The sequence below is a fragment of the Sinohyriopsis cumingii genome, chromosome 8 (genome assembly GCF_028554795.1).
Source record: "Sinohyriopsis cumingii isolate HCF-2022 chromosome 8, ASM2855479v2, whole genome shotgun sequence".
Classification (NCBI taxonomy): Eukaryota; Metazoa; Mollusca; class Bivalvia; order Unionida; family Unionidae; genus Sinohyriopsis; species Sinohyriopsis cumingii.
Window position 1 is genome coordinate 96,734,881 of NC_142968.1, and position 60,948 is coordinate 96,795,828.

Below are 60,948 nucleotides of genomic sequence, written 5' to 3' on the forward strand. Positions count from 1 at the left end.
TTAAGACTCAATAACAATAGCAATTATATGAACTTATTGAATATTGAATTCGTATAGTCCACGACCTATATAAAACCACAGTCTTACGGACTAATGTTAATACTATATCTGTACTCAGCAGAACGGATACCCAGGAATAAAAAATAGTCAAACTGAACTTGACGATTTATGTGGATTTCAGTGAGCACCGTATCATGGCGGTGTTCTCGTATGATTCATTCCGTAATACTAAAATCTGGTAAGTGGAATTACATCACAATTTATACTTCCAGTTCAGTGCCCACGAATGTAGTTCTAGTCTATTTTTAGAACATTTTTTCCTCTCTCATTTTGGTGGTGATAGAAGAGTTTTATTTATGCATTTTTGGTAGGGATTTAAAGGTAACTGTCTATTCTTGATAATATGAGCTCAGGGTGTTGTTGTCTGTATGTATTTTGGCGACAGTGCACAGTGAGTAATAAGGCCTTGGTGATGATCCGGAAGTGAAATACGTGTTCTGGTTACATGCTGTTATGTTGACAGTCAATGATCTAAAAAAAGAGCAGGTCAACCTTTGACAAGAACTTCACCGTGAAGTCATCTTTGAAGGTATTTTAGATTAACATATGATTTGCATTGATTGTCACACAGTGGAAAGGTCAGTACTGAGAAACAAATGTAGAGAACATATAGTAAAATTAATTGTGTACTATGTCCAACTCATGGTCAGTCCGTACTCTACGATTAACTGGTATTTTATGAAAGGGTGTTTTCATGTGCACAACTGAGTAATGACCTCAACACAGACTCTAGTATTTGGTCTAACAGATACGAATGCCAAAAGGAGACAGAGGGACTTAGTTCATTCAAAATCGAATAACTGATTATATAACATGGAAAGGCAGACATTTTATTTTGTCATCCTGCATATCAGCTATTAACAAAGTCGTAAAATTACGGAAAGAAAAGATTTAATTACCGCGATGAAAAATCTAGATATGTCTGAGAGAGATAAAATAGATTTTCATGAATAAATAAAACTCTGAAATGCGAAAATATAGTATGGCTGAGCAAGACAACAAAAACACATGCCTTTTTAATTAATGCTAAGCGAATGAAAAATCCAGAATCATACTTTAGTATATGAGTCATTTTATGTAACTGGTCATATTTTATCACTCTCTGGCAGGAACTAATTCCACAACGCTGATTCTAATGCAAGATAAGTTATGTTCCAGCAAAAAGAAATGTAACATTTCCAGGTAAATGTAGGTCGGACTGTTAGACGGTTTTGCACTTTCAAAATAAATTTTCGTTTAGTAAATGAAATACAGGCAAGATTATCAAGAGGCTATTAAATTTATGTCAAACTGTAAAAAAAAGACTGTTTTAAATACAGCGTGAATTTCCATTTTGAAGTACCTTAATAATTTGCAATGTCTTTACTTCCCGCCCTGCGTTTACGTAGTCCAACGCGTACAACACAGTGGTGTAGAATTGTCTGTTCAAATAACAGCACTAACCAACGTACATGTTGTACAAATGAAGTGATGACCACAGATTTGGAACAGGCTAAAGTATTATTTCATATGCAGCCAATGACTGGATACGTTTGTCTCGATAGATAATGCAACATTTATAAAATAGAAAAAATTAAACCTTCATGCCAGAAAATTAAGGCATCAAGAAAATATATGTTACCCGAGTGAAGAAAGAGAGTTGATCATATAAATATCGTAACGAAAGGCACCATCATACAAGATATTAGTTAGACAATATTCTCTAGTGGGCATGCCAGTTATATCGTACAGCGGGGTACTCAAAGGACACATCCATAGATCCTATAAAATCTTCGATTTTTCCATCAATATCCATGTGTCACTCCATTGTTTTAATAACTGAGAGTCTTGGACCACAAGCTGAGTATATTGGAAGTGAGGACTCTGACTAAATGGAACTGTGATTGGATTATCTAAATTCGGTTGGAACTAAATAGAATACGTTTTGGAAGGAATGCAGTTTTCATATTTTCGTGTGATTTAGTATTATTTTGTGAGATAACATAAATATCAAACTCAGAAAAGAAATAAACTACTAAATTAAGAACATACTGTTACAAATAAAATTGATTGTTTCAAGCATCAGCCGTATACGATCGAGAATTTTTCTTTTTAATTCCTCTTTAATAGTCACTACAATGTTATTTATATAGAAAATTGAATATTGACATATTCATGCATAAAACCGGATGATTTCTCTCTCTCTCTCTCTCTCTCTCTCTCTCTCTCTCTCCTGTAGAAAGATCCATGTAAACTTTCACAAACATAACCCTTTTTCTATTTTATTTGTTTGTCTTGTCTATGTTTTGTATTTGTATTTGAAAAAGACGCATTAAAGAGTCGAACGCGCTCAGGCCAGTTAGATACTAGTTTCGCATTTGTTCGTTGTCAGTTTATTGCATTTATCTTAATCAATCCCTGACACACGTGATCCCTTGCTGGATCCATTGCATCTAAAAGGATTGTTATTCGCCATATGATTTGTATTCTTTACACACACACACACACACACACACACACACACACACACACACACACACACACATATATATATATATATATATATATATATATATATATATATATATATATATATATATATATATATATATAATGATACTGACGAACCTGTATTATGGTTGTATTTAGATATCACTTATGTTAGTGTTTGACAGATGTCACTCTTCAAACTACATTTAGACGATTTTATCTGGACATGAAAAATAAGCTACTTTAATGTAAATCCCTGATAAGATGTGAGAAATACACATGAAATATACAAACGTTAAAACAGGATAATATCCAGTAAAAATTCAAAGAACTAACTTTAATGAAGAAATTGGAATGTAGTCGCTTCTCATTCCCCCAACTCTAGCATAAGCTTTTATCCGCGTTTTTTGAGTAGTGTGTATAAACTGTCAGCATTATCGGTATAATTAATATTAAACGTAAATAAAGCTTGATCTGTAATTATAATTTTGTTTTCCGTTTCATATTTAAAATCAAAGAAACTTGATCTATTCTCATAATTGGAAAATACGCACACTGTACATCTTCTGGCCAGAAAAAGAAAGGTTTGCAACCTTTCAATCTAAATGTAATATCCATGCTACTAAAAACCAAACGTTAAAACTTACGATACAAGATTACTCCACCCTTGCAGTAATTGGACTATGCGAAACCTTTATAGGTTGTACCGTACTCGACTGTGTTATTTCTATTAGCAACTTTTCGTTGCAAAGACGAAATCGACCCAAAGGCGTGGGAGGAGAGATAGTCATTTCAAATAGCGTAACATACACGAAAAGAACAGATTTCGAAATATCTACTCTAGATTTAATATGAATCGAGTTAAGTTCCCTCAATAGTCTATAGTCATATATGTTAAGCTTACTTAAGTCCATATCTGCCACTGCATATAATACGTATCACATTTTATAAACTATCTGATCAGTGCTGTTTCATTGTTGTCAAGGAAGTAAGGAGGAGATACGTCATATACATGAAGACAGCGAGAAAATTTCTTCAGGAAAATTTAATGTCCATGTCTGAAATGTAATTGTTTCTAATTATTTTGTTCTAGCTCTCCATGGGCTCGTTTATGTTTCAGCAGCTATAACTTCTGTAGGCATTATTCGGAATCATATATTTTTCACATGTAAAATTTAGGAATGAAAAATGCGAAGATTAGTTCGCCAGTAAGACTCTACATTTAGTATATAATAAATATGTATATTCTAATCAAATCCATTGAACCGTTTTAAAGATTTGACTATTGATTTCAAGCATTGACGTTGATAGTCTGGGTTACAAAAGTCACCATGATGGATATAGTTGTGAAGTAAATATTCAGCATTAGGTTGTCATTTGGTCTTCATCATTAGCAGCAATCACGCTAATTACAGAGACGAGATATACTTTAACGTAGTTCTCATTTATTTCTTCTTATTGTTTTAAAAAAGCTTCACCGACACAAGTATAAGAACAATTCGGTCCTGACCGGTTCCGTGCGAAAATTGGTGCAGTCGTCATCGGCAAGCTACTATGAATGTTTCGTTACGTAAACTCAGAATTGATTTTAAAAATACACAGAAATTCTGCTAGGATGTATACTTTTTATACGTAATAGAATTATTTTCAAATTAAATGAGAACCTCCGATTAATTATCAATACGTTGAGGCCTTTCAAACTACTGTCATCCTGTCACAGGACCGATATGGACAAAACAACGTACCAAGTACGAGCTAGTACTGTTTTTACAGATGAAAAGTTTACAAATATGCAGACATTCTGTGCACCTATAAATACTTCGATTACGGCAAAACTATATGGAGAAAATATTTACCAAAGTACCAAAACGCAAATCTTCAATAAATTCAAAATTTATGTTCTACGTATTTTTTTTAAAGTTAATAAAGTCGGTTTGCATGGGCATCCGCAGAGGGGCGCGATGGATTTTTAAAAATCCATCGTGCAGGATATAAATATATGTTCCTTTGATTTTGGTTTTGTCCTCTCTCCTCCTCCCACAACCCCGGAAAAATTCCCGCATATGTTCATGTCGGTTTGTCAAAACAAATGGTTTTCCTTTAATCCTTCAGTTGTACATACATGAGGTCAGACATACCACTATGCCCTTTCCTCCAGTGGGCTATGCCCTAGCCTCTATTTTAATGAAAGGCCCAAGGGACAGTTCATTTGTATCTAGCCATAACATCTATTTTTATGTAGTTTGCCATTTGATGTTGAGCCTATATTGTATAGAGACCGTTACGTTTGCTCATTTGTTATTGGTTTATATGATATAACCACCCTATTCTTAATGTGTTCTTGCAATAAGGATGCAAACGTGTTATTCTCGTGTAAGTCTCGTGGTAATACCATTCTTCAGAATACAGCTTCTAAGACTGCTCCTGATGATACTGCTTACTACCCAATGACTTTATTTTAAGTCATACTTAATACGACGTAGCCTTCAATTAAACATTATAATCCTTTTATGAAACGTTATGCATCTTAATTATAAATACTTTCAAATTTTAAAAATGCATGTAACGATATATATATATATATATATATATATATATATATATATATATATATATATATATATATATATATATATATATATATATATATATATATATATATGTATGTATGTATGTATGTATGTATGTATGTATGTATGTATGTATGTATGTCTGTGTGTGTGTGTGTGTGATGTACATTACTACATATCCGTTTCAACGACAGGCAGCATCGTTTTAGTTTGCATTTTCTTTTCAAGTAATTATTTTCATTTGTCAAAACCAAAGAGTTTCTGTCATAAGTTGGGCATATTTTTTATTGCAGGTACTGCGAAGAGTGAACTGATAGGGAAATAAAACAGTGTTTTGGAACAATTGTTGATACCACTTATATCAGACAGTAGCAAAAGAAGTTGTGCATAAACTTCATGCAGTTTTGTTGTTCTCTCACACAAATGTTCTGTTCATTTGGAGATATATTATACAAAGAATATCATGGTGAACACTGAATAAAGTTTATTATTTTCTTGTGGAAATAGTGCTTTTAATTTTAGTCTCCGTGTTTTTGATATTTATATCTCCACAGTGTCTGTATATCCACGTGAATGATTTATTCGCTTGTTCTTATTTTGATTTTAAAAGATATATTTGCTCTGACATGATGCTTAACACAGGCAAACTACAAAATATCCTAAAGAAGCAAGGTCATGGTTTCAGGAACATAGCTCGGCATACTGAGCATCTTATATATTCATTACAGCAATGTTTCAATCACTTACTATTTCAATTAATATCTACGGGTACCAGTCATTAAAATAGATTCATCCTATCTCGAATTCTTCTAAAAGAGACTTGTTTTAATTTTATGAACTCTCTGAACATTTCCTCATTCGAGCGAAATTCCACCACTAATTCATTGAAAAATCAAACGATTTCTAGGCTTGCAACTGGATAACTAGAGATTATTTGTGGCATACTAATGAAAATGTGCATTTTTGACATAAAACCCAAATTTGTTAGACATATCGTAATGAATATAATTTAAAATCTCTTCACGAGGAGACTACGGAAAAATTATTTTAAGTCAGGGACATGTATATGTTCGCAAAGATCAGAAATCACGTCTACAGACGCTGTAATCTCCACCGCTAGAAATAATGTCTCTTATTTTCAAGAAAATATGCCAGCCTGTTGTTCATGAAACCTTTCGGTCCTGGTGATAGAGATTCTAAATTCTCAAACTAGGTTATATTAAGTTTTATTATCGAGTAATGTATGGAACAAATATCTATTAGATATAAAAAAAATACCCACCTTAATGCACGATCATTTTCCAGTTTCCACACCCCAGGTACTTTATTTAACGAGAAAATTTTGTTTTACTGATCTCGGAACCAGCGTATCTATTCAGTAGAAATAAACTCTGATTAATATCGCGAGGAATATTACTTGAAAGCCTTGAATTAACACCAATTCGTTTAGCTTAGCCAATCAAGATTACTTCACTAACCGTCAAAATAGTATTACTCCCATCGAAGTCAGGCTAATCCTCTCTAGTCCGCCTTTATTAGTAACTATTCCGGAAAATATTATTTTCTGACACATTTTTCAATTGGCCCAAGATTACTCAAAGCTTCACTCTTGCTTGTCTCAACCCTGTCATTTATTACCTTTACCCTACATTGACATATCTATCGGACCGATAACGAACGGGCTCGCTGACCAGTTCACAATGAATTGCAAAATTATCTCTGCAAAATGTTGTACCATTACGTACGTGTTATTCCATTTTCCATATCTTTGCATACCATGAAGATTATAAATATCAACACAATTTGAAATATCCTGAGACAATTATTCTGCCACTGACTGTGGCCACATTTTCTATTATGCTAAGGGCCAGGATAGCATCTCGCCAAAATGTATGACAAATACATTTGCTAACATCTGTTAATATTCTCTTACCTAATATATGGATTCCTTCAAATGTTCCTACAAATTGTATTGCAACATATTCTGCCAAAGTCCTTCATTATCTGCAATCCAAGTGATCTTCATGTATTTAATAAAATTGCGAACATAAACCATCCCTAGATCTTTGTTGTTGCTGGGGTTATAGGTATATCTTTCAGTTCATTCGGTTTTGCTAGAAATATATGTTAAAAAGATTGTATCCAATTCATTTTCTATACATAATCTAAGACTAGGCAATGCCGAAAATAAATGAATACATTTTGCGAAACCAATCATTTGATTACAGTTATTTGTTCGATCAGGGATGGACTTTTTTCATTCAGCATCCCGACGTGTACTTAACTTGTTTAGTTTCCTTGCGCAATCGATATCTTGCATCTCGTTTGGTTTTAGTGAGAATTGTGTTCCTAAAAGTCGAACGGAAGATGCAGACGAAACGATTTCAGTGTCTGAGCATATATTGTCTTCTAAAAAATTGTTATGGAATGTAAACCAGAGACTGATGTAAAATCGCCATCCAATAGTAAAACAAATATCATCCGCTTACTGGCCCAGTTTAAACTCTGTGTCTTTATAAACGATTAAGGTACCATTTCTGTTATTCCTGAGATCAATGGTGAAAAGTTATATAGAGCTAACTCAAGCTAATGGGTCGCATTGAAGGTACTGCCTCCCTCCTTCTCTCTCTCTCTCTCTCTCTCTCTCTCTCTCTCTCTCTCTCTCTCTCAATGAAACAACCGAGACAGTTGACCATTGTTAACGATATTGCAGTTGGACTTGTTGCAAAATACTCTGAACAACTGAAAGACAGAACCACCAGTTTAAAAACAATCAGAGCATTTTACAATAGGTCCCATTCGACAGGAGTCAAATGCTTTGTCGTAATCAATTAACTCGAGAAGGCTAAGACTTATTTGTTTTGCCGGGTAGTTAATAAAACCCATTAAAATTCCACAGAATGAAAATGACTTATCGAGCATTAATAAGAAATGTGTGAAATAACAGTATAATGTTATTACACCTGGAGTATTTATTGCTAAAGTAATATTGCATAACCAATATCTCAGGCAAGATTCAATTTGGTAGGATTGCTGCAGCAGATAAAATGTTAGTACTCGACTTTGTAGCTAAACAAATATACGGGGCAGTGACTTTTGCATTTGTTTAACAAGAGAAAATTCAGATTTCTAGTCTTTACCAGAACAAATCCAGTCCCACAACACCATTTAGAGGAACCCAAATGATATTAGTTCCTGATGAAAAAGAAATGAAATTAATAAGGCAAATGAGCCAATTGGTGGAAGTGGTAAATAATAAAATAATTTAATAACTGGATCCTTGGAAACTATAGTGGATGAAGAACATCCTAGCTAATTTAAAATGTCAGAAGAAAGATAAATCAGCGATAATGCAACACAGTAAAAGTAGCTATTAAATAATTAAATCATTATAAAATTGCAGATACAAAGCAAATTATACTGGTATAGAAAAAGATCCTCGTAAAAATCTAAATGGAAGAAATTTTGGGAAAAAAGGAAATCACAAGAGCACAAATAGATGTCCAAAATGACATATAGGGAAAATAAAGTTAGAGAAATTATCAAACAAATGAATCTTGAAACGAGAGAACATGCACCATTACATGAGAGGTTAAATAGGCTGTTCAAAAGGAAAAGTCTGTACCAATGTCTGCAGTGTTTACAGCTATTTGCATGATAGTAGCAACTCTTAGTCTAACCATAACAAATTCTGAAAATCATTAACAACACGAGGAGGGAGCTGTTGTAGCGACAGTGCGGACTCTATTATTGAAAACATTTCATCAAGCATGAAACATATTGCTGAATATTTGTTTAACGTAGCTAAAAGCAGACTCTAGTGCTGGCTGTTAGTATTGGTAGCATTCTTAACTGGCTATCAATATCTGTAGCAAAATGTTTCTAAGTTCCTGAAAATCCCATTTGATTAATTCTTGCTTTAAATAGTTTGTTCAACTGTTACAAAAGAATTGTTTGCAGTAACAACAAGGATTAAAGATTACAACATACATTTGTTAATCTTTCAACTAGATAGTGTATGTGTTAATTAATGCTTAAATGGTATACACATCGAAAATCTGAGGCCTTATTTTTCCTGACAAACTGACTTAAAGAGACATTTGTTTAAACTTATGCCACTTCATCAATATACTGGAACAAAACTGTAACAAGATTCTAAACTATGTCAAAGTAGCAAAAAGATTTATTTGGCTTAACATGACACTTGTAACTCTGTATTGTTTGGTAATTTCTGTTGAATGGTGAAATTATCCCTGGAGATTGTGGAGGTACCAAAGTAGAGAATATTCGGCATGGCGTTTGAGGGAGAGATCTAATGCAACGTGTAGTGGGGGACTACAAATGAAATGGCGCGGTTTGCGTTATGAAGTAATTAGCGGATGAGTGAGTGAGTAAAATAGAACGAAAAAAATGTTTGACATTCCAAACTGCTGATTTGCCTCACTGGTGGGACCTATATCTACTGCCTGGATGAGCTCGTGTCCAGGGATACGGAGATATTTGCTGTTTAATATGACAGTAGTTTGCATCAGTTCCTTAGCAACCCAAATAAACATCAACATGAGAGGTGAACATATTCCCAAGGAAAACAATCAAAATCTTTCTATTTACTCATAATTCATTAATTAATGGAGCAGAAAAGTAACTTCTTAAATTTTCGTCATTATAAATCGAGGGCCTGAAAATTAGCACAATCAAATAATAAATGTTTCGCCAGCAAATTGTATTTCTACCTTAAGTCGCAAATAATCGTTAATACGACATGACATTTGACTGCCAAAGTATGTCACTTTTCGAATAAAAATGAAACGATTCATCAATATAATCCTTCAATCATGCATTTCGCTCTGATTTATCAAATCTGACATTCGTTTCCTACGATTTGTTTATAATAAAACTAAACTCCAGCATCAATAGCGCAATTGTAACGTGCCAGAATTTATTTCTATGTATCCTGTATTGATCGCCAAATCAGGTATGCCAAAGAATTGAAGGTCGCCAATACACGGTCAGTGGTTTTCACAAGTTTCTCCGGTTACACTGGTCTACAGCCTAATGCTTCCGAAATAAATGTCAAACGTTATTATTTCTGAGTCACTGAGAAAGAAAATGATGCTTAAAATTGTTGATTGGTTCTAGTTTTAAATATATGATACTGCATCAGTATATATGGACATTGACTTGGGAATGGCGGAGGATGAGTTAGTTATAAAGAGAAGGGATCACAATTTAAACTAGAAATGACTCAAATACATCTTTGACTGCATCCTTGAATAAATCCATAACTGGGTTTGGACAGTGCTTGCTTTTTAGACAAAACAATGAATCTGAAGCTGGTATTGCATCATACATAATATGAATTGCATTATGTTATTCTTAGAGGTAACGGATGATGCAATCATAACTAAGCTTACATCACTCTGTTGAAAAAGTGCCCTATATCGACTATTGAAATCATATAGTGTAGTGCTTTCCTTTTTGTCAATGTTTGATTTTGCAAAGGGACACATTTCTGTTTAGCCAAATTAGGAGAGATCCGTCGTACTTGTGTGAATAATGCAGGTAACTTCTGCTATGTTTCTGGTGAAGAGACGTTTGCATAAAAATGCGCAGTCTAACCACTATGGTTAAGAAAGCCTATCCCCTTTATTTTGGCTGCACAATCCGAGATCAGGACAAGAGGTGGGTCCCAGACATGTGCTGCATCACTTTTGCAACAAATCTTCGCCAGTAGGGGAACAGGAAAAGGAAATCTATGCCTTTTGCAGTGCCGATGATTTGGAGAGAGCCAACAGATCATATGAGCGATTGTTACTTCTGCATGGGGCCTCCAGGTTGGAAAGATGTGTCAAAGAAGAACACGTGGACTGTGCATTATCCAAACATTCCATCCTTTATACGCCCAGCACCCCAAGGAGAAGGACTGTCAGCTCCTGATGCAACCAGAATCATTCTCACTTGCGTCAAACCAGGAAGAGGAACAGGATGAAACTTTTAGTCCTGAATCATTAATGTCACATGACCCATATTTTATCCCATCCTCCTCTTCTGAACCACACCTAATAACACAAGGTGAACTGAATGATCCTGTCAGGGATTTGGAAATATCGAAGAATGGCAATGTTTTGACATAAATTCCAGTTGGTCATGCAGTCCATATGAAGGAAGCTCCTTAAACAAGAAACAAATTTTGAGTTGCATAAACTATGAAAAATATCAATGGCTGCTTAGTGGCGATTTTAAGGTTTTTGATCTCTTGCTTGTTCTGCAGACTGGATACACAAAGAACTTCTGTTTTCTATGGGAATGTTATAATCGCGCGAGAGATTCCCACTACATCAAGAGAGATTGGCCACTCCGACATTCATTGGAGCATGGGAGGAAAACTGTTCAGTAACCACCACTAGCTGAATCAATGAATAGTTTGTCACACCCCTTGCATATCAAACTGGGTCTGAAGAAGAACTTCATCATGGCCATGGACAAAACACAAGTAACTTCCAAGTACCTCAGTGGAAAATTTCCAAGGTTACGTGAAGCTAAGATAAAGGAATGGGTCTTCGCTGGTCCTCAAATTCATGAACTTCGAGATGATTCATTTGACCGTGCACTGCGTGGCAAGGAAAATACGGCATTGAAAGCCTTCCAGTTAGTGGCAACATATTTGCTCTGAAACAACAAGGCAGACAATTACAGGGAGTTCTTGGAAAATCTCAACTTATTTTCTCAAACACTGAATAGAGATCCATATTGTACAGTGGTATGTGATAATGTATACAATTGTAATCCCTACTACATCATAATCCATACTGAAAAGTATGTTTGTTGATAGCGCACAAAACTAGTTATCCCTATTACATCATAACCCCTATTGTACAGTGGGTTGCAATTAGTACACAAAAGTAATTACCCCTACTACATGATAAGTAACTTCACAGTATATGTCGAGAACAGTCAACGTATGCATACGTGTTGCTAAGGCCTATCAAAGTTCTGGCATCAAAAAGGCATTATACAGCCATTATTGCAAGTGATAACGGAGTATTCATAGTCAGTTAGAACTGGTTCAATATATTTAAGATAAGGGGAAAGTCGAACTTGAAAAGATAGTGTTATCATCTCGCTCCAGAGAGACTTCGTCATTGGCTGATGACCTGTAAAATTACTTATTGAAAATCTGAGTTTAGGCTTAACATGATACTTTTGACTCTGTCTTGTTTGCTACTCCTGTTGAATATACAAGTTATTACTGGTGATTGTGGAGCTCCTACAGGAGACTATGCCCCATGGAACCCTTGGGAAAGATGCAATGCATCATGTGGTGGGGGAATACAAAGGAGATGGCGCAGTCTGTGTTGTCCATCCATTAACGGAGTATGGAGTGATTGCAGTGATAAGTATAATCGAACGGATATTTTCATATATAACTTTCGGAATTGCTCCGAGATTTGCTTTAATGGCGGAACTTTTATCATTGGATCAGGGTGTGCATGTGCTCGGGGATATCATGACATCTGTTGTTCAACATGTAAGCTTTTCATTCTTTACAAAATAGTTTATGTTAATTCCTTAAAGCACCAAGCCAAATCTACATGTCAGTGAAGTCAAAGAGGTAAAGCTATTCCAAAAGGAAAAATATTCTAACCCGTATAAAAAAATTGACTGACTCATGTGCTTTTCAGATGACTACAGAAAATTGTCTGGCTGCATAATTGTTATGCATTTTTAATTTGTATTACTTGTCATCTTTTCTTAATGTTTATATGTTATATATATCTGTCTTTTTTACTCGACTTTGTTCAAAATTAAGTTAATGTTGTACCTAATCAGAGACATTTATTTTGTAAACAACATAACATATCGCAAATATTTATATAAGATATTAGAGTAAATATTCAGATCATTATTAGTAGTAAACGTGTTTAATTTAGTTCAAGTTAAAGACACAATCTTGATTCTTACCTTTAAAACTTCTAGAATATAAAGTTCATATTAGTTGACAAAGTATTTTTTACGAAAATGTAAATTGCGACCCAGGTCAAGTTGATTGATATATAATCTTGTATATTTAAGAATTATTCATTCTTGCCTCAACATGTTAAGAAGAAGCAGTCTCATTGTTTTGTTCATATTGTTCTGTTTTTAATTTGGTTGGATTTATTTATTCAAATTAGTATTCAATGGAATTACAACGTGTTCAAAACTATTCTTGGACTAAAAATTAAATTTGGAATTATAGCAAACTCAAGCGAGAACATTTTTGATTACATTATTGTGATTCATCCAAGGATTATTAGTACATCGCCACATTCCAGGCCATTAACCCATTGGCACATTCGAGACTACAGGCAAGTCAACACATTCAGTAACGGAATTTATTTGGAATACCAATGGATTCAATTGGAATTTCATACATTTAGAACAATTAGGACCATATGTGATTTAATTCACAACATTGAGTTCTTTTTAAATTTTCACATTGCATTCTAGGGAAAAATTATTTGTTGAACTTTACAAAACCTTTTGGTTTTCGCTCTTTTCTGTTTCTTTCATTTATAAATTTGTATATTTTTCTTTTTTACGATTTCTTTATAATAAATCTAAACTTTATCCTGGATAGTGCATATGTGACGTGTTGTGCATCCTCTTTTGATGCCAAAATCAGGAACTTCAAACAATTAGAGGTCGCTAATCCATGATCAGTAATTTCCACAAGTTTATCCAGGTATCACCACATGAAATGCTACCTTACAGAAAGATCGTTATAGTCCGAATAATTCCTTTAAAGTGCTTTATGCTAGGTGCTTTAATTTGCGTAACTTTTTTGTACAATATGCAAGCAAAACAAAGCTTTAATTTTTCGCAAACTATAATGTCAAACAAAAACAGCATATTAAGTTTTACATGTGACTTTGCTACTCTTCACATTCTCCTGCTACCACTCATAATGTTGCTGCTAGACTTTCTGCGACTGTTACTACTGCTACATATTCTGATATTTATACACCTGCTATAGCGCTGCTTCTTACCATGCTGCTACCATTGCTGCTATTGCCGAATCTTCTCATACTGCTACATCTCCTTTAGCTATGTCAAATGTCAACCAATACAAACAGTTCATTATTAAAAATTATTTTCTTTGTAAGTCGCCAACAAGTGATTTAAATTTTAAACGACTTCACAAACTTCAGAATATTAACTTACAAAGTAACATAGTAATATATTAAACTACAATTCAAAATAGTTTTTTGTGAAATTGTAGTTGAACAAAACCCCGCTTAATTGGAATGACTATAGAACAACTGAGGGAGAAATCATAAGCAGTATAAACATGACAGATTGCGTGAAACCAGTTGTAACAGACTGGTAATAGAACATAATTTTGGTATAAGATCACGGTCACTAAAAGATTCTTTCATGGCTCCTACGAGGTTTTGGATATGGATTACTGATCTTCTGATTCTATGTAGCCAAACACCTTAAGTGTTATGGTTTTGTTGCAGAACACGTCTCAAATCTCGCTCTAGAACAAGTCGGGAAGACGAGAGGTGGAAGTAAACTGATTGTAAGCTGGTGGTTCTGTGCGCAGTAGGAGCGCACCAAAACTCTCATTTTCCAAAATAAGATTTAGCAAAGACAAAACGTTGTTATTTTTGCATAGTATATATACACTGTTAATATTATTTGAAGAGGGTCTGGAACCGTTTACTCATGGATGCTAAACACCTTCTGTTTTAATTTGGAATTCGTCAAATTGCTTGATATTCCACACTACTTTGTGGTTTAGTAACAATTATTTCACAAACCTCTTTCCTTTACTTGATGTCAAGACTTCTTCAATCATGCATACACCGCCAGTGCAGTCTGTTGGTAAATGCACGAGAGAACCAATATAGGATATTACTTCATGTAAGTCGATTCTTCAGCTGGTATAAACAATGTATATTATAGAAATTAAGTGTCCAATAGACTGATCATATGGTTTATATACTTGTAGTGATAGTATTGTAAGACACTTGTTTTTTAAATATTGACAAAATCCGGGAATCATTTCGGAACTAAAACACTCTATTACGAATTATTATGATTCCGCTGATATAAATGCTACACAAAAGCGGTATTTTCATCATTTTTCCCACATCTCTGACTATAAGCAATTTTTTTCATTTTAGTCTAAAGGATTAAGTCCTCACCTGTGTCAGTTCCCATAAATGCTTTGTTTCTATTCTACTATATACCCTGACACCATTGATCATTGTATGTTAAGACATGGAAATACTGATTTCTGTCGTTTGATTTGCATCGCAGCTAAACGAGCATATTCGGGTGGAAAACGTAACCTATATTGGAAGAATAAAATTATGCTAGGACTAATACATCAATAATTGGGAAGGCTACTTCTTCCACAGTCATCAAAGTACAGTACATTAATAAAGTGCCATTATGGAAATCAAAATTAAAAGAAAAATATTTTAACGGCTGTGAAGCAACGAACAGTGCTTTATAGATATAGAAACGTATAAAGCTGTCATGTTACATTCGTATGTAAAATATGCATGAATTAAAACAGAGAGGATGAGGAATTTGCAAAGAGCTTTAGAAAAATTAGAATTAGAATAACAGAAGCAAACTCAATGCAATTATGCAACATGTATTACTTTTGCACGATCTTTTCTTTATGAAACAGTACCACGTTTATTACTAGAACACTACTCAAAACTGTTTCACCTCTCTATGAGAAGTTTTGACCATTTTTATATCTTCCTTTTATTTGTAACAAGTTTTTCGCTGGAAAATGTCATCTCTTCCAGATGTACTTAGAGTGGCAGTTTAGTCTAAGGCATTCGCCTTTACAGATCAATATCATCTCACTTCTATCCACGTGGGCTCGAGTCTCGTACTTTGTCAAATTTCTAAAATGATGTTGTTCCTGCAGGAAATATTGCTGTCAATATTAGACTAGAAACACCTTTTCAAAATCCTTTAAACAATTTTTTACGAAAGAAACCCACTATTATTGAGATGATAAACGGTTATTTTGCATCCAAAACTTTATATTCATCGGAACTCTCAGTCTCACCGACCTAACATAAATCAACAACAGTATTGTGAACACACGTTATAGGTTTGGTTTTGTGGGCTTTTATTCCATTCGTCAGCAGATGATCAACTATGAGTGGTGGGAAAAGAACCCTGGAATGAACTACCAACCAATGGGAAGCTACTGGCAAGAATCACATTTACCCATGTTGGTTGAGCTGAGACTTGAAATCAGCGGTGACGTGTGAGTGATCTTTGAAGTCAAGCGCCGTAGACCACTAGGCCTCCTGGTGCCATTGCTTGCCCATTGTTTCACAATCCTCTTTGTATGGCATGGTTTACTATGGAGATCACTGATTAACTGGTCTCAGTCAGCTGGATCTTTGGTCTTTAGTCATGACATGCCCTATATTGACAAATCCCATTGGTCTTTAGTCATGACGTGCCCTATATTGACAAATTCCATGGGTCTTTAGTCATGGCATGCCCTATATTGACAAATCCCATTGGTCTTTAGTCATGGCATGCCCTATATTGACAAACCCATTGGTCTTTAGTCATTACATGCCCTATATTGACAAACCCATTGGTCTTTAGTAATGATATACCCTATATTGACAAATCCCATTGGCCGTTTTTTATCTGCCTTTTCTTTGCTCTAATTTTAGACTCATTATCGACAGGTGAAACCACTGACACTGTCTGTTGTTTAAAGCAGACAAACTGCATTTATAATTTTACTTAATAAATGTCTCATAAAATCTAAATAAAAAGGGAATGAAAAGTAGAAAGTAGGAAATTATTTGACAAGGCAAAAACTTAACTCTTTATAGTACGAAAAATGTTCTGTTTCAAACACGCATTCGCTAGTCGACATACAAATATACCGAACTTTCTTAATTATTTTTTTCTCTGTGTTCTGGATCACTTACCATGTTCTATCCACTTTAAACTGGTTGACCAGTTTCAATCTACTTTACACTAGATTTTAATAATTCTTTTAAACTAATATGTAACCACATGCCAACCTTTAATTTCAAACAACAATATGCCAAGCCATTCTTGAGCAACTGGTGGGTCAGAGTGGGCTTGACCTTTGCACTTCACTCTAGGCCACTACTCCTCAAATTCAAATTAATGCCTATGCCACTGCTCCACAAAATATTACTAGAAAACCTGGGTTACCAGATGTTGAATCAGCTGTTATAACAACAAGAAAATAGTCTCAAGGGCCGTCAAATTATTTGCGGTAACTAAAAGATATCATAGGCCAGTAGTCCTTATAATAATTGTTCTGACAAAAATCCCAATACCATTTTGAATTTTATGAAAACCATATACCCACCCACACCTACTATTCACCATAACTTATAGTACAAAAACCCACAACCTTTTACCTCCAATTTTAATAATTTCACTTTGCAGCGAATCCAAATAGCTATGCAGTTTGTTTTTCCTTTTGTTTCTATTGGTTATTGTTGTTTTGTTTTTATTATCATTGTAAAAAGGACTATCCCAGCATTGGAAGCCTTGCATTATGGATAAGTATATAGTATAGAAAAATTGTTAAGCAGTTAACATCGTAAAGGAAAGGCGACATCTGATTTGCAGAAATGTTCCGTACCGAAGGGTATCGAAACTTTGATCTCTTTTTTGTTCTTGCCTAATCAAGATTTAATGCATTTTTTGTATGATACGTAAGCCGTGCTTATGTTATTTTATATTGCATACACGAAATTTAGACCGTTTTTCGTCATATCGGAGCAGTATGGTCTTTATTTTGTTTGGAACTCTCACTATTTTTCAGTAGTTGTTTGGATCCGGTACTGAGTTGTGCCTCAGTTATGCCCAAATAAGACAAGAAAGAGGAAACCAACAAAAATAAAGTTGTATGAAGGAAAGAACTTTCACAAAGTAACGGTCATTGAATTGTTGGAGAAAAAATATCAAATACGCGGAAGAATATCACTAAAACTGAAATCCGAATACGGGGAGATATATTGCGAAAACTTTTTGACGGATACCATAGATAATATAAAATATCTATAGACATGCTACTAACTGAAACGATTTTATGTATGGATTAACATAGCTCCTTATAATACAACAGATGCCTGTGGAACACTAGAATGCAAAATAAGTAAGAAAGTCAGGATCTCAAAATGTAACTCTAATTTTGAGAACAGTTATGTTCCTAATATCACGGACGACAGCTTTGTAATCAGAAAAGTACTGTTATGAAACCGCGTTATAGATATGAATAAGAAAAAGGGACGATAGAGTCAACTGAGAGAATAATTACTATATAATAGCAGATAATACCTTACAAAACTCGAACTAAATTATTCAAGAACGACAAAATTTAAACATGTAAATAAATATATGACAAATATATGTTGGGTTAAAATGGAAATGACATAATTAATCTTTTCCTACTTGGAAACGGAAGGAAATGTTTGCTCATTCTAAACTGTGTAGTATTTATACGTAATAATATGCACAATATATTTGGAACCAACTGACTTTATGCATGTTAGCAAAATGAATCTTGGGATGAAACGTTGATTCAAACTACCAACTGCACATAATGTAGAACATCGTGCAAATGTAATGCAGTTGAAATGACATCATAGCGCTGTTATATATATTTAATTTATATCTAATTTAATTGTTTGTATGTTTGAAAATCTTTCTATTTTTAATTTCATTATATGTCAGAATAATGTAGTTCTGTTCATTATGAACTCGTACTTTCTCCAGAAAATATTTTGTCCTTGACTGTTCAATTCTGTAAACAAATAAGGCTGATTAGGTTCCCGATCTTAATTCAAATTTAGTAACAGTCACGTCAAGAAGTTATTTTTTTAAATTTTTTTTGTGGGGGGAATAATAAGGTTGAGATCGAGGCTGTGTTGGATATGTGATCCTCGACTTGTAAATAAGTTTTAGTGAAGTAAACAACTTTTATTCTCGGATTGGATCTTATCAAGAACATACAGGGGCTACGTACATTTTTTAATATGTAAACATGATCACGTGACTCTTATCCGGGCATCTGTTTTCTGTAAATATCAAGTTTTAAACCATAGAGTAATAACCGTAGTCGGGCGTCTAAATACAGGGATGTAAAGGTGTTTCTTTTGTTGTGTCATTTTGGGAATTACATTTTAATGTTTTTTTCTGATTATTTGGATTCTAAAAGGATTATTTTGTTTCTCTGGAAATATTTTGAGTTCTCATACAGAATTCTTGAACAAAGACATTTCTTAAAAATCTCATTCGGATTTCAAAACCGGATTACTGCCTGCGTTTCTACAAGGAACTGTAGACTTAAACACAGTACAGGATACAACATACGTCATCGCCTTCCATCTTGGATTCCTCGTCGGAACTCGAACTTGAATTCATTAGAACATTTTATTATTAGGACTTCTAAAATTGTATTCGTGGATTATTCTTGGATTATTTTTGGATTTGATTCTTGAAACCTTAACAGAGGAAACAATAAGAAAATGAGATAATGCAACCTAACAAAACATGCATATGAAGGTGAAAGGATGGACGATCTTCTATCATAATGTTAATGTTATAATTTGGACGCAAAAAAAAAGACTAAAAAGGTTTCGCAGAAAAATTGATTAAAGAAAAAGGTGACATGTAAATTGTGCAGAACTTCTTGATAATAAAACTCAGAGTCGGAAAAAATGAAATATCTACCTCCTCTAATTTGTCGTCCAAACAGAGAAACATAAAAACAGTTGCAAATGAAACCAAATGGCGAATTCTCACACGAAAGCTATAAGATTCAGTTTGCACAACAATTCTCCACCCGCTCATTTAATTAATACAGATTTGAAGCTGGAAAAGACACATTAAGATTTTACTCATTAATAAAACAAAAATAACTGCCAGAACAATCAAAGAGTTAGGTTTCAATAAAGTCCAGCTAGACGTATCGATTCTCAGAAAAGAAATAAGTGTATATGGTGTACATCATTCTGTTCGTTGGTATCATGTACATATAAAGCATATGGCCAATAGGAATATAGAAATACAGAGATCTGTTTCTCGTATTCCAAAAAAACAATATGAATATCGGGGACAGAATTATTTATCAAGACTAATTTTGTCTTCAATTAACAAGCCTAAGGATCAAAAACTCTTTCGCAACAAGTGCATGAAATGTTGTGATTTTGAATTTGTATTGTAAGGACTTAAAATATTATGCTACTAAGGATATAAAACAATAGATATCATGACAATATGTATCATTACAATAGATATCATGACAATATGTATCATTACAATAGATATGATGACAATAGATAGCATGACAAATGATAGTTCTAGAATTATCAAAAATACAACATTTCGTCCCTTAAAGATTTTCGTTCGATAGATTTAAACAAAATGGCCCAAGCCATAAAGACGTGTTAATAGCAGAACAATAAAATGTTTAGATATTTACCTGTTCAAGGATGAAAATTCAAAGAAACAATAAAACTGCGGAGAAAATGGGTCTTCGACGAAGATATCTATCTCCGTTAATACATAGATTCATTTGAAAAATTTAATGAAATTGAAATACCGACAATATCAATAATTTATTGAAAACTAAGGGCTTAGCACAGCGGATTACTACCATGTAAAGGTTATGAAATATTTAAAAACGAATCATCTAGACGATGTTAAGAACTTTTAAGAATAGAAGATAGTTAATTGACAGATGATATTTTAGACGAATTCACATTTGTTCATATGAATAACTATAAACCAGTCTCAGGGCATTATTCAACTGTATCAGAAATAGCTAGGACGACGAAGAAACAATTAAACTCAGTTTCATTATTGGAGTGATGATTTTGAAACTGGCGGTATTCTGCAAGTATATATAGAAGTATTAACAGATGTTCACAGGATATTTTATGGATTATCATGTCGTTCCACGAAAGCAATATATGTATATATATATATATATATATATATATATATATATATATATATATATATATATATATATATATATATATATATATATATAGAGAGAGAGAGAGAGAGAGAGAGAGAGAGAGAGAGAGAGAGATAAACACGTTTGTAATACTTCAGTAACCTTATCGAAAATTGAGGTTTATATGTTATATCTGCTTACAGCACGAAAATCAATGAATAAATTAGTAGTTGTTTGTCAGGAATACAGATACAGAATAATTCATAACTGTCGGTAAAGAATAATAAATCATAACATGGCGAATTTCAAGAGATAGTAGTTTGTTCAAATATGGGACAACCTTCAAGTAGGGAACAGATAAGTAACGTACTAGGTCAAAGATTATACGATAATTTTATCACCAGTTTCCATGGAGACCACATGAAATGCCGCTGACACTTGTAAGTATAGTCTAGATAAGTCTGTCAGAACATGCACCTTTTTAGTCAGCCTATTTCGCCAACAAAATTATGAAACATAAATTAATATTTTTTTGCGCAATTTCTAAGTTTGTATTTTTTTAAATAACAAAACAGTTTAAGACAAAGAGAGAACCGTGAAGGGTGATTTTATGATACGGATTTTGTATCCAGCCGGAAAATAATTGTTCAACTTATATGGTTTGTTTTCAGCTAAAATTAGGAAACAAATGTAACATTTTAAGTAAGTACAACTTTAAGCAAAGTGAATAAAACCTTTATATATAATTTTCGTCTGGACGTGTTTCGATGACATTTAAGGTGCAGGGATTTAAACAACCAGAATTGAATAGTAAACTATATTAGTATCAATGTTTAGGACCACACTTGGTATCTAATTCAATCTGAATTCGACATACACTTTAGTCAGATTGAACTTTATTTGTGGGTACCGTTGGCTTGTCTACATAATTCATATTAACATTATTATCTTTGGTTTCTAGCTTTCGATAATTTATTACTGTCTGTTTATCATCTGCTGGTATTATTGTCGTTACCACGTCGGCGTTTATGTCAAAATTTATCCAAGTTTAAATGAATATAATGAAGTTTTCAAATAGGTATTATAATCTGCTATACTACACATTTTCATCACCATATCACTTGGTAAATAAAACATGCCATCACCACCAACTAAACAGTTCGATCTAACGTTTTAATAAAATGAAACGTTGAACTCATTTTGTGATATACTCATCCAGTGCACCTAAATTTGTTTGTTTCGTAAATGCGTTTAGTAGCATTACAATCGTAGCGTAATATTTGCTGCATTTTTACTTGACCAGCTATAATGGATATTAGTTCTTGTCTAATACCGTAATCTAGACGTGGTACTAATCAATTTGATAGACATTATTTGCTATCACTAGGAAAGAAATAAGTTCACCTATTTTGTCATAACATGGTATCGTTTGATTTCTTTAGGTAACATTTTTCTTCTGTATTAATTCTCCTGCTTCTTAATTATTAATTATAACCTCATTTGTAAGGACTGGGCAAAGCAAAACAGCTTGTATGTTCGAAAGACACATTATCAACAATACAGTTTTTTTCTCCATGTGTATATCTCCAATCAATATTAGTGTAAATATTACAGTAATTAAAATTTCTGCCATATACTTCTAGATGTATGTAGTTGTTTGCTGCATTAAATGTTTTATCCTATGCTAAAAGTATGGTGCATTCTGATTCACTGTGTTATGTATATTTGATTTAATGTAGATTTTATTTAAATTAATTGTTTGTTTGATAGTTTTAAACTTTTATTCCATTACATGTTATTGTAATGTAATTTTATTTACTGAATTTGACATTGTCCAGAAATTTAATTCAGTTATAAACAACTAATAATAGAAACTTTGTATCTAATGCTGACCTAGTTCCTGGCCTTGATTCAGAACCAGTAAGAGCTGTAGTAAACAAAGTTTTTTATTTTTTTTATTATTTCTCAGAGTACGATTCATAAAGTGAAATCAAGGCCATGTCTGGTCTACGTGTGAAATAGCATGTATCATTTAGATCTTTTAGAGGATTGACCCACATCGCATATCTGTTTTGCGTTGTAGCTAGATTTAATATTGGTGTTTTGAGAAAGAATAGTCATCAGTGCCTTAACACTTGAGAAGTTAAAGTGTGTTATGTTGTGACCATTGTTGGGGCTAATTATTTTGTTTTCTTCAAAATTATTTGGATTCCAAGAGACTGTGTTTCCATGGAAATACTTGTGCTCTAAATTAATTCTTGTACAGTGACACTTATCAACATTTGCACAGAATTCATACACTGTAATATTATTTTCTGTGATTCAACAAAGAAATGTTGACACATCAGTACGACGCTGACCATAGCATACGTCATCACCTTCCATTTTGGATTTCATCTGGAATCTAACACAGTTTCATTAGAGCATTTTATCACTAGGACTTATATTTTTTCATTCTTGGATTATTCTTGGATTGTTTTTGAATTTGATTCGTAAAACCGCATTTGTTTTCTTCTCATTTTTATCTTGTTTTTCTAGAGAAACAAATTATTTGTTAAAGTTTATAAAACTTGTTGTCTTCACCTTTTTCTTCTTACGTTTCAGAAAGAGCCTAAACACGTAACAAAGAAAACTGCGCGTTCGCCTTGGGATATACGAATGCTGGCTAAAATATTTCAGAAAAAATGTTTTTGAATTTAAATTCCCCATGGTTTTGAAAGAAACAAATCCAAGAATTATTTTTCATTTTAAGCATTCGTTCGTAAAATCAACACGCTTTAAGACACTATCTTCAAATTAGTGAATTTAATTTTTTAATCCTACCCAAAAGTGGTTATAAATTTTGAAAATGGAAGTACAGCTAAAAAAAAGTTGGAATTAGAGATACAACAGGTTCAGTTTCACTTAGAAATGATACAAATGGAAAGAAAAAGGGAGGAAATACAAATGCAATTTGAGAAAGATAATGAACAAATGTAGTTACAGAAAGAGGAGAGAGAGAAACAAATGCAGTTACAATCGGAGAAAGAGGAGAGAGAGAGACAGATGCAGATGCAAATACAAAGAGAAATATCAAGTTAGTACCCCCTTTTCTGGTAAAACAAGTAGACAAATATTTTCCTTATTTTGAGAAAATTGCTGAAAATGTGAAGTGGCCAGGAGAGTTTTGGACTCTATCACTGCAATATGTATTCACTGGTAAAGCTCGTGATATTTATATTTCACTGTCACTAGAGCAGAGCGCTGATATGATGTAGTTAAGGACTATAATTTGAAGGGTTATGAGTTAGTCCCCGAAGCTTATCAACATGATTTGAGGAATTCTAGAAAATCAACTGACTAGACCTATGTCGAATATGCATGGGGAAAAGCACGACAGTTTTATAGGTGGTGCTTTTATAGAAAGGTTAACAAAGATTACAAAAATCTCAGACAACTTGTATTACTTGAAGTGTTCACGAACTGTGCCCATAATGACATTAAGACTCATCTGGATGAGCATCAAACCAGAACCTTGGACAATGCTGCTCGTACTGCTCGTGAGTGTTCTTTAGCTCATAAAGTTTCTTTTGTAAGCAAGTCTTCCACTTAGCAGTCTTCTGGCAGAAAATTATTCAGCCTAATACAAGTCCTTCCAAATTTCAAACGGGCACAACTTTTAAAAAGCGAGCTTCTGATAAAGATCAAAGATCCTTGTCTCTTCCTACGTGTACCTATTGCAAGAGAAAAGGAATGTTATTTCTGATTGACACGATTGAAAAATAAGCATCAAAATCAAGACAGACCTATTCCAAATGCTCTTACTTCTAAGAGGTCAAGGTCACGGTCATGTATTGAAAGCAACAAAAATTTGTTGGGTCTAATAAACTCCAGTCTGATTTTATTATGGAGAATTATGAACCATTCATGTCGAAGGGTTCTGTATTACTCTTGGGTGATTTGACCAATCCCATCGCTATTAAAATTTTAAAGGGCACAGGAGCTTCCCAGAGTCTTTTATTGCCAGGAACTTTGCCTGATTCTGAGAAGTCTTCTTCAAATGAGAGTGTTCTCATTCAGGGAGTAGAGTGCAGCTTTGTTAATGTTCCTCTCCATTGTGCAAATTTGTCATCAGACTTAGTCTCAGGACCCGTGAGAGTCGGAACAGTGTTTGCCTTTCCCGTTGAGGCCATTCATTTATTATTAGGAGACGACCTAGTTGGAGACAAGGTTGTGGTCAATCCACTTGTAACTGACATGCCTTGTTTGGATCAGAAAGTCGATCCTATTGAAAACGAATTCCCTGATTTTTACCTTTTTACCCAACTTGTGCAGTTACTACAGCTATGGCAAAGAAAGCTCTTGAGAATGATGTTGATCAGGAAAGTATTCCTTTATGTATTGGTCAGGCTTTTGATGAGGTTACTTTCACTCCTTCTTTGGATCAGTCAAAAGGTATTAATCACAGTGATCCTATTTTAACTACTCATTCTAATCAGGGTGACAAACGACAATCACTTGTCGTCAAACAGGAAAAGGATCCTGAGATCTTCTGTTTGTTTCAGAGGGTTATTAGTGAAACTGGGTTCATTGAAGTAAGGATATGTTATTTCATTAAAAATGGGATTCTTGTAAGAAAATCGAGACCTCCCGTGGTACCTGCTGGTGACAAGTGGTCTGTGAACTATCACATTGTAGTTCTACAATCGTACAGAGAGGAAATTCTTAGTCTGGCCCATGAAAGTCTTTTGACTGGCCTTTTAAGGAATAATAAGATTTATTAATGTGCAACTAGTGTAATAATAATAATAATAATAATAATAATAATAATATATTATTTTCCATTTTTTTTATTTATTCATTCCAAAGCATTATTAAGAGACTAAATGTTGGGTTTGATTGAAATTTAAACGTAGTATCACCATATTATTACATGACAACATGATACATCAGATAAATTAATACTCTCCTGCTTCACTGCCAAAGAGCATGACTGTAACAACCACCACCGTTTATTTACGCTGACAACGAGCATGGCTGTAACAACCACCACCGTTTATTTACGCTGACAACGAGCATGACTGTAACAACAACCACTGTTTATTTAGGCTGACAACGAGCATGACTGTAACAACAACCACCGTTTATTTACGCTGACAACGAGCATGGCTGTAACAACCACCACCGTTTATTTACGCTGACAACGAGCATGGCTGTAACAACCACCACCGTTTATTTACGCTGACAACGAGCATGACTGTAACAACCACCACCGTTTATTTACGCTGACAACGAGCATGGCTGTACTAATCACCATTATTTGCATTATCTATGCAAAGTATAATATTTCGTTGAACTCGGATATGACTATATCATAGTTGAATGAACGGAAGTAGATGTACGATATTACATCAGCGATTACAGCACATTTGCATGTCTTATTCACGAAGTGTGTGTGTGTGTGTGTGTGTGTGTGTGTGTGTGTGTGTCAAATCGACATTTTCCTTGTGATTAAAAAAACATGATCATCTTTCTTTACCATTAACGTCACCACTGTCATGCTAAATCAGAAAAGACAAAACGGAAAGAAAATTCGAAAAAACAGATGATGTAGATGATGACATGGTAGAGGAAAAGAAAAATATAATGATGGTGATGAGGAGGAGGACGAACGTCGTAATGATTATTGTATTGATAATGATGCAGTTAATGAAAATACAATAATTTTCATCGTCATCATCTTCATCGTCGTTATCATCGTTAGAATTTTCATCTATATCATAGTTTAACTTTTGAATACATTTTTCCAGTTTAATGGGTTTTTCTTGCATATATAGATGTAGATGAGTGTGCTAACCATCCGTGTAAGAATGGCGGCTTCTGTGTAAACCAGATCAACGGATACACCTGTACCTGTCCTGCCGGATTCGCCGGACATAACTGTACTATAGGTAGAGTGAAAAGCTAGTGTATAATAGAACGAGAAACAATATTTAATGAACTTTACATTTATTCATTTTTTTAATTTACCTCTTACGTGTAACTAGTGAAATCATGCAAGGTTTTGTCAGAAAGATACAAGTCGTTCCTAAGACATTGTTGTCTTGAAATTAAGAAGAAAAAAGAGACAAGTATACAAAATTTATTCCTGTTCAAAACTCTTGTTTATTTTGCCACTTAAATTTTAACAAAAAATTGTATCGTACACTTACAAAATGATTTTCTTCTTAAGGAAATCATATCTGCAATAAAGACAGGGACATACTAAAATACAGGATAAGAGATTTTAGGACCGGGTTCTGTGTTGATGCTAACAATTGGATTAAAGGGACGTTACTGACTTCGATCTGGTATTTTTCAGTTTGCATGATTTTCTTGCGGAAGCAAACATCTGCTCTGTCTTCACTGTCATATTTACTAAATCGACTATAAGCAAAATCTAACAAAAAATGAAATGCATTTATATACTCGATCAAAGAACCCTAGACGTTTGATCTTTTATTAGTGCATTCATCACGCCATAGTCTACTCGAAGCGATTTGCATTGCTTTGCAGTTAGCCAGCGAGAACTAAAGAATTTATAATGTGAAGTACTCAATTGTAAAAGCCAGAACATAAATTATTAGAGCAACACGTTTCGGACATAAGTGTATTTTGCAGTTTGGTGAAATAATATAACAATATGTGACATAACTAATGATACCTGAAGATAGGAATAAAATGAAACACCATCCCTCTTTCCTGACATTTACTTCAGCTAATGGGTTGCTAAGGAAATTACACGAACTTTTGCACGACAATTAACGGTATATGTAGTAGGAGCCAAATGTTGTAGGTCGAGAAAATATTCAACATGAAGGACTAATGGATTACATACAATGTTAAGAGAAACACCAAGAAAAGATAAATAGCCACCCAAGAAAACTTTAAATGTGTAAATACATACGTTCCCTCTCGCAACATGTAAACGTACTGTAGAGATGAAGTATCTGAAGCTGCAATAAGATCTTTGCCAGAAGAGAGTCCTCCTGACAATGAGTTCTGCATCAATCATTGGCAGATGCAGCCAACCAAAATTGAAGAAACTGACATGAGTCGTTTTCTGTAGAGGCCGCGATAATTATACCCAACTGTCTGCCTAGGTAAATAGAACTAGCAATCTGACTGGATCAGTTTCTTTCAGCTGCATCGAATCATATAGCAATGCGGTAGATACTGTTTCGGCAAATTAGTTATGCTATAGGTCGATGTCGATGTATAACGAAGTAGATAGTCAGTCTTTGGCTAGCGAGGAATCTTCCACCATTACTTTACATATATCTACACAATTGGCTCAATAATAATAATAATAATAATAATAATAATAATAATAATAACTATTAAAGATATTATTGTTATTATTGTTGTTGTTGTTGATGGTGTTGTTACTTGCAACACATTATAAAATTAAAGTTTAATTACTTGGTTGTTTCAGTTAAATTTAAGATTATAGAGAAAGAATATTTTTATTTCAGAAGTGGAACTCAAGAAAATTGTTGTTTGCAGTTTTTAAACCTTAAAGAACGAAATACTATTTTTATTTCTTTCTCATTCATAAGAAAGTCGAAGTAAAGGAGAGCTTAGGGTGAAACGTATTGCTACCATTTTAACATTGGTACCAGTAACTCCACTACAGAGGTCACTTTTTTTTTTAAATAACCTCTTGAACATGTAATTTCTCTCCCACTCTCAAACAGAAAGCGCAAATGGCAATTTTACACAACGCTCGAGATGCCAGTAATTAAGGTAATGTATGTTTCTGTTAGGATATAATATTTTCGTTCTGGCATACTATACAATGATTAATCTATGTTAATTCTTAACATCAAGGATTGTTTTTGTAATGAGAAGAAATATGGGTCAAGTAGAAAATTTCTAAAGCCAATCATTGTAACTTTACTTAGTAATGCAAGTGATGACAATGCTATCACACAACCCTCTTATGTTGACGCTATGATCATTTATTTGTTTAATCCTTATATATGTACTTATTTTATTTATTTATCTATTTATTAATATTTTTGTGCATATATCGATTTAAAGCAGATTTGCGTAAGAACGGAATGGACTAAGACGGTGTTTGATTTAAAAGAAACAGTTATTTTTTATCTACAGGCACCTGTATGACTCACACTATTCGTATAACGCTAGCTCTTCCTTCGAAACACAGAATGTGAATTAAAATAACTACATATATGTGTCATATCTTAGTAATTCACCCTTATTGAATAAACATATTAAATACTAGCTTTATTCTATGACAGCTGCCAAGACTATAGCACCGCTCCGGTGGTCTAAATGGTTAGATCGTCCGCCTCGGATGCGGGAGGTCGTGGGTTTGAACCCCGGCCGAGTCATACCAAAGACTAAAAACAACGGTACTCGCAGGTGCCTTGCTTGGTGCTCAGAATTAAGGGATTAGTGATATGACTATTCGGCCTAGTGCCAAGATAATGTGACTTGGTGGGACATGATGCCACGCATCTGCGGCATGATGCCAAAGCGATAAACAACATGATAAACAGTCACATAACAGACATCGTAGCGATATGATTCAGATTGTTAAACCTACGTGAAAAATCCAAAACACGCACACGCAAGAATGTATCAACATCAAATGTTTGACTTGCATGAATGTAGTTCAGGTAGACACTAATAAAGATACAGGGAGATAAAACGTCACTATGCGCCACTAAAGCTCAAACATATTTATGCAAAGAAACGTATTTGGTGAAATCGAATATCTCTATATGATAAATGAGTAACATTAAGTACGTATGTTGTATTACCTTAGATATTTTACCACTTACATGTGTTTTACTAACTTTGTCTTTTTCTTATTTATTTTCGCTCCGAAACTCTTCGTTAGATGGCGTTCGCATATTTCTGTTAGCGTTAAGGCAGGCATTGTGTTGGCAATAGAAAAAACGAGTACAAAGAAGAGGAAACATTTTTTTGTTGTTGTTGTTGTAGGGTTTAACGCCATTTTTCAGCACACGATAGGCTATACATGGCGGCCAGTATTAATGTTGGAGGAAGAACCCAGGAAATCATTGGAAAGAACCACCGACCCTCGAGAAGCTACTGGCAAGCTTTCTCACATATCCACATTGGCCGAATCCGAGACTCGATCCCACGCAGACAGAGGTGAGATGGCAGTGATCCGTAACAGAGAGCGCTTTAGAACACTCGGCCACTCGGGGCCCCGAAGAGGAGACGAGTATAACGATAATCATAATCGTCATCATGACAATAATAAGAAAGCTGAAGTTGATTCTGATTATGGTATTGATTCTGTCGCTGTTGCTGAAAAATATTTTTTTCATTGTCATCATCCTTGTCTACACAATCAAAGTTTGTATTTACCGTTTCAATACATTGTCTGGGTAAATTATTTACCAATATATTTTTCATTGTAGAAATAGATGAGTGTGCCAGCAGCCCGTGTAAGAATGGTGGTTCCTGCGAGGATCTGGTAAATGGATACATCTGTACCTGTCCTTCCGGATTCTCAAGTCATGACTGTAGCACCGGTAGAGTCAAATACCGTAGTTTCTCGCTAAAACTAAAACCAGTGTTAGTAGATGTACATTGAGGTACATTCATCGATTGCTCATAGAGAACATCGCTGAGGCATATGTCGCATGAAATACATTACTTAATTAGTATCGAACGTGGACCAATACTTAATAGTCTATTGCTAATACCAGGTACAAATGTAGTAGATATATGCACGATGAGATAAGCTGTAAAGGCAACCATCATGGAACTAATCTGAGGTACCTCTTACCGGCGGTATAACAAAATGCATGTTATGTATGCTTACTCTCTGTCTTTAACATATGATATATGAGTTGTCATCCCCACGAAAAATGCGGATTGTTTATACTTCTTTCCATGACAACAGGATAACGTAAAACACAAACTGATATGTTCCCAAGGGCCAAAGATAGATTTAACGCAGCAATACTTTCGTCAGAGTTAATTCTGATTTACATCATGATTCCCATCTCAGTTAACGAGCACTAAAAGAAATGTCACCAGACGTAAAGAGAAGAAAAAAAAAACCTAACCAAAACTTTGCTGACTATGTTTCCAATAAGCAAACTGTTGGTTATCCCCTAACACAGAAAACTATTTTTACTACGCCGCCTTAGGCTAGTCGAATCATGGTTTCGAGCTACATTTCGCCTGAAAAACTGCATCACATTTGCCACCATGGCGACATAAACTGTATCTGCCGAGTCCCTTCTTGTTTATTCCATTGTGTAATTCACCAGTCTCCTACCGTAAATACTGCACCTGCAGTCACATAACCAATGTACACCACTAGATTTTAAAAGGGGCTATGTAACGACAGGGACACTCATGCGGCTCCGACCTTAATTCACTAAAATTAAACAATGGTATCATGGAAACTCACTAACACTTCACTCCGCGACGCTTGCTCCTAGTAATTTGCTAATTATTTCGGGATAAGGAGTATTTCCACTGCACCAAGTTTCAATAATCAAACAAGTAATGATAAAAATTTAAGAATTCCTTAAAACGGGGCGCTACAACAAAATGTGCATACTCCTCTAATGTATATTTGATTTAATAATATCTGATTTAATATATATTTATTTTAATTTAAATGTTTATTTGTCAGTTTTAAAATAAAATTTCATTGGATCCTATTGTAATGTAAATGTAATCACTGGAGATGATACTCTTTCCAGAAAATAGTTTGATCTTGACTGTTCGTTTTAGTAAACACCAGGTGTTGACCTGGATTTTAACTTTGATTCAAAATTAGTACAGCCACGTTAATAAGTTCTATTTTTATTTTAAAATGATTAGTTGTTGTCAAGGTCATGATGGGATTACGTCAATAAGAAGAAAACTATGTTTTATTCAATTTATAAGAGTAAAATGGTTGTATTTCGTCAGGGTCATGTTAGGCGTACATGACATAAACACAATCACGTGAAACCCACCCACCCCTTTTTTTTCTTCTATTTCCTAACTTGGGGATTTTCGAAACTGCGTTTTAGAATACGATATAACCTTTGTTTTTAGAGAAATAATCTCAGTTGGTTTTTTTGCGATTACACTGGAAAGTGTGTGTCTTCATGACCAGTTTTGAGAAGTACATTTTAATTTTTCTTAAGATCAGTTGGATTAGTTCATTTCTCTGGAAATATTTCATGTGTTCATACAAAATTCTGGGACAAAGTTTATCAAACGTTTATTCGGATTTCCAACACCTGAGTGTCATTATTTGTGTTTTTACAAGGAACTACAGATAAGCACAGTACTGACTACATCATACGTCATCGCCTTCCGTTTTGGATTCTTCGTTGGACTCGAACTTGAAATCATTAGAACATTTTATTATTAGGACTTCTAACATTTTATTGGTGGATTATTCTTAGATTATTTTTGGATTTGATTCTTAAAACCGTAAGTTCATATTTTTTCATTTTTACAGTATTTTTCCAGGGAAATAGATTATTATATTTTCTAAAGCTTGTTGTTTCCACGCCTTCTTGTGTTACTGTTTATTCGAGCCTAAACACATATCATAAGACTCCAAATTTATTACAATACCATCACTACTATCTGCATAATTCAACTTCACTTTTGAGATCAGTGATATCTTTCTAGATTCTCATTAAGATAAGTTTGTCCATGTCATACCAGTCTTCGCCCATAATTATTAATACAAACAGTTTCTTTACGTTGTCAATAGACTGTGTAATAGTTGTTATATTCTGCACCTAGTCATCCTAAATACATATCACATGTCATCTAAAAATCTGATTCAGCAGCATCATTCATTCGTCTGTTAGTCCTTTGCTTTCTTGGAAAAACAGGTATTTCCATCCATTATCAAGTATAAATATACTAGACGCGTAATAGCTCTTTCGTCTGTATGCTGCTAATACGTTGGGAACTGGTGATTCTTTGAATCCTTCAGTTGCTGTTTTGTGTTCTTCAAAACGGCTATTGAGTATACATTCCTTCCACTACAATATCTTGAATCATTGCTAGCACACACATCAAAATTGTTGCAGATGATGTTAAATTGCTTTAGGTTCACGATGTCATTATTTTACACCGTTGCCATTTAAGTTAAATGTTTGCCATATAGTAATGGTATCGGCCATTCAATCAGAAGATTCCTGATATGAACTCTGTAAATAGTCCTGAGTAATTATGGAGTGGTTCGATTGAAAATGTCATCGGTTAAGGGGAATATTCATACTCGTCATCAGATCCTGGGTGAAGAATCGAAGTTGGCTTATCGTATTCAAACAACGAATTTTATTTTAAAAACCAAATGTTCCAAATTTGACAAAAATGCCATGATGCATCGCAAAGGTATCAAATCTGTCATGTTTATAGTGGCGTAATTAAAATTTATTTGTAACTAAGCAAAGCTAGGAATTAATATGTTATTTACTGATAATATGCCTTCAATATATTACAGAATCAAATAATGACTGTAATTTAACCGTACTGGTTCTTATACCCTTCGTATGCAGCGCAGTGGTATAACTTTTGTTACAACAAATGCAAGAAATTACTAGGCCTGTGAATCTACATATAAACCTATTGTTGTGGTTGTACATTTTTCTGTAGTTGCACTAAATATATTTACATCGAACCTGTGGAGTCCCTTATAACTATTGCAATTCTTGATATTCTCAGTTTATTGGAGTCCCTTACAATTATTGCAATTCTTGATATTCTCATTTTAATGGAGTCTCTTATAATTATTGCAATTATTGACATTCTCATTTTAATGTGTAACGTGGTGTTTTCAGATATGTGACTTCACTGCGCACTAACAGTAAATTTGTTGTAATTGTGTTCATACTAAAGACCGTCTTATTGTAAATTCAATTTATTTTACAGTTCATTCTCCCCCATCAGCCGATTTGCATGGTAAGATGAATGATTCCAATTTGCAACACATATATTTTTTAAAAGAAAAATGTGTTCTTTATCAAAGATAAAGTTCAGATTGATGTAATGTGAATGTATTAAAACTGAAATGTCACATAAGAATTTCCAATGCTCCGTATCTTCTTTTTGCAAAACAAAAAGTTGCATTTTATTTTTATATTAGTTGAATTAGTGCAGTTTCATTTTCATATCTAATTTATCTTACTCAAACTTGTTATGTTAAATATATAGTTCAGTTAAAATGGCAGCTTTAATTAACTAGCCTGTAGTGTATATCAATCATTGTTTTCAGTATGCAAGGAAAGGAATAAAAGTAATAGAAATTTTCGGTGTTTTTCTCTCTGGCTTTATTCTAATCTTGCAACAAAATGTCATTATAAGTGGGGGTTTTATGAGCTTTTCTCAGCGAGTTTCTAAGATTTACTATTCGACGTTGATACTTTTATAAAGCGTGCATATATGAATACTAAAACTCTGGTTATTTAGCAAGGTTACCTCTTGTAGATTGCTATTGCATTAGATTTATTGTCCACATATTTCAGATTGCTTTTTCAAAAGTTCATTGTACGTTGGCCATGTGTCACAAACAATTGACAATGTTACATGTGATCGTTGGGACGTCCACCTTTTACCCAGTAACCTGCTGGCTTCCAAGCTTCCGGATCCAAAGCTGTCAGATGCAGCTAACTTCTGTAGAGATCCTGATGGAAAGGGACATCCCTGGTGTTACATCAGCGGGAATCCCCTGAAAGCATGGGAGTTCTGCGATGTTTTATTCTGTGAAGGTTTGTAGTCATAGCAAGAATAGCAGCTGCAAGACAGTATTATTATTATTATTATTATTATTATTTGCTGTTGCTGTTGTTGTTGTGGTTGTTATTGCTTTTGTTGTTTAAGTAGTAATAGCTGTGGTGGTAGGGAGTAGTAACAGTACTAGAGATAGTTATGACAAGATCTGTCAGTGGTTTTTATTTTTGTTATTGTTGCTATGTCAGCAGTAGCATAAGTAATAGATATGCTGAGAACATTGATAACAGCATCAGCAATGTAGAACCGTTGGTATTATCATTGGTATTAGCGGTTACATTCTCGCAGCCTCCTCTACACTTATGCAGTGTTGTTGATCAGATTTTTCCCGAAAATCTAAACTTTTTACTGCGCTCTGCAATCTGGGGAACACTCTTTCGCTAACAATGCTATCAATGCATGCGATGTTCTATAGATTTGTTGATTTATTTTTTAGCTAAGTAATTGCAAACATTGCAGTGTGTCATCCAGGTCTGTACGATTTATAGTTGGGATTTCTTCCAATTTCAATACCTTTCCGACTCTCATTATGCCAACTTGCATTGAGTGCTTTTCATTTTCCCCACACAAGTTAAACTAAAGTCCCTTTTATTATGCAATGATATACATTGGTATTACCTTTTACCTTAGTTGTCCACCAGCTACCTTCAGCAAACTTTGCGAATAACTTACACACGGGGCAAGAAAGAACCATATTGATTTTGTGGTCAAAAATATGTTGGCCAAGGATATTGTGACCTAATTTCAGCATTGGTTTCAGCTAAAATAACACTTGGACTACAATTTATAGACTGACCAAACTATGTGGATAGTTTGCATTTGAAGTGAGGCAATAACCTATCGAATATAGAGTGAAAAGGTCAAAAGTCAAGATCATTTTGTCTAAAGGGATAAAACATATACTGCACACTAATATCAGCTTGCCAACACAGACCTATATTAAAACTTGTGATACCTTGCAAATTAATTATCGATGAAGAGTAATAGGTTTGGGTCAAAAGATCAAACGTTGAGGTCATTGTGGTTGAAAGGAATAGTTTCTTTATATAAACTTGTTTTCGACTATGTGTCTTGGCCAAATTGTGTAAATGTCCTGCTGTTAGGTACAAGAGAAGACCAGTGATTTGGGGGATCACATGTCAAATGTGTTGAAACTGTGGGGTCAAACCCTCAAGAGTTATTTTCATTGTGATTCTAAGAAAAATGGATTTTACATGATAATGTTTGTTCTATGCTAAATTCCTTGACCAAATTATGTGGATGGACTTCACATACAGTGATAAAGAAACGAATTAATTTTCGTATATCCAGATCACATAATGCTGCCTTAGTTAGTCTAAAAAGAAACTAATGGGTTCTAAACAATAATTATAAGTTACTGCATTTTTGTGGGAAAATATGAACGAGATTTTCGGATGTAAATACTGCGCGATCTTGGAAGTGAAGTATAGCCATCCAACAAAACGAGTTTATATTTTCCCATACAAATGCACTACCCTTTTGATTATATGCTCATTTTCTTATTCTACCTACGGTTTAATTATATAAACAAAAATACACTACGAGAAACAAAGTAGCTGAATGTATGCCATATTCCAAAGTAAATACATAAGCGCAGATTCATCATTACACAACAACAAAATTATTACTAGGCACATAACTCTGCCCAGATAAATCTAAACTTAGTTGCGCGCTCGACGTAAGTTTCGGAAAAATATGGCGTATCTAGTTCAAATTGAAATTTGAAGTCATATTGTGAATGAATGCCCATTGCTACAACTTTTCCATCTCATCTGGAATGAATAGATTTCGGTATTGTTTTCGATTCTACGAAATTTCGTGATTAAAGACTTGATTAATATGTAATAATTCCACATGAAATACATCGGATTGAAGAAGCGAGGGTGAATCGTGTTGACCTTTGCAAATGTGTTTCTGTTTATGTCATTGAATGTTTGAAATCATAATGTGGGAAAAATATGAAGTCTTTTAATTGCAATTATCAAAAAGACGCTATGGAATGTAATGCTTATTTCATTTTGAATGCAGTAAGGAGGATGTAATTGCACTTATATTCAAAGTTACTATACACTATTGGAATGTGTAATCAAGATTGAGAACCTATGACATGGCTCATGTAATTCGAATTTGCATAACTAAGAAAGTACATTTTGAGGAAATTCAAGATGTAAAACTGTAAGTATATCTTTTTGCCATTCTTATCACCAGCTAAAAAAGACAGTATATGCCTTGTCACTTGTATGTTATTTGTAAGGAACCTTTATTCCGTCTATTGTATAGCTAGCCTAAATCCGAAATAGTGTATCAAAAATGTTAACGCACAATGTTGCGATGCAGCTGATATGTCGTAGTCCACGAAACATCTGCTTTACTTCATTTAGAAACAGACCACTCTGGTGGCCTACTGGTTAGAGCGTCCGCCTCGAACGCGGGAGGTCGTGAGTTCGACCATACCAAAGACTTATAAAAATGGTACTAACAGCTTCCTCGCTTGGCGGTTAGCATTACGAGGTTAGTGTTAGGACTGGTCGGCCTGGTGTCAGGTTAATGTGGCTGGGTGGGACATCACGCTACATGTCTACGACATGATGCCCCAGTGTTAGACATCACTAAAAACTGCCACACTGCAGACATCGTAGCGATATGACTAAAATATTGTTAAAGCTCCGTTAAAAAGAAAATTCAACCAAAATATTTAGAAACAAATTAAAACAACCACGACGTAAAGCGCCTTCTTCGCGAGTGTACATGATTTATTTACAAATCAAAAATGCTAGCGTCTACGTCTATTGGTTGTTTACAATATAAAGTAGTTCCTTTATGCACGTGAATTCATTAAGAAGGTGTACACTATTGTAAAATAATGAACGATTCTGACAATGTAAAGTTAATGGAGAAAACAATGAGCATATAATAAGTTTAATTAAAGACCACATACCCTGCCCAAAGATTAAGGTCACTCATATCCGTTTGTCAATGATCACTAGAATTAGCTATACAGAGGATTATCATGTACGGGACGTAATGTTAAGTTCTCGTCTGTAAATGCCGTCTGTAATATTAAATTCCCTGAGGGCGCTATGAGTTTTACCAAAATGGCAATTCCCAGGAGGGAATTTGAAATGCATAGTACGCTCCGTGATGTTAAAATTATCATAGTGATCCAAACTGTACCATGTGTAAATTTTGACGGCCCCAAGAATCCCCGATGTTAGATTCCCGTAACAAACTAGACGGTGCAGTAATGTTTTCTGTAGAGCTATATAGTTCTCCGTTAACTACTGGTGTTAATTCTAACAAAAATATTCCTTATCGCCTGTTCATCGGCAGCTTTCTATAACACTGAAGCCTCTGTTGATTTGTGTCCTTTGACTGTTGTTATTAACAGTCTAAAATTGCATTTTTAAACTGGGAGGCAAAAAATGTTTTAATTTTTTAGAAATTTCTGTCTTTTATCTTCTCATGAATGCACCCGAATACAAAATGTTCAATTTTTTCTCCAAGTTCTAAGCATTATTCTTTATACCTGCATGCACAGACAACATACACATTTTCCTTTAAAAAAACAACACTATGTGTTACAGAGTGCTACTACGCCAATCACAGTCAGGTCTATAACGGGTACGTCAAATCTACTCCTCATGGGGAATGTCTGAACTGGACTGGTGCATCGTTTATTGAAGGCTATTTTCCAGATGGCAGTGTGATAAGGGCAGAAAACTACTGTCGAGACCCAGATGACACTGGACATCCCTACTGTCTTACAAATCATGGCTTTACATCTTGCAGCATCTCGCAATGCAATAGTAAGTAAATCAGCCTGAATGGATAATGCAAACGAAAACACAAGTCGCATAATGAAGACAAAATTATTGTCAAAGTTGGGGAGTTGTTTGAAGTGTTGCACGACCATCACATCTTATCCTAATCAGTCAGCTGTGCTCTTTTGTCATGAATATTGCAAAGATTCTCATTTAAACAATGCCTTTTCGAATGATATACGATCCATATTTTTCTTTCTTTGTATTATCTAAACGCTTTCCTGATCTCTTTAGATTTGCAGCTTGAATTTCAGGATTTGTAGAACGATGCTTATTAAGGCACATTTATCAGAGTTACACATGAGTACCACTCCGGTGGCCTAGTGGTTAGAGCGTCCGCCTCGGATGTGTGAGGTCGTGGATTCGATCCCTGGCCGAGTCATACCAAAGACATACAAAAATGGTACTAACAGCTGCCTCGCTTGGCGCTCAGCATCAAGAGATTAGTGTTAGGACTGGTCGGCCTGGTGTCAGGATAATGTGACTGGGTGGGACATCATGCTACATGTATGTGGCATTACGCTCCAGTGCTAGACATCACTATAAAGTGACACAGTGCAGATATCGTAGCGATATGACTGAAAAAATGTTAAAGCTACGTTAAAAATTCAAATCACATCACACAACATACATACACATGAGTATATACGGTACCTGTCATACAATATATTATGTACCAACAATGAATACAAATTGAGACGTAGTTCACTTATATTGACGCATGAATGTTGGGAGCAAGAAAAACATGCAAATCTATCGTTGATTTCTATTAACCTTGTGTGTAGACTCGGATAATCACCTACTGAATACATTGTGGTGTGTAGACTTGGATAATCACCTGCTGAATAAACTGTGGTGTGTAGACTTGGATAATCACCTACTGAATAAACTGTTATGTGTACACTTGGATGAGCACCTAACGAATAATCACCTACTGAATAAACTGTTGTGTGTAGACTTGGATAATCACCTACTGAATAAACTGTTGTGTGTAGACTTGGATCATCAACTACTGAATAAACTGTTGTATGTAGACTTGTATAATCACCTACTGAATAAACTGTCGTGTGTAAACTTGGATGATCACCTAACGAATAATCACCTACTGAATAAACTGTGGGGTGTAGACTTGGATGATTAGCTACTGAATAAAACTGTTGTTTGTAGACTTGAATGATCGCCTACTGAATAAACTGTTGTGTATAAACCTGGGTGATCACCTAACGAATAATCACCTACTGAATAAACTGTTGTGTGTAGACTTGGATGATCAGCTACTGAATAAACTGTTATGTGTAGACTTGGATAATTACCTACTGAATAAACTCTTGTGTATAGGCTTGGATAATCACCTACTGTATAAACTGTTGTGTGTAGCCTTGGATGATCACCTACTGAATAAACTGTTGTGTGAAGACTTGGATGATCACCTCTCGTATAAATTGTTTTATGTAGACTTGGATAATCGCCTACCGAGTAATCACCTACCGAATACGTGTCATCTGTGGACTTGGATAATCACCTACCGAATAAACTGTTGTTTATAGAATTTGATAACCACCTACCGAATAATCACCTACCGAATAAACTGTTGTGTTTGGACTTGGATGATCGCCTACCGAATAAACTGTTGTGTTTGGACTTGGATGATCACCTACCGAATAAACGGTTGTGTTTGGACTTGGATAATCGCCTACCGATTAAATTACCTACTGAATAAACTGTTGTGTGAGGACTTGGATAATCACCTACCGAATACATTGAGTTGGATGATAAACTGCCGAATAAACTGTTGTGCATAGACTTGGATGATCACCTACCGAATAAACTGTTGTGTGTAGACTTGGATAAGCTCTTGTTGACAATACTTCCTTAGCAAACTACAACATTTCATTGATAGTTCCTTAATTTCGTAACTTTTTCAAATACTCCCTTGCATGAAAATGCGAACATGAGCTAGACCTTCATAGAAGACATTAATCGTTTATTCCATTTAAATGCTAACTAATATAGATGCAATTGCTCGCAAAAATATCCTTAATAGTGGTTGGTAAATCTTCTTTTAAAAGTGTTTTGCATTTTAACCTACATATACGAGGCATTTTAGAAATATGTACATTACTGGTAACATATATATAAAACGGCCGCTATCGCTTAACCGGCTTGAAGCAGCTGTTCTGTTATTTGTGCCGTTTTCATCATATTTGTCCCTGTTGCCTGTCTTCGTCTACGTTATTATATTCATTATGTATTGGCAGTTCAGTTCGTATGTGTTTCTTCATCTCCTTGGTTTGGAACAATTAGACTTTTTCTGAGCTGTCTTGCTCCACTGATACAACTTCCTTTGTTTTCGAACACAGCGCCATCACGTGATACTCGCCAGTCAACCGTTTATGCTACGATGGACCCTCATTAATTGCTTTAAATGACCATTATTGCTCATTAATATATGTATGTGTGTGATTGTGTGTTTTTTTCTCTGCAAGTATCCTGGATGAGCCTAAGCTTTTGCTTTAATTATTGAAAATGTTATGCGCAATAAAATATTCTTTTCTAGTAATACCTATCACAATTAAATACTTAATCGTTATGCAAAATACAGTCTTTCCCACAAACAGTTTATTTTATTTCCGTTTATGAATTTTATTATATTTATATTATATTTATTTTATTATTATTATTATTATTAGTATATATATATATATATATATATATATATATATATATATATATATATATATATATATATATATATATCACTTTGTTTTTGTGTAAATCAAGAAGTTTCATTCAGTTTCCCAAAACTAAAGATATTAAAAGTGTTTGAAACTTACTTATACAGTGTTGTATTATTCTTGTGAATGTCTAACAATATCACCACATCGCAGCAGTGTCAATATTTCTTGAAATACAAACTTATGGTCTTTTTCCGTCCTTGAAAACAACGCTAAGTGCTAATTTCATATTGGTTTCGATTGTGTCATAAAGGAGACATTTCATTTTTGTATATTATTATAATTCTTTCGCAGCTGCTGTCTGCGCAGACGACCCTAATACTCTTTGCTTTCATTTGAAATCCGTCATTTGTGGAATCACGCACATTGCACAGCAACTTTGCCCGAAGACATGCGCCATGTGTGGTACGTAAATTCTCCATATTAGTAATCACACTTAGATAATAATGTAATCAATTCAAGCATAAGCAAATTAAGAAGAAGAGCACAACAACAAAAAAGCGCCGGCCTTGTGATGATATGAGCAAAATGCTTTTTTTTGTATAGGACCTATACGAAACCGCCTTGTGATGCCCTGAATATCCTCATGAAAAAAGAATCTGAATCAAAACTGGAATCAGAGAGAGAGGGAGAGAATACATTCTCTATGAAAAGTGAAATTGCTCATTGACAAAAAATGCATCAACGTGACAGGAACATGACAGGAAAAAGGAACCAACTTGCGTATTTTTCAATATTCCAAGAACAAAAAAATCCAGAAATATACTATAGTTCGACAATGCAGTTTAACATATTTTTGTCACCATTTGGCAAGTATAAATTAAGAAGAAGAAAATATAACTAAGACTGCTCTCATAAGAAGGACCAAAACATGTTATCAATTATATGAACAAGTTTTTTTTCAGTCTAGGACCCATGCGAAACAGCTTTGTTACGGATTAAAATTAGTTCAATGTCTCTCATCAGAATTGTGGAAAGAAACAAAACATGAATGAACTCGAAATAAAATCTTGATTGCAATCACAAAGAGAGAGAGAGAGAGAGATTTACCATGAAAAATAAAATAAAATATAAAGTTGTTGAATTACAGAAAGGAATCGACATGACAGAAAAACATAACGTGTTTACCTTCCTGATCAGTGTTCCACGAATAAAACAATCCATGAATATATTATCGTATATAAGACCTTTTATTCAGTTTGGTATGCTTTTGTCACTATTTGGCAGGTATACATTCCGCAGAATTGATTTGCAACACAAAGTGAATATGTACCAGAAAGAAAGCAATTTAATATTTCCAACCAAATTTAGGTCGGACAGTTACTAACTTTAGCATCTTCCAGTTAGTTCTTTTCAACAAATATAATAATGTCAGTTTTCCTGCAACGGTTGAAAATTATCCAGAAGCAGTAAACTTTATGTCAGTCATAAACGCGTTGTTCTATTCAAGACGGATCGGGAGAGATCATCGGTTTTTCATAAATTTCTTCGTAAAATTTTTTTTCAGAAAATGAACCTTATACATATAGCAAATTATATATGAAGTTCGCGCGAATTTCAGTTTTGCATGTTGTCCCCTTTACATACAGCCTTCACTTCCCGCGCTGCTCTCGCATAGTCCGAAACGTACGACGGTGACGTAGAAGCCTTGTTTAGATAATGTGACAGTACTATCCAACGTACATTGACAAATGTAGTGTTGATCAGAGGTTTGGAACAGACCCGGTTATCGTCAAGTGAGCTGTAGAAAATGTTTGACTACGTTTATCTTGATAGATGATGCAAACTTCATAAAAGAAAATAATAAAAATGAGAATGAAACCGATATGATAGGAAAGAAGGGCACAAGGGTGACGTAGAAGCCTTGTTTAGATAATGTGACAGTACTATCCAACGTACATTGACAAATATAGTGTTGATCAGAGGTTTGGAACAGACCCGGTTATCGTCAAGTGAGCTGTAGAAAATGTTTGACTACGTTTATCTTGATAGATGATGCAAACTTCATAAAAGAAAATAATAAAAATGAGAATGAAACCGATATGATAGGAAAGAAGGGCACAAGGGAAGTATATGTTTCCCTTTGGTGAGAGTCATAAAAATATCGGAAGGAAAGCCTCAATCAAACAATTAATCAGAGGGGGAATTTTGTTTAGTGTGATGTCAGTTAGGTCGTGGAGTGGAGACGTAGACGATATTACCAGAGTAACTCGGGCGCGAAACGTATCCGATTTCTCAAACAATATTTAATTCGACACCCCATCATAAGATATATCTGGTATCGCACTCTCGCATATCATCTACGTTAACACCGCTGTCTGCAGGTTCAGAAACGAGACTAAAGGCTAGAGATTCATGCACAGAAGTCTGTAGATATGATTTTGAAACTGAGAATTTAGGATCAGAAGCTAGGTTGGAAGTAGGGACTCTCACTAACAAAAAGAAACCTCAATGAATCATTACTTGGCATGTAATACAAAATGCGTTTGGAGGACACCCAGCTTCCAGATGTCCGTCTGATTCATTATTATTTTGACGTACTCAGTAGAAATATGGAAATTAGCCAGAACAAAACGGCTAATTTAAGAACATACTGTTAAGCATTCGAAACATTGTTTTATACAACAGCTGAATGCAACTGAGAATTTAGTTTAATTTTTTATATCTCTTTCATCTGTACTACAATAGTGTTTCTATATGTACATGACACACAAACTTAGCTGAATGGATAAACTTCAAATGCATTTTCCAATTGTAGGTTTTGGCTTGTTGCCACCAGTACATGTTCAACTGCCTGTGCACAGAGGTAAGTAAAATAAGTCTTTCATAAAGTTGAAGAAAAGTGAGTGTTGACATATTCATGTATCTGACATGATGACATCTGTTATAAAACTGCCAAGCCTATAGACATAACATGTCATGTTTGACACATGCCACTCTTAAAATATTAGTTTGCAACATCGTCGTCATCATGATTATAATAAATTAACGACTTCTTTAAGACATTGAACACTTTATCTGATGTTAGAAATGCTCCCAATTTGCAAACGCTGATGTAAAATCTAGTATGAGGCTGTTGAAATGGTTATTCAAGACAAAATCAAGTGAAACATTTAAAAAATAAACTAATTTTGTACTTGCTTCTCGTTCCTCATGGACTAGCGTGGGATTCTATACGAGCTTTCAGAAGTGGGTTCTATACGTTGTTTGCATTCTCTGCATAATGACAACAAGAAGACTAAAAGACTCTTGATCAGTACATTCTTTTCTTCCTTTCATATTAATTCAAGCACCGTGTCAAGACCATCCCATGGCTAGATGTGACGCGTTACGCGAATTTATCTGTGCCGATCCAAAAACAGCCCAGTACTGTCCCAAAAGTTGCTATTTGTGTTCAGGTTTGTGTTACCTGTAATGTCATCAACAACACACTATTTAACTGTCTCCTATACGTAAATGAAAGTGCCCGTTTTATAGATGGATAAGTTTACAGTGATTCGATCCTAAGCGACAGGATATTTTATACATATTTCATTCAAATACAAGGAGCAGTTTTAAAGATGTGACTATTAATTTCAATCATTCACGTCGCGAGTCTGGGCTACAAAAGTCACTGTGATGAATATAGTTATGAAGTCGAATAAATCACATTTAGTCTGCCAATTTTCTGGTGCCATGATGTTCATTTTGGGACTGAAATGTAAACTACACAGGAAAACTATGCTAAGCTATATAATACATAACGAAGATGATTTCAGATTATGCACATACACTGGAAACCAGATTATAAGGCCGTCATATTTGTCGAAACTACTCCGAGAATCCACCTAGTTCCAATAGTAGGTCTGTCCAACTTGCTGCACAGAATTAGTTACTCTTGGTGGTATTTTCGTTAGTTACAGAGACGAAAGTTGCTTTAAATCAAATGTTAATGATTGTTCATTTGGCTGACGAAATGCTTCGCTCGCTCAAGAATACGTAAGTACATTAAGAAAGCATTCGATTGCGGTAAAGATATCACAACAATGTTATTTACAAAAGTAGTAAAACTTAGGAAATCGATTGGCACTTTATTTTCTACATATTTTACGGTGAATAAAATCGTCATGCCACAAGCAGCTGGTTGTCATTGAACCCTTTATTAGAATGTACACGAGGGTAGACATACCGCCATGCTTCATTCTCCGTGGACTATGTCCCAGCCTCTATTTTAATCAAAAGTCTAAGGAACAGCACATTTTTGTCGTGCTATACAATCTGTTTTCATGTTTGCGATTTTATATTGTATAAAATAATATTTATGTTTTCATTTGCTATTATAACACTCACATCCCCATCTATCTCCCCTTTACAACAGGGAAACAAAACGTGATGGCTTGAAATATCTACTTCCAGATTACAATTTCTAAAACAATTGTTTTATTTATTCAAATAATTATGTACATTTCGTCTTGGTCTTTAATAATGGATTCCGATCCTCTTCTTAAACGTTATACCGCCAAGTCCTAAATATTGATTATTTTATTTTTAAAATGCATGTCAATGTACATATACATTTTATTTGATCCTCAACATTACAAATTTGCTTCAAGGACAGGTAGCATTTTTATTGCAGTCTTTCATAAAGCTACTTTGTTATTTTAGAGAACATTTGGAACGGGTATTAGTAACCAGTGAGTTCAATGAGAAATAATTTCAATTCAACTAATCAAACTCATTTTTAACACCGCATAGTTCTATTTTAACATGGGCACATTTATCATTTCAGATGCTGTGACAGGTGAAATCATTGGAAAATAAAACAGTATATTGGAATATGTTGGTTATCAGTTATATACATTTTTTTAAAATTGAAAACAAGAGGTTGTACATGTACTTTAAATTATTTTGGGTTTATCATCCTCAAATGATCTATTAATTTGGAGAGACACATATCTCAAAACTTCCTCTCACACAAATGGTCGATTCATTTGGAGTTATGCATATCCTAAGTCCTTCTCTCACACAAATACTCTATTTATTTGGAAATACGCATATCCCGAAACTTCCTCTCAAACAGATAGTCGATTCATTTGGAGATATGCATATCCCTGGGTTATAGTATAGAATGCAAACCTTTTATCACACAAATAGTCGATCCATTTGGAGATATGCATATCACAAAACTTTCTCTCAAAGAAATGGTCGAATAATTTGGAGATATGCATATCCCAAAAATGTGACGATGAGTACTTAGAGCACATTTTAAAACTGAAAATAATAAGTAATTTACTAATGTAAAAAACATGGTGACTTTAATTTCAGTCGCCGTCCTCTTCTTTTGAAAGAATACTGACACGTAACAGCGTCAAACTGGTGTGAAACTTTCCCAAGCTATTTTTTAATCTACCAATTCTGTTTTCAAGGACACAAAACAATTAAAGACGATTACACAAAATTAAACCAGAGCTAACAAACAAAGCACATAACGTTAATACTATAGAGAATCATCATGTTTGCTGTATATATGGATATGGACAATTAAATAATAAATAAACTAGCGAGGTTGGACGTTGTTAGTTTTAAGTTATTCTAAAATGTTACGTAATACCCTCAATGGCATTTTGTCCCATAATACATTGTAAGCATATACCCTGTATGCATAATACCTTGTATTCATATACCCTGTATGTTGCTAAGCGCCCTCTATACTTAGCATGATGTTGCGTAATACACTATTTGGCATTATGTTGCGAAATACACTTTATGGCATGGTGTTGCGTAATACCATGTATGGCATGATATTGCGTAGTACACTGTATGGCATGATGTTGCGTAATACTATGTATGGCACGATATTGCTTAATACACTGTATGGCATTATATTGCTTAGTACACTGCATGGTATGATGTTGTGTAATACACTGAATTGCATGATATTGCGTAATACACTTTATCACACAATTGCTACACTTTGCCTATAGTGTGTGCAGTTTAATATTTTTGATATTATACATGTGAACATATGACTTTATGAGATTCTGATTTGTCCAAATAGGCCCACGAAATTAGTGTGCAGTGTTCTCGTTACTGATGGCTGCGATCGTGGAGAAAAAAATTTAAACCCTCCTTGTGAATTTTTTTGATTTCATTGGACATTTTTGGCCGCCATTTTTTAATCGACTCGCAAAATGGAATTGGGAAATAAAATGGTCTCGTCTGTTTCAATATTGCCAGTTTACTCTCACAGGGGTTTGTTATGTCATTTATAACATATCATAACTTGAAAAATCGCAAAAACACCAAGACAAGAAGAATAACGACAAGTAAAACAACCGGTATTGGTTAGATGATAACGCGGGTGTGGGTGGGGATGGATGGGTGATATATATGTAGTATGGAATTCACCCTGTATACAAGCTTGATTTCAAAGTGAACTTACTGAAGTAAATAAACTCGCCTTTGTTCACAGAAGAATGTAGACATAAACCGGCCTCCCCAACTGACAGAACTTTCTCCAACCATAGTATATTTACGCGATAAATATGTGATGCAAGTCCGACTCAAACAGAGATTTGTTTACGTCTTCTGTACAATCTACTGTTCCAAATCAAATACTGCAAATATTCGGTCACAAATACGTTACAGTAAATATGTGTGTTTTTGCACCCAGTAATCTTTTTTCCCCACAAAAATATCGCAACAATGTAATATTTCGTTGTGGAATTTCAACGTAAACACTGTCACCGTGTTATGTTGGCCAACTCAAACCGGTACTGCGCACCATGTCAAACAATGTCACATCACACGCATTGGACATTTTGTGTTGACAAACGTTTTGTCTTTTGTAAAATGTTCTGTTTATTTGGATGACGCTTATTACTTGATTTATATTTATCAAGAATGAAAAATATACTTTTACTATTTCAAGTTTATTTGGGACTAGTTTTTACGCACAAGAAATGAAAGGAACGGCGTTTGTCAGAATGAACGAAATTATTCGTTCCTCTTTCTGTCTAAATAATTTATACTGAAATAAATGTATGTGATAAAAAAGATATCAAATGGGTAATGATTTAATATTAAATTTATGAAACTCTTTAAATGATGTCCAGCTTTTGCGAGCCAAAGCTAGCAACAGCTGGACATTATTCAACTCGTTTCATAAATTCAATATTAAATCGTTACCCATTTGATATCCTCTATGTATGGCATTATGTTGCGTAAAACACTGTATGGCATGATGTTTCATAATACCTTGCCTGGCACGATGCTGCGTAATACACTGTATGGCATGATGTTGCGTAATACACTGTATGGCAAGATATTGCGTAATACACTGTATAGCACTATGCTGCTCAATACACTGTATGGCATGATATTGCGTAATACACTTTATGGCATTATATTGCATCATTACCTCCGTGGTATTGTTCTGACCAAAAATGGGGGCTTCTCTATTAGGTGTTGATTTGAAAACTTATTCTGATTAAATTTGTGTAAATATCCTCGTGTGACAACTCTGTTTGTACTTTAGTCTTTGATATGGTCACTTTACATCTAACGAGAAAATGAAAATTTCCATCATATATGACAGGAGATATCAGTGAGTGATGGTCAGTAGCTAACCATGCACGATTTACTTCATGACTGCTGATTTCAGTAATGTGTGTAATGAAATGCAATATCCATGTTTCCACAATCACTGCCATATTGTTTCTTTACAATGACTTCTAATAAGACGACCTTCAAGTTTCAACTAAAACCGATCCCCATAAACATGCGTTTTCTCTTGTTTACTTATCAATTATCTAATGGAATCGTCACTAACTCTATTTTTGTGTGAGTTATTTCAGCTTATAAGTTGACACATTTCTTTAGTTTCATGATCCTTATAATTCATAGAATTAGAGACACTCTGCACTATTGTGCCTTTAAATGTATACATCGTTCACCACTTTTTTAATTAAAACACACCCACTCAATAAAAACCAATATATAAAACCAAGCCGAGCGTTGCGGTCTTAAAAATATCTGGCACCGTTTCCTATTAGTCTATGCATTATTTCAAAGACAAACTTCGTAATGACTTGCATCTTCATGATAAATACCCAGTTCAAAGGCCATTGTTTGCTGTATATAAAGTTAGAATTTCTTACCACAAAACAATCTTTTGACAGGGCAAACTTCTTAACTTTATCGAGGAAACATTTAAGGTCAGTCAAATAAGTTTATGTAACCGAGACATTTACAAAATGAAAGACGTTGGGGTGATATTGTTTACATGTTGTACGCAAGAGTTATCTCTTCTACTAACAAGATGTTATATATAAAGTTGAAACGGTTCTGAAGACCAACGTGGAATGGAAGAAATGCAATGAATCGTTTGACAGTTGAGCTTTGATATACCATTAAATAAAAGACAAGACTGTCAGAGATAACTGAAGAATCCTGTATAAAATTCAGTGTTAGTACTATAAAAACTGTGAGTTGTTTTTAAAGGTTCCGTGTTTCTAGACTCTGTCTGTTGTGGACAAAACAGCGGATATGAGTATGACGGAGAATTTGTGTCAATTACAAACCAGAAGACAAAATGAATGACGACATTATACCATGATAATAAAATGGCACACATGACAAACGTCACAAGTTTACTGAACTGTAGACAACGATCGTAATAAATGACGTTATTGACGATTTGAAAAGAGATGATGTTCAGAAATAAGACGAGGTCTCAAACTACATCGAAAAAAAAAGAGATGATAAAAGAGATGCAATGCTATATGCTGGCTTGTGGGAATTTGAACACCATTAACGCTGTAATCATGAGAACATTTAAACTATTTTCAAATGTCATCCAACGAATTAAATTACACAATCCGCTGTGCATTTTTTCTGGAGAAACCTTTCATCGTGTACAATCTTAACACATCCGTAAAATATTCTGTTACAAAGAATTACCAAACATTAACTGATACGTAATGTATATAACAACAATAAGTACCATCAATGGATACAACAACAATAACTACCATCATTGGATATATCAGCAATACGCAATATCGTCGGATGTAACAACAATGAGTACCGTCGTTGTATATAACAGCAATAAGTACCGTCGTGGGATATAACAACGATAAGTACCATTGTCGGATATAACAACAGTAAGTGCCATCGTTAGATATAACAATTCACATAACGGATTATGAAAGGACATTACCTTGGCACGCGTTATTTCTGACACGATGACACCTGGTAATCCAGAAACGTAGACAAAAACCAATTTAGAAATGAGTGCAAACAAAAATTCAAAATTTTTACGACTTTATGTCTTAACACTATAAAGAAGGGAAGTGAAAGCATCACTTTAAGTCTAATCAACAAACAATCTAGTTTTCAATTGCAATGTAAAAGTTTCAGAGACACGGTATTGTGAAATAAATAAATTATAATCCTAAATGTCCTGTCACAAGTCCAATAATATAGAATGTTCTGAATGAATTCTAGTAGACTTGAATATTCTGATTTACCACAATGTTGCAGTTCAGAATCTCTTTGAATGAGTTCACAATGATTCCAAAATAATGTATTAATCAAAAATTATTCCGTTTATCGTAATTCCATTTGAATGATCAAATAATTCCTATCATTCCAATCAATATTTAAAGAAACAATTCCTCTTGAATTATATTAGAATACCACTGTCGATTCTGATCAAAAAGGATTCACACAGACTGGCATAAAGGAGAATGAATTATTTGTTTGTCAAGTTCATATTTATATAGATTTTCATTTGATCAGTTGCGTAAGAGAATATGAAGACTTTCCAACTGACAAACCTAGTCTAACTGTAAACAAAACTGACCTTGAACTTCTGTTATGTAAACATGTTAACAACTTACAATCATGGACAAAAGTTATTTATGTAAACATGTTTGCAAACCACCTTTATCTTACATTTCAATTGCTAGTAAAAAAATTAAGTACACAATATAGATACAGAAAACACAATCGATATGGATGAACAATCAATTACATTAATTTTAAAGATTGCATGAGCTACTAGTGATTACTTGTTAAAATAGTTTACGAACCCTTAATTCTTCTAGATGCCAAACATTATAGAAGAGTTGGTACTTAAAAATAACCGTCTGTGTTACCTCCCTTGACTAAAATCGCGCTTCTGCATTAGAGAGCACAGCATTTGTTGGTAATTCTTTCCAAAACAATGTCATTCCTTTTTTTTCTTTCCATGACCATACTTACTGTAGTTGCAGATTGTGTCATTTGAGTTTCCTACATTTCAACCGGATCGCTGTTAATTATCTTCTCAATCTCAAATTCCGCATGCTATAATATATGTGTTAATGGGTTATGTATTGTAGTGTATCGCTTCCAAACACGTAGCAGGGGCAGGTAACATATGTGCCAACGTTTGGGAAGATTACAATTTTGAATGTAACTTATTCGTGAACGATACCACACAAGTTTACAATACATACGAATATGGAAAATTCGATTATGGAGGGTTAAAACCAGTTTAACACAAACCACTTTAATTGATCTTTATATACACGTATAGAAATGAAAGAAAAACGAAAAGACATGACAGAAAATAAATTATGTTTGGTTTGTGTATGCTTAACACCATTTTTTTCACCACGTGATAGGGTAATATCAGGCGGCCAGTATATTCGGTGGAGCAAGACCGCTGGAAGAACCACCGACCCAGAGGAAGCTACTGGCAAGCAACATAACATAACCACGTTGGTGCACAACAGATCGAAAGATGGGGTGGTGATGGCAAGAGAAAAAAAGTTGTGTATTTGTTTAGAGGTTATTTGCATCAGTTTTCATCAATGCAGTTTGTGCTCAAACACGTATGTATATTAAGGGTGCGAGCAAATGTATTATTTTCATATTTGTCACGTCCATATATGTCTTATAGTTAATTAATAACAAGAATGAAGATATATACATACATATATATATATATATATATATATATATATATATATATATATATATATATATATATATATATATATATATATATATATATAATACTTATAGATAAATTGTTACATAAGAATTGTTACTCATGATAGATCAAATATATACTTATTATATTATGTATGTAATACTTATTCATACATTTGTACATGAGGAAATGATACACGTTATAGATCAAAGATATACATATTTGTAATACTTATTCATACATTTTAGTAATTCTAATCAGCCTATCCCTTTCTTGCAGCCGAAATGTTCTTAGCTTCGTCATTAAAGTACAAACGTGGGCAGGGTCACGAAAGCCGTGTTTATATTCTCACTACCTGAATATCCTCATATGCATATATAAATCTTATGTCTGACCATGATGTTTGCTTCCTTGCGCTTCCCGGGGACAGTGCGTTTGGTCCTTTATAATTGTTTAATAAAAACTTGTTGAATAATGACTGTGACTTTAGCATGCCTCGAAAAGATAAAGTTTATAATCAAGAACTTGTTTCCTAATGTATTGAAGCAAATATCCAGTGGGTTGACTGGAATGTCCGCTTTGGTCACCTGAAGAACGTCTCCATCTGGAGAGATCTGATGAATGTTGTGAGACCATCGATCAACAATATAAATGGTGTCATTATTCGCCACAGCTACTCCACTTGGACATTGTAGTTCCTTATGTGTGTAATCAAACAGAATCTGGCCATCCAAGCTATCACAATAAAGAGATTTCTGGTCATCCACGGTGACGTGCACCAGCGTTTTGAATCGATTCAAGGCAACAGATGTGTTAGAACTTTCAGAAATGTCTCCTGGTATCGGATTGAAGGATTTCTCAATGTTGTCATTGGAAACCATGGACCAATAGGTCTTTCCAGAAATGACAAATTCGTTTCGGTTGATAGATGCTACATCCAGACAGACCATTTTAGTTCTAATTGCTCTAGCCGGTTTGATTGGGGATGATGTAGTCAGTAGCTGGATGATATGGTCTTCAGGTAGAGTCACCGCCATTTCTTTTTCACTCACAACTCGAATACTCGATTTGAAAGTCTGAATTCATTAATGTATTTGAATTCTGAATCAAACAAACAGCACGTGTGATCATTACAGTAGAGAAGCATGAATCTGCCATCCGAAAGGAAGCAGGCAGCGGTAAAACATGGCCGCGAAGAAGAGAATATGCTTGTAGATGGATAGGTTGGCTGGATGATATATGTTCTCTTTATCCGGTGACCTCTGTCAGGCTCAGCAGAATAGTTGACATCAAAACTAATGGCAACCTTTTCCATGTTCTGCTTATTTCTCTTTTCCTCTTTCTTAGTTACCAGGGTGTCCTTTCGGCTGCTAGTGCCGTATACACGTTTCCTACCCGACTCTGGTTCACCATTGCAATGAAACAATACTTAGAGTTCACTGTGTTTGTACTCTGTATCACTATTGAAAAAGTTGTTTAGGGCATGTGGAGAGCTCTTCTGGGCATCAGACCGAAGATATACAATAAGAAAACATTCATGTGTGTAATACATAATAAATATATATCGATCCCTGATGTCTCTAGACCATTATAACAGCTTGATAGTACTATTCGTTTGACGTAGACTCATAATACTTATCAGGCACCGAATTAGCCACCAACCAAGCTGCACTACCACCAGTCTCTGGAACATGTCAAGAACTGTTTGGGATTGGATTCGCGACACACGTCTTTCCAAAGACATGCTTTTTATATTGCATTTTGGTGAAAATGTCCAAATACAACAAGATAAATGGAAAGTAGGTCACATTGATCAAATTTAGTTAAGCAGCGCAACATCATCTCAGGATAAAATAGAAATCAACGTTTTGCTTCAATAAAGAATTTAAATAAATGCTTCAAACTATAGGAAGTTAGGTAATTATCAATATCATTATTATTTACTTCATAATACATAAATTCATAATTGTTTCTAAGGCAATCATATGCACATGATGTTTTCATAAAGGAAAGACTTTAAAGCTGACAATCAACTCGTTTGCAATTGTAGTTTGTACATTTTGTTTTACGTACTTTATATTGTACTTTTGTTCTGAGTGCAGGAGACAGAAAACATTAAATTTCAGTTATCATTCCTTTACCTCATTCAATGTCGCAGCCAATGGAAACACTCTTGCATAAGTCACCAATTTGTGTGCCGCTTTCTCATCACTCCCGAGATCTTCTCTGGCCGATGGCGTAGAATTCGAGCTTTCTTCCAAAGCCCTACTGCTGTTGCTAGGAAGGTGGGAATAGGATTTTGGAGAGAAGACGCCTCGTGTATAAACCGGTTTCTTTAAGAAGACGGTCGGTCTGTAATAAATCACTTTCGACGATGGACTGGAAGCAGTCACGGATTAAGTCGATCAAGAATCGTAGGATTTTCATGACCACTAAACCTGGCTTTTGTTGTTATATCAATTAAATTTTAAGGTCAATGGTTAGGTGGCTTAACATTTTCGTTTATCAAAGACTGGAAGCCAGTGGTCTTGGATTTTCGATACAAATCTGGAAAATAGGAAGACGGTGGTTTTTGGTTTCAAGAAGTCAAAATAGTAGATGAAACCATGTTAGTTTAAAAACTTTGACTACTAGTTGAAAGTGCATGAAAGCTAGTTTACATAATTAAAGCGGATCAAAATGATATGCGTCCCAGAATTCGCAAATTTCTAACTACTTAATAGCTTAATGCGCGTATCCCATTTTTACGAGCGTTTTTTCAAGATAAAACCAATGCAACAGTTATCTCGTAAAATTCTACCTGCACATATTGTAAATGATCATCTTCAATCGGGCTGATGGATTGATTTCTCTTAACAAGGAACATATCTCCCTATATCACGGTGGCCTTTGCAAAAGCAATATAAAATATATACTCCCTACATCAAAAACAAAAACATGGCAGTATTTGTAAGAGCACACACTTTACGAAATTCAAGTTGCATATCATTGTTTCTGAGGCCCATCGATTTTCAGAAAGCAATACGCAACCAATATTATAAGTAATGCTAGAGTATTCAAAGACATATACACCTTTGAATAAATTATAGATCAGAAAAAATGGTCGAAGTTTAAAAGATAGTGTTATCATCTCGCTCCAGAGAGACTTCGGGATTGGCTGGTGACCTGGAAAAGTAATATCAAATGGTTTACATACTGAACATGTGATAACTGTTTCCTGACAAGTTGCCATAAAGGAACATTCATACCAAATGTTGTATTAGTCTACTGGAAATCAATTTTCTGCAAGATTCTATATCAAGCTATAGCAGCTTCATCATAGCAAAATAAGCCCTTTAATTGTCTTCACGTGACACATGTAACTCTGTATTGTTTGCTGCTTTTTTGAATATAGCAGTTATCTCTGGAGATGATGGAAGTAAAATAACAGGAGACTATTGGACATGGAGCTTGTGGAATAATTGTACTGCAACATGTGGTGGGGGACGCAAATAAGGTGTAGCAATCTGTGTTGTCCAGCGCAGCATGGATTGTGGAGTGACTTCCGCGCTCAACATAATAGAACGCAGCTGTATTTGTATGACTATAGGGAATTGTTCTGAGAGTTGCATTAATGGCGCGATCTATATCAACGGATCGGGGTGTGCCTGTCCCCAAGGATATACAGACCGTCGTTGTTCATACGGTGAATATTTCATTCCCTGATAAGTAGTTTATATTAGCTCCTCAGTTCCAAACAAAGTATAGCTCCTCAGTTCCAAACAAAGTATACATTTGAATTAAGTCCAGAGTTCAAAATTTCCCCAGTCTAAAGAGTGCACAGTTTTACCTGTAAAAGACTTGATAATGGCAATGTCAAGTAACTTTTCATATTTATTTGTATTATCGCTTCATGGTCTGATATTACTGTTTAGATGACACAAGAGTTGAGACAGAAAATTAAAATTGTGTCGCTGCATAATGTGGCAAAAAAATATCAAAAATGATATAAAATTTGGCTCCCAAATTTGTCTGTTATGCACTTTGCTTTCTTTTATGAAATATTTCTTTTATTTTCTTTTCCACGATTTGTCCATATCAAATCCAAATCTCCGGCCTGGATAGCGCAGGAGTAACGTGCTTTCATGCACTTCTGAGCGTCCTATGATGTTCCTCACATCATGTACATCACAGAATTAGAAGTCACCAATCCACAATCGGTGATTTAACGGTTTCTTTTCCCAGTAATCTCCACATGATAGACGACCTTACAGCAATAGCATAATAGTCGGAAGTACATTTAATGCTTTAACGTGTTTTATGTTACTTGTTTTAATTGCAACATATACATAAGAAATAAAGTTTAAACTTTAAAGCAACTCTAAATTTGTCTTCGGCTGACATTAGTTACGACTTCGAATGAAACTAATTGTGCCTGTTGGTCATTATTCAATCCAGAGAGCAATAAATGTGTTTGAACAAAGTTTAATGACAAACAAGTTGGAAAGATGCATTTCCATAATCATCTTCGATAGCCAAGGTTGCAATAACTCTATCTACACCTTGACATATCGAGCAAATATTTCAAAGCTTTGGGTCTGTGAATTTGTTATACCAACTGCTACTATATCTACCGTTGTTCTTACACCTATTGCTACACCTGTACTACTATTACACATGCTGCTGCTAGTATATCCACTTCTACTGCTACGCTAGTTGCTACTGCATATACTGATACTACTACTACTACTACTAGGCATACTGCTAATGCACACTTACTGCTACTACTACACCTGATGCTACTAGTGCATTTACTGCTCGTACTACATCAGCTGGTACTAGCACTCCTGTCGCTACTGCTAAAACAGCTGCTACTGTTAAACATTCTGCTACTGGCTCAAATGCTGCTATATTTTCACATGCAGCTACTGCTACACCTACTGCTACTATTACACCAGCTTCTACCACAAAGCCTGCTGTTACTTATAGGCTTACTGCTACTACTACATTCCACATACCGAGTACTACATTCCACATACCGAGTGCTTGGAAAAATGGTACTAACAGCCGCCTCGCCGTGCGCTCAGCCTTAACAGGTTAGTTTTAGGACTTGTAGGCCAGGTGTCAGTATAATGTGATTGCGTGGGACATCATGCTACATGTCTGCGGCATGATGATTCAGTACTAGACCGCTATAAACTGCCATACTGGAGACATCGTAGCGATATAGCTTAAAAATTGTTTAAAATATTTAACAAATCTAAATCACACACACACACACACACAAAGACAACGTCTCCTTCCACTACTGCTACATCTACTACTACACTAGCTGCTACTACTCTTTCGGATAAATGCACCAATTCACAAGATTTCATTTTCAAATATTTTCAAATACTTCGTTGTTGCTTTTTTCAGTTGCTACTATATTCTCGTACATTTGAGAATGTTTCAAGTAGAAGGTAATATAATATATTATTCCAATTAGCAGCATATTTTTGTTGATGTGGTAGCTCTACGAAAGTGCGTTTATTTGTAACAAATATATAATATTAGCATGTGGATTGTTGTAAAACTGATTGTAATAGGTTGGTAAAAACATGTATCTTTTTTTGGTGTAAGTTACGTAGTTACTTATGAAATCACAGTTGCAGCAAGTGGAAAATATGTGGCCGGCAAGAACTGTGATATTCATCAAAACTGATATATAGCTGATCCCACTCCACCCCACCTCCACCAACTTGTGGACCCAAAAACGAAAACAATTTGAGGAATTGTTAACTAGCCACGTAGGGCACCTCGTATCAAAGGTTCAAGGTAAAAGCAGCGTGATAATCGCACTGAATTCATAATCGGTAATTTGAACTCACGAGTTACTTGAGCCTTTGATATTTGTTATCTTCCGCATTTGGGGCCCCCTGTGGTCTAAAGCGCTCACCGTTCCGGATCACTGCCATCTCACCTCTGTCTGCGTGGGTTCGAGTCCAAGGCTCGTGGGTACGTGGGAAAGCCTGCCAGTAGCTTCTCGTGGGTCGGTGGTTTTTCCCTGGGTTTTCCAGGGTTCTTCCTCCACCAGTTATACATGTATAACCTATCTTGTGCTGAAAAATGGCATTAAACCCTAGAACAACAACAACTTTCCGCATTTGGTAAGCTTTTATTTAAACGCTGCCATTGTTTACTTAGCTTCGGCGCGTCCGGTGATGAACACATCGTAATTGAGCTAATGTTAGCTGGCGGACCACAAAATTCAAACGTTATAAACACCTACACGCTGTAAGAAAGGAACGTCAAAATAAAGACTTTGGATTACATAATAGTTAGGAATTTGGGCGTAGAAATTAAATTATAAGGTTTTAACAGAGGAAACGTTTGATCCAAGAACATAATAAACAGTCTTTACTGTATACTCACCTACTCAGAATATTTATTGATAATAACTAATATTCAGCTGAAAGTACAGGTCTAACGGCAACTTAGTTTGGCAACAAGGTGCCCTAATGTATTGGTCAAGTTCCTAAGAGAGCAAATAAAGATTTGACGTGGGTACGTACGGCAATGCAAAGGAAAAGATAAAAAGTGTGCAAGACAAAGTACAAGATACAAAGTATCAATAATGAGACATCGTAATATTCCTTTTGTCCTCAGTTTTGCAAAGCAGTTTCTGCAGAACGTTGGACGTAAAGAGACCCGTTGTTGAGCACATGAAACCGATATCAAGGTAGCATTCGTCCGTAATAAGTAAGACCAAGACAATCATATTTTGTATGACAGTGCCATTTAGATTTAATATGTATTTGTTAACGGAAATCTTTATTGGTTCTGAGCACAGGATATAAATTTAAAGGATTAAATACGGTAGTACCTTGTTATGTAATGCACTATTGTTGGAAACATACAGACGTTCCTACATGATTGTCGGCAAGACTGATGCTCCATACCATATTTGACTTGCATGGGGTTAACACAGATAGATGCCGATAAAATTTCATTCGTTATGACCATGCGCTCACTAATATTAATGCAAACGATAATATTCCATGTCCTTGGATATGTATACACCATAATTAAATTAAATGAAGTGGATCAATCATATTAACATTTTAGTGATTACTACACTCATCTATGTCTTATCAGAATTTTTATTTAATTATTTATTTTGTTTTTTTGCTTCGAGTGAGATGGATCGACTTGTTCTAAAAGCTTTGTTAAGTGTCTTCCTCTTTTATCAATAGGGTCGCCATTGTAATGCTAAGTTAAAGAAAGCCAAAACTGGGTAAGCAGAGTCAGAAGAAGAATAAGATCATGATGACGATGTTAATGTTCATAATCATTGTGGTGATAATAAGGAAAATAGAGATGATAATGTTTGTGATACTGATTTCAAAGCTTATGATGAATAATAATTGTCATCATCATCTTGTCGTCGTCATCACCCATATCTTTGTTTACCTTTCGAAAAACTTTTCTAGATAAATAAGTTGTGAACATATCTTTCCTTGCAGATATAGATGAGTGTACCAGCACACCGTGCAAGAGTGGCGGTTCCTGCCTTAACCTGGTCAATGGATACATCTGCACCTGTCCTTTAGGATTCGCCGGACATGACGGTAACATAGGTAGAATGAACTACAGTAGTTTTTTTAATACTAAAACCGGACAGAGAGTTGCAAAAAGAGAGTGAGATAGATTCATCTGTCGTTCATATTGAACACGACTGAAGCATGTGTCACAGCAATGCAACACTGTGCTCCTTTCGAATACTGACCATGAGGTCCAAATATATGATAGCGTATTGCTTCCTTTCTAACATTGACCATGACGAAAACAATATAAAAAATTAATTCCCAGAAACAAAACACTTGAGTGTTTTTCATATGATTAAAAATGACATGAGTAATGACGATAAAACAAACTGTCAGACATTACATACGACAAGAGACATAACTATAAACAAGATAGCTGCCATTACATACGACATTAAACATAAATATATATACCTAACTATATATAAGTTAGATTCCATTTTATGTGACAGGAGATATTACTATCAACAAGCTAGCTACCATTGCATATGACAGCAGACATAACTATAAAAGAGGTAGCTGTTATTAAATAAAACAGGTGACGACTTTCAACAAGTTAGTTGCCATCACTGAGATAGACGTAAACCTGCATTTACATCTTATGAAGTTTATGTTTCTTCTTATTCGAGCACTGATGTTAATACTGGAAAATTATTAATAACCAATCATTGTTTTAAACAAGGATTATGCTATCATATCTGATGTTTAACTATTTTCGAATTCTGTCGCTCTGATAAATACTTTTAAGAAACAACACGATGAACCCTACACCTGCAATGCCTGCAGTGTTTGTTTTTATATATTTTGCCGAATTTAAATTATTTATGTTTGCATGGATACAAGATATATAGAACAATGATGACATCAAACTTCAAAAGTTCGGGTTTTTGATTCCTACCATTTTGTTAAGGCATTATGGGATTACGGACTACATGCAATAGCTATATACCTTCTAAACGAAAGATCTTCACAACATGAAA

The 60,948-nt window shown here is 34.6% G+C and overlaps 1 protein-coding gene across 2 annotated transcripts; it reads left to right on the forward strand.

Annotated features, from left to right (window-relative positions):
- The first annotated feature begins 12,197 nt into the window (after positions 1-12,197).
- On the forward strand, positions 12,198-47,723 carry LOC149794195 (uncharacterized). Of its 2 annotated transcripts, XM_089966530.1 has the most exons (10): positions 12,198-12,627; positions 26,904-27,017; positions 30,525-30,638; positions 34,009-34,038; positions 34,602-34,844; positions 38,472-38,693; positions 41,738-41,848; positions 44,202-44,249; positions 44,734-44,841; positions 46,212-47,723. In XM_089966530.1, the coding sequence occupies exons 1-10, from the start codon at positions 12,294-12,296 to the stop codon at positions 46,241-46,243; spliced, it is 1,356 nt and encodes a 451-aa protein (XP_089822656.1). In that variant the 5' UTR covers positions 12,198-12,293; the 3' UTR covers positions 46,244-47,723. The 2 variants fall into 2 exon arrangements, with proteins under 2 accessions (XP_089822656.1, XP_089822659.1); XM_089966533.1 differs by lacking the exon at positions 44,734-44,841 and having other exon boundaries at positions 46,212-47,722.
- Positions 47,724-60,948: the final 13,225 nt, after the last annotated feature.

Coding starts and splice junctions, on each gene's coding strand:
- LOC149794195 (XM_089966530.1), top strand. CDS start 12,294: ATGATACTTTTGACTCTGTCTTGTTTGCTACTCCTGTTGAATATACAA. Junction 34,039..34,601: donor CCCATCAGCCGATTTGCATG/GTAAGATGAATG, acceptor CACATATTTCAG/ATTGCTTTTTCAAAAGTTCA. Junction 34,845..38,471: donor CGATGTTTTATTCTGTGAAG/GTTTGTAGTCAT, acceptor TATGTGTTACAG/AGTGCTACTACGCCAATCAC.